Below are 60,948 nucleotides of genomic sequence, written 5' to 3'. Positions count from 1 at the left end.
TTATACAAATTAATTTATAAATAAATTAACTTTAAATTATGAAAAAAATAAATTTAATTTATTTTTTATTTTTTATACAATTATTTAAGAAACATTTTGCATTGATAAACTCCTTGAGAATTAGAAACAGAAAAAATTAGAGAAAAAAAGAAGAAGAGATAATTTTACTTTTACTTTACAATTTCATTAATCTCTTTAAAATTTAAACGATGAATAAAATGTAAAAATTTAAAAAAATTATTAATAATATGCACTAAAAAGAAATTTAGATACTGTTAAAAAATGATAATTTAAAAATAATAGGATTAATTAAACCATTTGTTTCCCCCCTAAAACTACTTAGCATGTGGTGTCTATTTAAGACTTATCAGAGAAGTCTCAGTCTCCAGACCTTTGCATGTTGAATCAACCGAGAAAAGAAATCACGCGTCTGACATTTGCACGCGAGCTTTGGAAAACTAAAGCCCCAACCGCTAAACCAACCAATCTTATCATCTTCAATTGTCTCATTGGTTACTTAAATATTAAACCAAAATGAACTTTCAAACAGATATAATACGTGTCCTGTTGATCATTCTTTCTCTTTGATTACTACACTTGTTTTCTTATTTTGTAGGTTTACTGCACATTCACTTCTCCAAAACGGTATGGTCCTTGCATTCATCTGTTTCTGCTTAGTTTGTGTTGTCTTCATGCTTTATCAGTTCTTTTGAATGGAAGATTACATGATATTTTTACTTCACTCCCTATATATAAAAACTGTCCATTTAAGTCTATTTTTAATATCTTTGTTTATGTATGCGTTTATGTAAATTTAGATGGTAGAGATAAGAGATAAGAAGATAAAGTTTATACTATTTTAGAGGCTAAATGAGTAGTTAAATCTTTTTTAAAAAATAAAATGTTTGCATGAGCTCATTTTAGTTTGTATAACTTTCATTCTCATTTTTCTTTTTCATTTTAAGTACATATGGGGAACTTTTATGAGATTTAAGAAAATAGTGGTTAGAATGAAATTAAAAAGGAGATGTTTGCTGCATAAGATGAGAGGCATAGTTTGACCCTCAGTGAATGCAGTAACTGAATCAACAAGTTTTTTTTGAAGCCAATAGCTGCTTGAGGTAACCAAACAACCATTACTAATATAAGCTTTGATACCATCTTAAAAAGAAAAGTTTAAGCTTTACAAAACAATTTAATGAGATTTGTACTTAGTTATATACTCTAATTTGATTACATCTCTAGTTGAGTAGTTGAGGTTGGATTTCCAATAGATACTTCAAGTTTCATGCTTCTAGTTATAGTTGCTAATGAATAAATAAAGACAAAATCATAAATTCAAGTAAAATTAGAATCACTTAAATGCAATTAAATGTATTTTGATTTATAAAAAGTATTTTTAAATAAAATCAATCCTGATTTTAAGAATTTTAATGTTTTAGTATTTTCTAACTTTCAATTTGCCAGCTCTACCCATTGGAGAATGAAATACACTTCAATTTTCCAGCTCAACCCATTGGAGAATGAAATACACTGCTATGTAGGATTAGGGTGCCGTGATTGCTTTTCTGTTGGAGGCTACCCTGTTATCTGACCCAACTTATAATGTGTTTTTTCGATTTTTTTTTCTGTGCAGAATTGGAGTGCATTGCTGGTGTTTTTTTGGCAAGGAAGCCAAGACCTTAATAGCCAACCCAATTTCTAAAATTGGTTTTAATTGTGTTCTGTTCCTGTCATTGTGGTCTCCAACATAAATTCCTAATGGAGAATAATTCAGATCTTGAAGTTTGTTCTGTTCACGACCTTCATTTACCTATGTTATGGTAATTGTGGATAACAATTGCTAAACTATCATTGTTTTCATTGTTTTGTAGGCTGGCGCTGCTGCTGTGTTACTTCTCCAAATTGGTATTGCCTTCTTTTAGTGTTTGATATTTGCTCATCTTTTATTTACAATTTTACTCTTATACCGATTTGTTTTCATTTTTGCCCATCTCCCAATGCTTAGTTTATCTACTGTTTAGTTGCTTTCTCATTTTTAAATTATTAAAATTTTTGTAGGCAAGAGAGAGGGAGAGATTGAAGATGAGCCACAAGAGAGTGCAAAGAAGCAAAAGACAGATGAGGTTGCTGAGGAGCAAAGGAATAAGGACGAAATTGTTTCAGACAATTCCTTTTCAGATTCTGATCCAGATATGGTATTTATTTGACATGGAGTTATGATTTTATTTAAGCATTATATACTCTGATTTTGTGACATTATAGGTATAATGAAGTTTTTTATTTGCACTGTTTGAGTTTTATTTTGTTTGGGCTAGAATCCTTATGCTAAAAAAGATTATCTTAGTAAACATGAGAATTGTTTCTCACAAAGACGCAACTATTGAGCACTTTTAAGTGGATGGCAATTGTTTTCTTTTCTTTTTATTGTTATTGTTTCCAGGCATCCAAATCCTAGGAGGATTGACCTAATGCTACAAAGAAGAAATTTTAATCAAATCTAATCTCCTGATAGTATATAGCAATGGATCTTGGTTCTGCTAGAAGCTCTGATGAGGGTTTCACAAATACCATATTTGTTGATTTCTGTCAGTGGTTGATTCTTGTACTACACTATATGAATAAAGGAGCATTGGTTAATACTCGGAAATGAATACATTTGTAATTGAGCTAGCAAAAGAATAATAGATGTAATAAAGTTCGTACAGTACTCATCATATCTGTGCTCCAGTTATTGAAAGAGACTGAGCAAATATGACTTCACCAAGGCTAAGCCATTGGTACATGATATATTTGATATACCTTGTTTTGCTATCTGTTAACTGGATTATGTAGTAGAAGAGCACAAACAATTTATATTGAGTTTGACATAGTTTATATCATGTGTCAATTTTAGGGGCATATGGATATTCACGATGGTTATAATTCTGAAGAAAGTGATGAAGCAACACAGGAAGAGATGGATGCTTTGGTACATAAATTGCTCATTGGATGAACTTTTGCCCACTATATTTGTAATGTTGTTCTGTTATTTCTTCTATCTTTCAATTGCTTTACACTCTGGTCTCGTTTTGTTCTGAAGATTGTTGCTGCATCAAATGCTCAAGAATCTGATTTAATAAATTGAAAATGATTTTTAAAGTGGTAGTTCAGATGTTGACAATGAGAGTTATGAGTGTTAAAGTATAAGTTAGAGATGTCATTATCTGACAACTGTCATTGTAAAGTTTGAATTGTTATAGTTGCTAATACTGTTCTGTAATCTGCTCCCTATACAGAGGTTTTCTGTATCTTCATTGTAGTTAATCAATAACATTTTCATTTCTCTCTATTCTCTCCCTATTGAAAAGCCACATCTTACGAATTTCACAATCTTAGGCATTGTGCATATAATTGTTTATTTTTCCAAGTTAAATATCTTATTTCTTTCCATTGCAGCCCGTAATGAGTTCAGAGAATAGTGTGGAAGGAATTGAAGAAGAAGACTCTAAAACGCCTCGAGATGTAATAGTTTCTTAATGAATTTCTGTGGGGCTGATAAAGTTTCTGTTATGACTTACTGGAATACGTAGTTGATTTGTGTGAAAGATGTTTGGGATGAGAGGAGATGGTTGGTGCTCCCTCTGTAATTGAACAATATCAAATCAAGCATAACATGTTTTTTCCTGGAAATTTGCAGGCTAGAATGCTATCTACAATGAATGAACAATATGCTGGATCAAGGACTATATGTACTAAAAACTTGTCATACAGTGTGGAACGCACTGATTTGTATGTATTATTTTTCATGTGGGTGCCTGTCAAATATTATTCTGTTCAATTTTTCTAATCTCAAAATTATTCAGGGAAGATCTTTTCAAAGATTGTGGAGAAATTGTTGATATTCGTCTACACTTAGACAGTGAAGGGAGGTTCAGAGGCTTTGGACATATTGAGTTTGCATCGGCAGAAGCAGCACAAAAAGTAAGCTTTGTGACCTTGTGTGGTCTGAGCAAATAATTTTAGAACTGCTGAAAGCTTTTCACAGATAGTTGTACTGGTAGCTTTGCATTTGATAGTACCATTTCCTTTTCTGGAATAAAATAAAACTTTAGCAATTTGTTTTGATGAATTATTTTTTCTAATTCCTAGTCTTTTCAACAAATTTGATTCATGAATCAAATTGCCGATGGTACTTACCTGTGGTTGAGGTTTTATTGCTTTTATGTTTGTTGGACCTCTGGTCTGAGTAAAGAGAATTGACCTATGAATCACTTTTTTCTTCTGCAATCACAGGCTCTTCGGTTAAATTATACAGAACTGTTGAGATGCCGAATGAGAATTCGTTTGGCTCCACAAAGGCATAAGTATACTTCCAATAGAAGGTAATTTAAAGGCCTAATAAATAATAAAACTTTCCAAAAGCATGTTTCTTTTTGCTGTCTGGTGACAGTTTCCCATGTAGTAGCATTAATTGAAATTTGTTACAAAAACGTTGTCAATTTGAATTGGGAACATGTCATGCATTTTCACAGGTTGCCGTGTCCAGTTAAATGCATGTATGTATGTATGTATGTATAACAAAACATTCTCTTGACATTTTTTCTTTTTCTAAATAGCTAAATAATCACAATGTTAATTGCTATCCCAACTATGCTGGCACCACAATTAACAACTTTTGGAAGTCCCACATCGACTAGTGATAAAGACAATTCATAATATATAAGTGAGTGCAATCTTCACCTTACAAGCCGGTTTGTGGGGCTTCAGTTAGGCTTAAATCTCGTCCTTTAACATATTAGAGTACTTAAAGTCTCTATATTTAGAGTGTGCAACACCTCAAATTAATTTAAAGGATATATATGTGGTTGCGGTGTCTCCCCTAATCCATAAAATAAAGGAGAAAAAAGAATGTAGGGTCTAGACCAAAACACACTAAGAAACCTATAACAAGGAAGTTGAAATCTATCTCTGAAAGAAATCAGAATTTACAAAAGATGGTAAATCATCCCACCATGCATAACATTGTGAACTAATACCAAAATTGGCTAACTTATCTGCTCAACGAAGATATGATTGACATGAATTTTTATGTATTTTGTTTTCCGCATGCAATTAAGCCATCTATTATTAAAAATGATTTATTTTACAGTACAAACAAATGTTCCTATAATCTCTTATGTACACATCTTCCTTTTGCAGTTTACATGTTAATCCTAGCAACTCAATTATTCAAAGGACTGAAAAAACGCAGCCAATGAAAGGTTCAGAGCCTTCATTGGACTATGAACAAGAAGCTCAGGTAAATGCTTCCAAAACTTGTAAAAATGTAAAATTTTTATTATGCATTTACTTAAGGTTGCTGAAACTTCTTTTGTTCAATGACTTGCTTGAATGCCTCATAGCATGAAATATTATTATACCTAAATTTTAGAGTATCTTATAAATGATCTCTTGGGATTAGTTTATTTAATTTCACAGTTTCCACGATTTCTAATATTTTATACTTTGTTTTCTTATTTAGTTAGTGTTAGATATATTTATATATGGGCTTGGGCCCAATCCTATGTAATGCTATGTGTGTGTATATGCCCATCTTGTTGTGTGAGTTGCCTCAATTAGGAAAAATAGTTGTAGTTCTTTTCCTAGGAGTGTCCCCAACAAAGCTTTGTCTCTTTTTCCCTTAGTCCACTCCAATATTTGGGGCTTAAGTCTTGTTACATCTACTTTTTTCTTTTATAAACTTATAAATGTACCTTGATATCTCAGCTATGTTGATATCCCAAAGCACACAAATCATTTGCCATCACATGAAAAATTATATCAATATTTTTGTAATTTGGATTGGTGATTATTTTCGATACACTTAGTTGTTCTTAGAAATATCAATTGGAGTTGTTTTCCATATTCTAATCCTTTTATAATGAAGTTGGAATTCAGTTTGGTGTTTCCATTCATATTTTTCGTAGTGATAATGTTTATGAACATGTCTCCCATTTTTCTCAGACATTCATGGCTTCTTATTTTATTATACCTCCTTTGCATATAGCCTTTAACAAATGGGGTTGCAGAGTGCAAGAGTAGAAACCAATTAAACACTTTTACTTCACGGTTGTGTTCATTTCTGGTGCTGTCATTTTTCTTGGACAAATCTTATTTGGTTTAAGAAAGAAGCTGATGTGGGAAGGTCTATTACAAAAGTGGGGTATCACGGTCCTGATAAAACAATTGCTGAAGTTCTATTGATTCAAACTCTTTTTAAAGAACTTGGTATATCAGATGGGCCTTCTGCTATCTACTGTTATAATCTTGTTCTTCATACTAGAACCAAGCACATGGAAATTGATATCTTCTTTATTCTTGAAAAAGTTCTACCCAAGTGTCTATTTGTTCAACATATCTCAGTCCAAGTCCTATATGTTTTCTGTTTATTCTGGGGCAAGATCAAAGTAGTTGCCCTTCCAGTTAATGATCACCCACCTTGAGTTTTTTTTTGGGGTGTTAGTGTTGTATTAAGTTTGATATAGTTTTTGTTTTAGGCGTTTTATCAACTGTTGTTACACTACTTTGTTTATTTTTGTTTTCTATATAAAGAGAATCCTTGTTTTTCTTTTGTACATATTATCAATACAAAATTACATTTTCTGTATCTCTTTTCTTCTCTGTTCCTGTCTCTCTTAACAACGATAACGACCAAGCCAAACCTTTAATTTAGTTCTTATAAAAATAAATGGAGGGAGTAATTGACTTGTGTGAAAGAGTATATGGATATGGGTACGGAGATGATTGGTGCACTAAACAATATCCTCTCTCTATTTAAACTATCAAAACTTTAGTATAATATGTTGTTTCCTTGAATTAGCAGTCAAAAATGCACTCTACCTTGGAAGCACAGAAGGCTACGTCAGAGACAATATATGTTGCAAACTTGTCATACAGTGCGGAGCAGACTGATATGTATGTATTGTTTTTCTTGATGGTGGTTATTGATTATTTTTGCACTGTTTTTCTGTATAGATGTATGATTTTCTGTTAGCTTTCAGTAGCTTATTTTCCGTTGTAAAGAATAGTTTAGTTCAGTGACCTGCCAGGTGTTAATTCTGTTCAATCATCCTCTTATTGTACAGCTAAAGAGATATCTAAGCGAAAAGTAACTTGAATAGAGGTTTTAGTAAGGAGTAGGTTCTTCCCCAAGGTTTTGAACTCAGACATTGGATTCGTTGCAAGGCTTTCTTACCATTGTTACGAAAAGGTTAATCCGTGTTTGTAAAAGGACACAAAATTCCTTAACATAATCATTGTGTGACCTTATATCTTTATGAAGAAAAAAATCATGGGAAATATTATAAACAAAGTCAATTTTTTGTACTGGATAGAGGTTGGCAGTTGGGTATATTTTATAATAAAATCAAGTGTGGCTTTGGTTTTATAAATATAATAGCACTTTTAAGTTTTTTCAAAACTATAAGGAGTGGCAGCAGGGGGTGTTAAGGGTTGGTGATTTCTAATTGGATGTATTAGCATTATAGATAAATTTTTGGATTGGGTGCCTAATTAATATTTTGTCTGGACTGTGACTAAATTGTGGGTTGCCATGGGTAGTACGAAGTTTTATCAGTTGCAGTGGATAAGTTATATTAATTGTTTTAATATATATATATTCATGGCAATGGTGTTATTATAATATATATTACGTATAATAAAGTTAAAGGTATATATAATAATAAAATTAATGTAATTTTATTATAAACTGTAGATACTATATTTTTGTAAGGCTAAATTCAAGAAAATTAAATAGATAGATGGTTTATAAAATTTAAATACTTTTGTGTGTTGTTTTATTGTTAAACATGAGATGCTTTTAGATTATTTTGGTGGAGTTTTGTTATTTGGCAGTATAATACTTGTTAGTAAATGAGTTGATGTATGTGGTATTTGAGGGATTGGAAATGATGAAAATGTCTGTGTCTCAGCAAAAGGTAGGAGAGACTTCGCCTAAGACTCTCTGAGAGAGCTGTGGGAAGTAGAACTTGAGGACTCCGCCTTGAAAGAGTAGTGGGTAGTGGGCTCTGTCCTCGTGTGCTGGAGGGGTTTAGTTCCATGGGAGCGAATGATAGATAAACTCTGCATGGTGGTACAATTGGTGAACTTCATCCGTAAGTCTCCTTGAGAGAATAGTAGTGGTGAGTGAACTTTGTCCGTAAGACTCTAGGAGCAGTGAGGAGTTCTAGTTTTAGTGGTGAGTGAATGGCTGGTAAACTATGTACATGAGATGTAATGAGATGTGATTCGTAACCTGATTTTGCTTAGTTTTCAGAAAGCAAAAAGCTGGAAACTTTGAGAGGGTGTAACAACTATGAATGTAGTTTATTTGGTGGCTTTGTGTGAGCCGATTCCCTGAGTTGAGATCACTTGTGTTTTGAACTAGTGTTTGAGATCGTCTGTGTTTTGAACTAGTGTTTGAGATCATTTGTGTTTGGTATTGTTGTGTGGGACAATAGGAGCTATAAACGGTAGGATGTGGATATAATGTTGAGTGAGGCATTTGATGTGATTTTTATATTACTCTGTTTTGGATTGTGATTGTGAGTTTGGTTGTTTGTATGATAGCTTACCTTTGTTTTGGTCGTGTTTGACTGATCGTATTTTATATGAGAGTATATGTTAGTGCAGGTCAAAGAGGCACGTAGTGAGGTGTTTTTCTAGGAACTATGTTTGGGAGAGTCTATTCTTATTTTAGTAATTGTATTTTGTATGAGTTTATTATTTTTGTAAACATTGGTTTCAGTTCAGCTTAAGAATATTATATTTTGAATATTTAATGAATAAAGTTTTAGTTCCGTTTTTAAGATGGTGGTATTAGAGTTAAGTTTTGATTATGATTAAGTAATATGATAAGATGTTAGTGATATCCTGGATGGGGTTTTACACTATTGAATTTGAACTACTAAGAATCTTTAAAGAGGGAAACCAAATCCGGTGATATTCTATTAGTATTTTTGCTAACTTATAAAAATTCTTGTTATTTAAAAATATAAAATTTCTATGAATTATTCTTTAAGATGCATTTCATGTGACTTTTTGGTTGGATATATAAAATGCTACACTCGAATGATAGTCCCGCTTAAACCTTGAGATTTTCTTAGACTCACGTATTTTCTTTTCCAGCAGGTTACCACCAGACTTTTCCTTTTCCTTTAACATATAATCCTTCTATTTTCCTTTATAGAGATTCGTGTGCAACACTTCATAACTTTCTACACTAGCAAGGTCATTATGATGGATTTCCAATTGAACTTGTAGAAAAATATTTACCTTTATAAAAATCATTATCAGATAATGAGAACCACAAGTTTTATGCAATTTTCTTCAAACCCATAATTGGGAATGAAAGGATGCTACTTAGGAGGACATATAATTATAATTAATTAAATATTAAAATAACAAGAAAATGGTATTGATTTTACATTTTTTATCCAAAACCTTGTCATTCACTTTTTTAGCATAACCTTTGCATTTTTCAGTGATTAAATTTAAATCTTATGTCGTAATATTCCAGCATTGTCATCTTAAATCTACAAGAATGTTTTTATGGTAAAAACAGTCTCTTAAAATCTCAGTCCAATACATCCTCAATTTATCTGGTATGTTCATTCTAATTTTACAACTGTTTAGGGAGTTTCTTCTCAATAGTGTTAGGAAGCTAGAAAGGGTGATGAAATAACAAGATACAAAAAGAGCAAAGATAAAGTCTTGCACTGTATTGTTCACTTTACACGCTAAAACCAAAGCTTACAAAGGAAAACTGTTGATATTTGCCTGTCACAAACATCAGTATACTACCCCCTCCTTTTTCCCTTGCCTATCAAATAGTGTGTAGAAATTGTTGATATTTGCCTACATAGGGATGATAAAGGGTGGTTTAAGGGATATGGGCATGTTGATAAGACATAAGATTCCTACATTCTTTTCCAAAATTTGCCAGACTTTTTATGCCAAAACAGTCTTTTAAATTGCAATCCAAATACACCATCAGTCTATCTGGTTTGTTAATTCTAATTCCAAAACTGTTCAGGGAGTTCCTTTTCAAGGAGTGTGGAGAAATTGTCGATATTCGCCTACATACCGATGATAAAGGGCTGTTTAAGGGATATGCACATGTTAAGTTCGCAACTGCAGAAGCTGCACAAAAAGTAAGTTCTATGATCTTGTAATCTGTGCAAATCATTTCAGAACTGCCAAAATCATTTCAGTGGTAATGTTTCAACAATTTGGTTTAATGAAATGTTTTCCTTGTACATCATATTTTCAATGTTTTCAGTGGTAATATCATAATTTGTTTCTTTTGTAAAAATCTGACACTTTATTTCCTACAAGTCTGTCAACCTATGTATTGCAATAATGGTGACACAAAACTTATACCCGTCTAGTCAAGAATAAAGTAAATATAACATGGTAATATAGAACTATAGTTGCCTAATTCAGAACTTGGCCTAGAAGATTGAGAATGACAGTGATATTTCTATGGTTCTTCTGCCTCATCATAATCATTTGTGGGCAACCCTTATTCTATGTGAAGACTTTTAGATGTGTTAGATATATCGCATTAATTAGTAAAATATAACGTCTATTGTTTATTAGGAAAAATAGATATTGTTTAATATTGGTAGATATTGTTGATATTGTTTATTAGAAGAATATCTATTATTTATTATATTTATGTTTGGATGCCATATATAATTGTATCACTCTTTATTATAAATACATTCACCTTATGTGTATTTTAGATATAAGGAAAATTAACCCTATACAGTTTTTCTCAATATTCAACAAGCTGAAACTCAATTTTCTTTTGTAATCACAGGCTGTTGAATTGAATGGTACAATACATTTGGGACGTTGCCTTAGAGTTGAAATAGCCCATGAAAAGGGTGAATATGGCTCCAACAAAAGGTAATGCACATATATTATGAAATTCTGCTATTACTTGCTTCTGGTCACTGTTTTGTTGATACAAACTCCCACTTAATAGCACTAGTTTAAGTTTCTCACGAAGCATGTTCATTTGGGATTGGAGGATTTTCTTTGCCATGGAAATTCTATTTTAACTTTATCGCTGTTTATGATTCTTGGATAAACTTTGTGTAGAAGAAAGAGAGAATGAGTATTTTAAGAAGTTTTAGATTTTATTTTAGGAAGTTTCACATCTTATTAATATTGGTTTTAATTCTATATGTTGGCTGTATCTTGGTTTTGATACTAGCATATCGATCTGTAATCTCAGGTATTTGTTTCCTAGAATAGGCTGTATTTGCTGGCTAAATTATCGGATGAATGTAATGAGACTGAATAAAAAAGAAATTATTTTCTTCTAATTTTGAGTCTTTTGTCGCTTGTATTGATTCATTTTTCCATATTGCTTTTCCTTGTAAATACTTTTAGCAACTGGAGCAAGTCTATCCTAAAGAGTGAAATAAGTCAGTCCACCGAAAGTTCAAAGAGTTTACAGCACCATGACGAAGAGATTGAGGGAAAAGCCTCCGGATTTCCTTGCGAAAGTGTAAGCTTTTCATAGTGCATTTGCGTACATGAATTGTTGAAGTATATTGTTGACTGGTGTGTAATGGTTAAGGTTGTGAAGATGGTGATGCTTCCTCAGTACAGAAAGCTCTAATTTAACAATTTGCTTAAATCCTGCATTGAAAGCAATCAAATCATGTATATTCTGTTATTTTTCCTGGAATTTTGCAGTCTACAAGGCTACCTACTTTGGAAGAACAAAATGGTCCATCAAAGACAATAAATGTCAGAAACTTGTCATACAGTGTGGAACGGGCTGATATGTATGTATCATTTTTTAATGCAATTTTTTGTTGATTATCATGTACTCTTTATTTATTTCAAACTTGTTCAGGGTGTACTTTTTCGGAAAATGTGGAAAAATTGTTGATGTTCGTCTGCATATGGATCACAAAGGGAGGTTTAATGGCTTTGGGCAAGTTAAGTTTGCTACTGCTGAAGCTGCAATAAAAGTAATTTCTGTAACCTTATGTAGTCTGTAGAAGTTAGAACTGCGAAAGCATTCCAAAGATTACACTACCTCTTAAAAAATCCAAGTTGGTTGATTACCATGATCTTATTTAAAATCTTTCTTGAACATGAGTTGGAAACAGGTATATAAAGAAGCATTTTGATAATGTGGAATTAGGAAGTTGTAGAAAATTATTGTATTGTACAATAATCTAAGCCTAGAACCTTGTTGAGATAATCTCCTCTAGCTGTAAAAAGAAAACAGAATCTCAGGAACTGATCACCAAGGTAATTGTTCTGAAATAAGTTCATCTAATCTTTATCTAATGCAATTGTATACTTTTTAACCAGCTTATAAGTTTGCAACTTTTACACTGGTTGTTAACCTTGTCCTTTGTGGTTAAGCCATTCCCTTTGTCTCTGCCTAATACAATAATTCCAAGTCTCATCTCAGAAGGTGTTGTTGGGTAAATGTATTATTTGACCCTATGTCTCTGCATATTGTGATGGAGGGTTGACATTGATATTTCTAGGCTGTATCTCTATTCCTCGTCATCATTTGTGTTTATGTTTATTGAAGCCTTGCAGCGTTCGAGGAAATTGAGCTGACAATCCATTTGTTGTTTGAATCGTAGGCTGTTGAGTTAGATAATACAGAATTGTTGCAACGTCACATTCGAGTTGATTTGGCCGAAGAAAAAGGTCAACATGCCCATAATCGAAGGTAATATACATATATCTACACTGATGACCTTCTTTGTGTTGGGATATTCTCTGCTAGTATACCTAGTGTGCTCAGTATATCTCACCTTCTTGTCCTTTTGAGCTTGAAAGAAGAAGGATAGTATACTTAGTGTTAGTGTATTCTCTGCAAGTATGTTTAGTTGACTTAGCATTCAGTCAGCATCTAGTGATATTAGTTAGCAAGTGTCATTTTTTTTGGACAGCTTGAGTCTGTTGTAGAAGAGTTGCATCTTAACTGACTAGCTTGCAAATCAAGTTAGCCGATCACACAATAATACAAGCCATTTTACATATTACAAAATTTATCTTTATACTTTTATAAAGTAAAACTTTCTGGTGACAATTTTTTGTGTTGTTGAACTTGGTGTAAACTTCCTATAAAAATGGCTGTTTTGAATATAATACTTTTTTTTTTTATAAAACTCATGTTACTATGTACTTTGACACCTGAGCTAAGTTGATATCCCAAAACACAACAATCATATGCTGTCACATGAAATTTTATTAAATAGAAAATAACAAAATTAAAAAACATGAGGGGTAAAACCACACTCGTGTCAAAATACAAAAACATCCATTGAAACTAAACTAAGATTTTGCCATGCTGCATCATCCGTTTTAACCTTGATTCAACCAATATCAGGGAATCTCAAAGAACCTGTATATAAGATGTATTTTTCCCGTCTGGTATTTATATCAAAATACTTCGAAACAATAAATTCATTCATATCAGTCTTCATTTGTTTAGCTGTATCCATACCACTCATCCTCACACACCTTTTGATAGTACTAATTGCAAACTGTGGAGAAAAACCTTGCTTAAATCTGTCAAAATTTCTCACCCTCCAAATCATCCAAATAGTATAAGATACCGCAGCCAATCTGATTAGCTTCATCAACGCACTACCTCATCCTTTAATGAAAGTAATCAAATGATTTATTGACCACCATTGCAAATCTGAGAAAATCCCCTGCAGCCAAGTCCAAATGTATACTGCAGTAGTACATTAAAAATAGGTGCTGAATCGATTCTTCTATATTTTTACATAGAGAGCACATGGAACTTAAAACTTACCCTCTTCCCTACACCTCTTTATCAACCGGAAGTCTATTGTGCAAAAGTTTCATAGAACTAATGTTTTTGCTGGATGGATAGAATCAGACCAAATCAACTTTCTCCAGACCTTTGTCTCAGCCACCCCAAAGAACTTCCTTGCTACTTTTTGAATCAAAATTGCAGAATCCTCAAGACTCCAATTAGGAATATCCTCAGATAATGTCACTAGAAGACTATGAACTTCCAGGATTCCGGAATGAATATTTAAAAAAGGAGGTAACATCCAAGCTGAATTAGCCCAAACCTACTGTGGCTGCACAATCTAATATTATATAAGCACCCACAAGAAGAGAAATTTATTTAGAAGAACACCACCAATCATTCCAAAAATTAATTTTAACACCATTTCCAATAGTACAATTAGTATGCTCCAAAACCGTATCATAGAATTCCATTATTCCTGGTCAAACAGAAGAATGCTGGAAGTAAGACAGCAGCTAATATTGTGTCTTGTAAGATATGTACTCTTTTTGTATAGGGTGCTTTGATAAATAAAAAGATATGTACTCTTTTTGTATGTGAAGAAAACTTAAACTAGTTTGCTTGTTAGATTTTATTTTTTCAGGCTTTTCTTTTAACATTGTAAATGTTTTAAAGCATGCATTGTTAATTTGAAATTTATTTTTTTAAAGAACATTGAGATCAGACTTTAGTCTCTTGTATTGGTAGATTTCTGTACTTGTCTTATGCCCACATATTTTTTCTTTTTTGTTTCCTTGTTAAAATTTTAGCAACTGGAGCAGCATGTTTCAGAATTGTGAAAGAGATCAGTCTCCAATTATATATGTGAGGGGTTTCAATCGTTCCCTTCCAGTAGAAGAGGTAAGTTATTCTTTTTTCTAATGATTTTGATCTGATACCACTTCGGGCACAAAATCGCTTGAAACTCTTTGCATCATTGCTTGATTTAGTGGTATTTAATGCCTCCTTTTTCTTTCAGATAAAAGCTAGCCTAGAGAAGCATTTTGGTTCTTGTGGAGAGATTGTAAGGATATCAATTCCAAAATGTCGTGAGTCTGGTGATGTTAAGGGGTATATTTCTTCTTAGCTGCTATAATGTACTGTTAAACATAGATACAATTGTGTTGAGTTATGGAAAGATATTGTTGAGATACCACCAGTCATTGTAATTGTAATTGTAATAATGACAATTAAGATGTTGTACGAAACTTTATGAGATTTGTTAATGGTAGAGCCCTATATATACTCTTTTGTTCTGGTTTATTATCAATTTGAGTTAAATCAGTTTTCTTCTTCTTCAAGTATTTCCAAGTTGGTATTAGAACTCCTAATCTTGGGTGTTCTACTTTTGCATTTAAACCCTAGCAGCCTTAGTTGTAGCTTTTTCTTGTTTCTTTTTTTTTTTGGGTTGCCTTAGTGCACTCATTCTAATTTTTTGTTTACCTAAGTGCACCCATCCTGCTTGTCACAGATTCTCCATCACTACCATTGTTGTCATCACCATCGATAGAGTCACTCATTCTAATATTAGACGTAAGAGTGATAAGGTGGCTTAGTAGTTAGATGGAAGAGATGTGAGGGAAAGGTCATGGATTTGATCCCCCTAGCTAACAATTTGGAGAAATAAGGTTGGTTGGGTGGGTTTAGAAGGGAGGTGGGAGAGGTTGTGACTTCAACTCCTCCCACTAACAAAAACTAACAACTAACTTTTGCCGATAAAAAGAAAAATATTAGACGCATTTTGGTAGGACTAAGATGACCTAAGCATTGATGCTCAAGAGCTTGAGACGCACTAGGGATACAAGCAACCAATTGTGACAAATAGTATAATCCTTGAGACTCATGTCTTGCTCCAATCGTTTGTCTGGTACGCTGATCCTGAACAAGAACAAAATGATTAGCAAAAGGAATAGATTAATTTCGGGTGCGAGGGAGCTTGCTTATGGAGATTAAATTAAAAGATCACATGGGAATATAAAGCACAAAATCTAGGGTAAGATAAGAAGAAGGCGTGTGAGACCAATGCCATAAACTTTTATTTGAGAGCCATCATGGTAACAAAGGGTAAAGAATCCAAATAAGTCAGTTGACAGAAAAGGACAGAGGAATCAGTCGAAGGTACAAGAGAATGACCAAACATGTGAGGAACTTAGAGGCGAAGTACTTGTTCACTACCAGTTTCATAAGATGGAACAACCGTGCCGGATAAGATTTGATTGCAAACAGAGTCAAACTTAGGAGGAAGTCCAACAAGTGCAAGAACCATAAAAAACTTTCCATGTTGTTCGACATGTCTGGTTCCATCATTAATTAGTGAAAGGCATGAGTGACTCAAAATCAGCAATTAAGCAATCGAGCTTACCAAGATATGTCTGTATATTATGATTTTCTAGCTTCACAGTGATAAGGTTGGAGACAACATTGTAAAGACGATGAATATCATTGGAGTATAGTTTCTTGGCTTTCTTCTATACATCATAACAAGTAGTAATAGCATGGTATTGAGGCTGAAGTTTGACATCAATGGAGAACTAGAGAACGCTACACAAAGAGGCATCAATTTGCATCCATTGGGCTTGATCATTGCGAGCAATGTCTTTGACATGTTAGGTCAAGTGGTCGACACGACCTTGACCTTGAAACCATAGCCCGGGAGCTATAGTTGCTCATCCTAGTCAGTTTTTCACATTGTATCAGCAGAACAGTGATAGTCGAAGATTGAAACCCAAAACTACTGATATCGTATTAAGAAGTGGATTTTAAGCCTAATTCAACCTCACAAAACCAGTTTGTAAATTGGCCTTATTTATAGTTGATGTGGGACTTCCAACACACCCCTTTTGCTGAGGTATATACACCTCAAGCATGAGATTAGATACTAATGGGTGGTCTGAAAGCAGATGGAACAATAAACCCAACAAACATGAAGTTTTGATGAAGTTTCGATAGGATAGACCGTAACCCATGACTCTGATACCATATAGAAATGTATATGTGTTGAATATATTGTGTGTCTATTGTAGACCACACATGATGTATTTATACTAATTTACAAAATCAATTATAATAAAAACACCTAATAATTAGGAATCAATCATTCTAATTTCCTAAAATATGTAACTGTTAATTTCCTACAAATATATAACAGCGGATTATATTCTAACACTAAGAGATCAAGTCAGGAAAGGTAAGCAATGATTGAAATATTGGAGTTCTAATTAACAAGTTACTAATATTTTTACAAAGCCTCGTAAGCCTAACAGGTTCAAGCTGATTGTAGAGATGAAAGGAGCGCAGTCTATTTCAAATCTTGAGTTAGGGGAAGTGTTGCAAATAATTCAATTAGTGTTGTATGTTAGTTAGGTAGTTAGTGGCTGTTAACTAATTGCTTGTTATTGTATCATAAGTCGTAACATTATTATTGTAATACATATATGTGTGGGAAATAAAATTTTGAGATTCAGTACCTGGTATCCCTTGTTCACTTCTCTTCTCTGTTTTTTGTGATTGTGTTTAGTCTGTTTTCTAACACTACTCTAGGTAGCTGTTCCTCTTGAGATGCTAAACATTGGCTTTAAGTGAGTCGGAATTCAGCAAAACAGGGTAAACATCTCCCGTATCAACTCTAGTTGTTGTGGTTGAGTCACTGATGCTGCCACTGGCTGCTGTTTTGTCGCCATTGACTGTGCTAGTTAGAGCAGTCTTTTGATGGGTATGGACATGCATGCCTCCACAAGGGTAGAGTAAGAGTCTATAGATTCATAAAGCTAGGACTCTTGAGACCATGTAGAGAGTAATTGAGAAAAGTTTCTTGTATTATTTAGCAGTAAAAGTACTGCTTGAATAGAAATGTTATATTAATGTTTACTCCTTTATTCGAAGAACCGAATACAACAAATCTAATCCTTGATTCCGAAAAATCTTTTATTTCTGTATAAAGGGAACTTTTGTTTTCAAAATGCATCCGCTTGTATAAAGCTTAAATCATAAGTTCCTGTAGAACCCAAAAAAAAAACTTAAAACATGTGCAAGAACCAGTGTGTATTGAATTTCAAATTTCATAATTACAGGTTTGCTCACTTGGAGTTCAACCATGTTGCTTGTGTGAATAAAGCTCTACATCTTGATGAGAGTGAGTTTGGAGGTTATCGCTTGACAGTTGAAAAGGAAAAGCCTCGGCGTGAGAACCGAGGTATACGCGGTGGAAGAGGTGGAAGAGGAGGTGGTCGTCGTGAATTTGGTGGAAGAGATGGCAGTGGTTATAGCAGCAAAGTTGATTGGGGGAGAAGTAGTGGTCGTGGGTGGCATTCTCTTCATTTTTCTGATGAAAGCACGGGTATTTCTTTTTTCTACCGTTAGCTTTTTGCTTATCAGCATTTACTAAATTTCTCACTACACAAGTATAGAGACACTGTAATAGTCAACTAGGTTCTACTGTTAAGTACATTACTCTTATGTCGACTTCAAATTGTTTTGTTATAGCAGAACACAACTTATCCTCACATGAACAAGCCTTCCTTCTAAGCTTAACATTGGTGAATTTTTCAATTAGTTTCTTCCAAACTCTTAGTTTCTCCGAACCATTCCCTAAAGCCTAAAAATCAAGATAGGATTGGAACTTCGTGATAGAGCCCAACCCATAAATCTGCAAATTTAGTTTATGATTATTCCCTATGAATTATGTTACTGTAGTTTATCTTTATATGTTATCATAGCTTATCTTTAGGCTTTATGTGTGTTTGTTTGTTTTTTATTTGGTCTTTGCATGACACAACTTTTAAGTAATTGAGTAATATGAAGAAGGGAAAAGTTGGAAACTACTATCAAAATTGAAAAATTGAATTTAGTATTGTGACTACAACTCAATAAGTCTCCTAGGACCTGGATAACAATTTTTGTTAAATAATTATGGAAGAGTTTTACAATATTTGCTAGAAGAATCGTATGAGAAGGTTTAGCATTTTTGCAAGAAAAATTGCATGTTTTGTTGAGTATTGTTAGATGTTGCCGAACCATGTTGAATTATTGTGTATTTAAAGTTTGTGCTCTTATTTGTTGATTTGTTACCATTAGAAAATTCCGATTGTGTGATTCTTTAAGCATGTTTCATAATTATCGTGTTTTACATTCTGTCCTAACTCTTCAACATTTTCACTCTTCTAATGTTCTCTAATAAATCATTGTGCATGTGATCTCGTTAGTATTGCTTTAGAAGCTACAATTGAACTATCATGTGGCATAGAAGATTAGTTCATTAAAAGTTCATTTGCTACTTTAGTTCCACAACCTCTGCATCATATATATGTTTTCATATTCTGATTTTTTTTTTCTTCTGTGATTATAATTTAGGGAGGAAAAACCAATTTCAGTGATAATGACTATCACAGCAGATGTTGGAAATTTTGGATTTATGTAGCTGTCATTCAAGTTTTGCATTTGGGTTTATGTAACTGTCTATTGGATTGCTTTTGTGGGTACATGTATCTGCTGCTGCTGCAGTTTTGATGTTGTGTGGAACACAAATTGGTTGCAATCGGGAAAACGGGGTGTTTAACCCAACAATTTTTTTTCTAAAATTGATAAAACATCATTCTTGTATGACGTTGACGTTGTTCAATTTTGGTTCTTGTAAAAACTGAATCAATTCAAACTAAATTATTATATTTATATTGATATTACTTGCATCTTTAACCTATTGATTCAATCTATTATAACCGATCTTAGGGAATATATATTTCTACGTTTATTTTATTTGGTTAACAAGTGTTCTGAATGTTGTTCTTTTAGCGTTGTTAATTTAGATTTTATCCATACATATTTTGCTCTCACATATTTCTAGAGAGTTATTTTACTCATTTTACCTAATTATTTTTTTATTATTTTCTTTTATACTTATATGCCATAAAGATGGGAAATTTATCTTATTATTTATGTTTATTTTACTGAGAAGTATTAGATGTTGGTCTTCAAGTCATTTATCATTATTTGTTTCTTTACTTATATTTTGCTTTCACATATTTCTATAGAATTAATATACTTTTTATTTATTTATTTGTTTTGTTTTTATTATTGATATACCGTAAAGATGAGAACATATTTCAACAATTATTTTAAAAAATTATATAATAATAGAAAAGAAAATATTACTAAATTTACCTTATTATTCAAGATTTCTTTGTTGATAAGTATTCTAATTGTTGGTCTTTTAGTTGTTTAGCATAGTAAATTTATTTTTTTATTCATATTTATTTTGTTGTCAATATTTTTTAGAGAGTTAATTTATCTTTTATTCTTTTGTTTTGTTTTTATACTAATATGTCCATAAAGATGAGAATATGTTTCAAAATTAATTTAAAAAATGCATGATATGTATTTTAAAAATTAGTTTTTTTAAATGAATAAATTATTAGTTTTTTATATTAGTTTTTTATTTTTTTTTTTATTTTGCCCTTCTAAAATTTTAAGCACTTGATTATTTAATAAAATTAAATTTTTTAAAAAATGATTTTTATTTCTTAAAATAATATTTTTTATTATTTCTAACCTCAAGTTTTTTTATTTTAACCATAACAAAAAGGTTAAAGTAACAAATTAATTACAAGTATTTTAAATGTTGACTTTTTAGTCTTTTGATATTATTAATTTATTCTTTTACTCATATTTATTTGGTTGTAACATGTTTTTAGAGAGTTAATTTACTCTTTTATTCATTTTTGTTTTGGTTTTATAATGATATAATGTAAGAATGAAAATATATTTTACCTTCTATCATTTAATATTTAATACATTATTCTATAACGAACAATTTAACTAATTACTTTGAATACTACTTTTTTTTATCTACTATTCTAATATCCTACACAACTTGACGACTGGTACTTAAAATTGGAAATCTTTCGTTAATCATTATAAAAATGGAATATATTACGTCAATTTTAAAAAAATAATAAATTGAAAGTATACACCTTAATCCATGACATGTATTCTTAAAAATGGTTTTAAAAATTAGTTTGTTTTTAAAATAAATAAAGAATTAGTTCGTGTGTCCTTACCCATATTTTAACCATTATTTTTTTTTGCTAATGTATTTTCAAATATATTTATTATTAAAAAGAGATTAAATTTGTTTTTAGTTATTGAACTTCGAAACAAATTGAAGTTTGTCCATGTGTGAAACTTTAAAACATTTTTTATCTTTAAACTTTAAAAAGGAATGAATATAGTTCTTTTAATTTAATTATGTTAATTTTTATTTTGGCATGTCAAATGGTTTTCATGCTAGGATATGAGTTGTTTATACCGTTTGACATATTTTCACTTCAATATCGACTGAAAAACGTGTTTAACATGTCAAAAATATTTAATATAATTGGGTTAAGATGATTATATTCATTCTCTTAAAGTTTGGAATCATATAGTCTATCAAAGTTTACAAACGAATTCTATGATTTTACGTCAAGTTCAGAAAACTAAAAATATATTTAACCTATTAAAGAATCACTTTTATATTACTTTTTTTCACTTTTAATTCATCCTTTTAATTCATCCTTTTATGATTTCTAATAACTTGATAATTTAATAAAATTAAATTAACAAAAAATATTACCTTTATATCTTAAAATAATGTTGTTTAAAAAGTAATATATATTTAATGATAATGTAAATTATTTACACCGCCGTAATATAAAAGAATTGTCATGTAAGAATTTTGTCTTTTAAAATATTGTCAATAAAAATAACATTTATCATTTTCATGTTAAATTATAATATAAATATTATTATTATTATTATCGAATATTCTTCATATATTTAGTATATAAAAATTAAATTGATTTTATTTAATAAAAAATTAACATTAATCAAATATCTACTTAGATTAAAAGATTATATTTCTAACATAATAAATTAAAATAATGAATTTTTTTATATATTCTTTGAATCCATTTTTACTATTTTTAACTTTAAAATGTAAGAGTTTATGACTTTAATAAGACTGAAGCAAAACATAAAAGCTAACAAAATAATTGTCTTAAAATATATCATTAATGTATTTATATTGTCATTAGATGAGTATGAATATACATTAGATGTATATTGATTAGATGAGTTAAGCAATATTGTATAGATGAGTATAACATGTAGCAACACACATTGGACGACGAGTATAGCAAAAAATATTCAACAAGTCATTCCATACGTTGATTAGACGAGTATAGGAATGCATTGTGTTATAAATATTCTAATATAATTTAAAAAATAAATAATAAAAATAAAAAATTTACTATTACTCATGTGTTTATAGACCTTTAATTTATGAGTTAATGTTTTTATGACTAGTGACTATATTCTTATTACTATTTACTCCTTTGTCTCCCTTTTCTACCTATAAATACGACCTACGTGCATGGGAAAAAATACAACAACAAAAACAACAAACACTAGAGTTCTCTAAAAAGTGTTCTTCTTTTCTTCTCTATATTATCTTTAAGACATTGGTGTTCATAAGGTTCAGAGATCCTTTGCTACACTCGATTGATCTGACGGGTTGTTGTATCTTGCGAGAGAAACGCATATGATTTGAAACACATATGATTGTGCATTTGTTTAGTCATGTGCAGTAAGGGTGTTTTCTCTCGAAGGATAGCGCTATGCGTAGGGATGGCAACGGGGGGTGGGGCGGGGACGGGTTTCACTATCCCATACCCATCCTCGTAAAAAAAATTCATCCCATCCCATACCCAAACCCAACGGGTATCAAACTTTTATCTCATCCCTATCCCCACCGGGTAACGGGTATAATCTTGTACTCATACCCGTACCCATTTTCTTACTACTTTATAATTAATTTTAATTAATTTTTATAAAATAATAAAAAATTACGGTAAAGAAAACATAATATTATCAAATATTCAATATTAGGAGTATGGTTGTTTCTTCGAGATCAAATACTTTGAAATAAATTATAATTGTTTACATTTTATATTAGGATACCAAATAAAATTTAATGAGAACCAAAACATTTATTAAATTTCTTCGAGATCAAATGATAAATTTTAAAAATATTTAAAAAAAATATAAAAGGAAAATATATTTTAAATGGTTGTTTACTTGAATTTTTTAAATTATAATGAATCTATTTTTTATACACTAATAAAAGTTATAATACATCACTTGATTAAAATGACGCAAAGAACAAATAATAAATATAATAATAAAATTTTAACATAGATCTTGTATCTTTTGAACCACAATATATGTTGGATGGTGGTAAAAAAATATTTATGGCAATTACATTAAATTTTTATATTGTAGTAAATAAAAATTATTTATACAATTATAGTGAAAAAATTAAAGTATGATTGTAATGAGTTAGAAAATAAAAAATAATTAGATAAAATTTATCGAAATAGTATTCTACATAATGAAAATAAACAAAAAATAAAACTATTAAAAAATTAACAAATCTGTATCTTATAAACAATTTGGAGACTATTGGAAGGAATCACACAAAGGAAAATAAATATATAATTAAAGGAATGATAAGATGAAAGATATCTTAGAGATCTAAGAAAACTTTTCAAATATCAACATATTTACTCAATGGTTGATAAAAAGTGACGCAAAGAACAAATAATAAACATAATAAAATTTTATCATAGATCTTGTATCTTTTAAACTCCAATATATATTGGATGGTGATAAAAAATATTCATGGCAATTACATTAAATTTTTATATTGTAGTAAATAAAAATTATTTATACAATTATATTGAAAATATTAAAGTATGATTGTAATGAGTTAGAAAATAAAAAATAATTAGATAAAATTTATCGAAATAATATTCTATATGATGAAAATAAACAAAAATAAAAATATTAAAAAATTAACAAATGTGTGTCTTTTAAACAATTTGGAGACTATTGGAAGGAATTACACAAAGAAAAACAAATGTATAATTAATGGTATGATAAGACGAAAAACGTCTTAGAAATCTAAGAAATTTTATCAAATATCAACATATATACTCTGTAACATCCCTGGTGCACCACGCCCAAAGCATGTCAGGTTACTACATAGCCCGATGCACCCCAACTTTTTTGTAACATCCCTGGCTCGCCCAGACCATGTCAGGTTACTACAGCCTGATGCACCCCAACCCCTCACCCTTCTCCGTCCATTCATACTGGGCCTAGAGACTGTCAGGTTCCCAACCCATCACCCTTCTCCGTCCATTCATATTGGGTGGGTTGTTGCCAGTGGGAATCGAACCCCCAACCTGACCTTTAACACCTCTGACTCACCAGCAGATGCTACCAGTAGTAACCTGACATGCTCTGGGCGTGGTGCGCTAGGATTGTGAATATTTTAATAATTTAAATGAGGATGGAGATATGGCGGGGACATGTATTATGGCGGGGATATATTCATCCCCATCCCCATACCCAATTGAAAAAATCGGGGATTTCCCATACGCATACCCATACCCAGTCAATGCGGGGATTCCCCGTCAAAACGGGGAAGGGTTCGGGCAATACCCACGGGGACGAGTTTATTTGTCATCTCTAGCTACTAGTATTATTTGAGTAATAATTTTTCTAACATTCTAAGAGATAAAAGTTTATCTTGTTTTTGCTTACTCATCTGCATTCATTTCTAAAATTAAAAACAGTATAGAGCTGAAGACCGAAAACACATTTTATGAACTAATGTGTTTATTATGGTTATAATTAAATCAATTTTAACTAAGCCAAAAAATTTATGTGTACAATTGTTGTTACTTCTATTGGTAACAATAAATGAAATTATGGATGAATGAAATTTCTTCTCATTGAATAATTTTTTGTGATGTTTATAACTAATGTTTTTGATGTTATATTAATTTATGCTTTAATATTGTCTACTCTTACCATTGATAAAGATGTTATATATCATATATATATATATATATATATATATATATATATATATATATATATATATATTAAGTGTTTTGTATGAAAATAATTATAAAATAATTTGTCATACTAAAATTACTACTGTGTTATGGAAAACACTTGAAAAAAACTATGCATTTCCAAAGAAAAAAAGAGAGTTTAGCTTGATGTTTATATGAAAAAAAAAATGACTGATAAGAAATTATCATATTAATAATTTTAATAATATTTTTTATGACATGAAATTGAAATGAATTATTTTAATTGATATAATTTTTAAGATCATGTAAATGTTGATAAAAGAAGAAATCTTGATATCAAAAATTGAAGGGATGGTCAAATAAAAACTAAACTTGTTTTCCAGCAATTATTTAAAAAAAAGAGTTTTTCATGTTTCGGAATTTATAAACTTTCTTGTGCTCAATAAGGTTATGAAGTGTTGTGCTCAACAAGGTTATGAAGTAGTTTTAAAGTGCAATAAGATTATTATTTCTAGACATGTGTTTTGGTTGGTAAATGATATACTTGTGATCGCTTGTTTGAGTTAAATGTTTTTATCTTGTAATAAAATATTTATAAGTTTTCTTTGATTATTACAAAATCTTAAGTTGTGATATATGACATGCTATTATTATAATTGTTGAGAAGTTTGGTTAGAGACCATTCAAATTATAAAATTTTGAGGTGCAAAATTAATTAATTAAAGAAGTGATGATACATGTCTTTATAAATGAATGTTTTTGTGTGAAACTCATGGTATTATTCATTAAGTAACATCTTCATATAGTGTATGGTGTTAATATAATGGTGCAGCGAAAGAAAGAAAGAAAGAAAGAAAGAAAAAAAATGCTTTGATATGGTAAATGTTATTCTACAAGTTCTAGCTTACCTAACATTATATTAGTGAAATTTTATATCATGGTTACCATATGTTTAACACAAAAGATTGTGATAAAACTTGTTATGAGTTATGAAAGAAAAAAGAACCACATTTAAAATATTTCAAAGTGTGGGAGTGTCTTATAAAGGTTAATATACCTCTTAATGAGAATAAAAAAATCTTTGATTATTTATATCGATAAATATCTAGAGATGTTTACTTCAAATGATAAATTGACTAAATTTGTTTGTGATACCTCTAGTACTGTTTTGCCGTCTAGTAATAATATTATTTGTGTTTTTTCTAGTTATGGAAATAGGTCCAATTTCTTGAGATGACTGAATGATATTTTAATGTAAATTGGGTATTGATTCTAGTGGCACAAAACCAACTACTGGTTATGGTTATGTTTTAACTTTGGATGGAGGTGCACGATCATGGATATGTTAAAAAATTGTTGTTCTGTCATAATTTACTATGCAAGCATAAATTATTCCTATGTTCAATGCATCATGAAAATCAAATTGTTATATTTAAAGTTTTAGTAAAAATGTCAATAAAATTGACATATAAGAATGAGAGACAAAAGTATTAGAAACTTAATTAATGGTTAACTCTCTTGACTTTGTCAAGTCAAAAAGAAATATTGCAGATTTGTTTATCAAAGGGTTGATGCATCATCAACAAGAATTTAAGTCATCGAGGGGAATGAGACTATAGCCTATAAATTAGTTACAACAATGGACACTCATCTCCACATGAATGGCGATCCCATGGAATTGAGTTCAATGGGTAACAACGAAGTTGTTGTTGACTAAAGTACACCAAATAATTTGATTAAATTTTATGTCTCATTCTTATGGCGAGGTGTACTATAAATTGTGGCAATAATAAGGTTGAGGTATATGCATTATTATGCTTATTTTATAAAATACCTTTTAATAAACCCAATGGTTGAGGTATGTGTATTATTTTATAAAATACATCTTAATAAACCCAATGACAACTATTGTAGGGGTGTGAGTCACAAACCACCCTTTTGAGGATTTACCTAGTGAGTGTGATGGTGGGGCCGCCATTGTGAGACACGGGCAAGTCTCTAAGTGACACTCATAAAACAAGATACATGCACAAGGCCGAAACGTGCACCCACTGATTAGAACCTATAATGAACGTTGATATTGTATGTGTTATTTATTAAAATCCGACCACAAGGGATGTAGCTCAAGACAATCAAGTCTCTGAATTTTCTCGGGTGGAAGTTTATAAGCACTAGGTGTAAGGGTCAGACCTGGAAGGTTCCTTACACTGAACTACAATATTTTGTTTTAAAAGATAATATATTTTTGTTTTATTTTATTTTTTAAATTATGTGGGGCATTGTTAGAAATATTCTAATATAATTTAAAAAATAAATAATTAAAATAAAAAATTTACTGTTACTCGTGTGTTTATAGACCTTTAATTTATGAGTTCATGTTTTTTTATGGCTAACGGCTATATTCTTATTACTATTTACTCCTTCGTCTCCCTTTTCTACCTATAAATATCACCTACATGCATGGGAAAAAAACACAACAACATAAACAATAAACACTAGAGTTCTCTAAAAAGTGTTTTTCTTTTCTTCTCTATATTATCTTTAAGACATTGGTGTTCATAAGGTTCGAAGATCCTTCGCTGCACTCAATCGATCTGATGGATTGTTGTATCTTGGGAGAGAAATGCATATGATTTGAAACACATATAATTGTGTATTTGTTTAGCCCTGTGCAGTAGGGGCATTTTCTCTCTAACGATAGCGCTATGCGTGCCTCAACCCAGGCTATTTCTACTCCTTTCCGATCATCTACTTTTTATCTCTTATTGTTATTATAATTATTGATCTCTTATTAATATTAATTGATTTATATATATGTCATTATTATTATTGCTCTAATAATTATTATTATATTATTTCATATTTTGATTATTACTAGTAATTCGAGTAATCATTTTTCTAACACATTGATTAATAAAACATTAGATGAGTTTTTCATTGTATTGATTAGACGAGTTTAGCAATATGCACAAGTTATTCATATATTGATTAGATGAATTTAGTAATATCCATTATACAAGTTTGACCATATGTAGATTAGACAAGTTTGTCCATTCACTAATTAGATGAATCTTGCAATACACATTAGAGAATTTTATGCATACACTAGATAAATGAGTTTGTCCATACAATGATTAGATTAGTCTAAGAATATATATTAGACGAGTGTGTCCATACATTGATTAGATGAGTCTTGCATCATACATTTGACGACTCTATCCATTCTCTAATTCGATGAGTCTTACAATACATATTAGACAACTTTGTCCATACACTGATTAAACGAGTCTAACAATACACATTAGACGAGTATCTTCATATATTGATTAGACGACTCTACCAAGACATATTAAATGAGTTTTTCGATGCATTAATTAGACGAGTCTAACAATACACATTAAACCAATTTGTCCATACACTTATTTGTATTTTTAGCAATTCTACTCTACATATTTTTGCATGCTCTATCATTTGTATTTTTATGGAGTCTACATATGTTTTTTCACATGGTCTATCTTTTATATCCTTACAAAGTATATTTTTTACAATTTTATAGACTATTTTTTGCACTATATTTTTGCACATGATCTATCTTTTATATCTTTACAAAGTATAATTTTTATATTTTTACGAACATATTGACTTTCTAAACCTATAAATCCCTTTTCAAATTAATTTTATTCAAAACTTAATTACAATCTTAAAAATATTTGTTATTTATTTCATCAACCTCTAAATCTATTTTAATATAATATATATTTACTAACATAAAAAACACACAAATAAACACCATCTTGTGAGCAAACACGAGTTTAAAACTAGTTAAACTTTTAAAAGTTACAACATGTGAACTACAATAATGCATCTTTTTGTAAAAGATTTGTAATTTGATTTTTGTTGTAGAATTAGTAATAAAATTTGTATTGTACTCTTTGCATTGAAATTAAGGTGCAAATATTAGTTCTACATGTTATTGATGAGTCTCTTATGGGGATTACCAAGGAGAACTATTAGATTCAAATTTGGATTTCCAACAATTTCACTATCAAGTTTGAGTTTCTTAACATTGGCACTTCCTCTTCAAACAGAAACATTTCAAACTACGAGCATCCCTTTACTTATTTGAGTCGGTTATAGAGACAAATTTTTGGTTCTATTACCACTTTATGGATCTTTTGAAGGAGGATCATTAGGGAAATATAAGATTAATGAAATACAAGTTCAACTAAAATAAAGGATTGATATCATCTTTAACCCAACTTCTTAAAGTGGTGAATTTATGAATCTTTTTTCCTTATATATTGTTCAACTTTCTTATTTTACTCACGATGAAACTTAGATTCACACTTAAATTCTTAATCTTCGAAAAATTGAAGAATAATTCTAACTATTAAATGGTTTGCAATTTATTTTTATTATTTGGAAGGACATGTATAATATTAATATGAAGTAATGTTGAATAGAAGTAAACGAAGTATTTTATTTTCCACAAATTTGAAGAGGAAAACATAACCCACTTGTTCTTAACTTGTAATATAGTAAACAGAGTGTGGAACTTATGTAATATATAGGTAGGTATAAGTTCTTTGCAACATAACTAATTAAATAAGCATTTCTAACAATTTTCTTTATCGATTTTTAATAAAAAAGGAAATAAGTTATGGAAAGACTTATGGATATCAATTATTTGGAACATATGGAACCATTGAAACAAGATTGTATTTAGATAAGAGAGAGTGGATCCAAAGAAATTTTTTACTTTGACACAATTAAATGTTCGGGCATTGATGAAATTTGAACTCTCAAATGTTTATTTTTCTTATAATAATTGGAATTTGTGTTCTGTTGAGTGCATCAAATTAGCAACTTAGAATCCTCTAATCAGATTTTGATGTGGGAGAATCCAATGCTTCGACACACTTAGACTTTCCATTCTAGAATTTTCTATGTTGTTATACAAATAATTTTACAGAGCATTGTCTCACTGCGGGACAAAGTCTACTAAGAATGAAATACTCTTTTGTTTTACTTCTCAACCTCCATACAATCAAGGAACAAAATATTGCACAAAACAAATACAAGAATTGACAAAATTTGTACAACAAAAACTACCCTATTATTGATGCATTACTTTGAATAACTACTTGGAAGACTTGTGAACTAGTATGAAAATCAATTTGAAAAGAGAAAGTTCATAAAGCAAATAGATAATGTCTGACATGTGAATAGTTTTCGAGTTGAACTTTAAACATAGTTGCACTTGTTATACGTAAATTCCTCTCTTTGGTCCCAAACTTTGTTGTTATATAGACTTATTTAGGTTGATTTGGGTTTTCCAACATAAAAAAAAATACTCTTTATTGATTAAAAAATAATAATAGATAAACTTTACTTTTTAAAAATACAGTATAATGATTACGTAAATTTAGTCACAAATAATGTTAGATATGTATAAGTTAGGAGAAAGGAAAAATACGCATAAGAGGTATTTGATGAAAACCAACTAAAATATAGTTTTCATATTGATTTCTTGGAACTTGTTCGATATATAGAGTACAATAATATAAGGGATAAAATAAAATCTAATACATAAATATTTAATAACAATGAAAGAGAATAAAATATATGATATCTCCATAGAATTAAATTCAGAATACATGATATCTCTAACAAATTAAAGTTAAAATGCCGATGGTGTTTATAATGAATCATCCACAATTTTCGTTATATTTCTAAATCTAGATATTTAGACCTATTTGTTCAAGTTAAAAGCAATTTCAACTGGTTGATTATTACTTTTCAAAATAATGAAAAGCTAAATAAATAAAATATATTATTATATTTGAAAGCTATATGAAACATCACATTATGAACTCATTTGCTTCTTTATAAGAAAAAGTATTTTTCTTCTCGTGAATAAACGTGGACTAACTTCTAATTTTTCCTTTTGCAATTCCTTCTAAATAATTACTAAATTATGTTCTATCCTTAACACTTTTTTATCTTAAAAAAATTGACACTTAGGCCTCTCAAAAATTTATTTCCTCCACTTTCATGTTTTCATTCTTTTTCTTTTTAATTCTAATTCTACTTTTTATGAGTTATATATATCTTTATCAACATATAAAAGTTTCAGGAAAATATATTGGCAATTTTTTTCTTTTTTGAAAGTTCAAAATTCTCTTTATACTAAACTTGTGAAAGCCATTTATGCACCAGAGTATACTTGGAGTGTTGACTTTAGACATTTTTGGTTGAAATGTGATTCTATTTGGTCTGAAAGTCTTCTCTTTATAATGAATGTTCCTTGGACTTTTAGAGACAAATAGAAAAAATATTTGAAGATTTATACTTATATGAAATTTAAAGTTTTACATATTTCTAGGGAAGGAAAGCATGGTGCTATAATAAATTGACCAATTTAGGCTTAGTTAACAGGGACAATTTAAATGGTATTCAATTATACCTCCTAACATCAGTTAATTTTTTTTTAATAGGTACTAACTTTTATTTATATTATATATATATATATATATATATATATATATATATATATATATATATATATATATATATATATATATATATATATATATATATTACCTTATTTTGAAGCTTGTCTTGTACTTTATCAATCATGATCTCGTACAAGTTCCGATAAATCTTTTATTCATAATTTTTTTTCTTCATTTTTTATGTAATTTCGTCACATTCGTCTTTATATAATTCACACTCCATATCTCTTTGTATTCATCTTTTTCATCAACACTTATCTTATTTACCCACATTTACGGTGGCAGACTTATGTGTACACAATGGACAAGCGCATCTCCTGATTTTGTTAAAATCATTATTAAGTATATGAAAATCTTTTATTTTGCCCCTCCTAATCTTATATATTTGTCTCCCCTCTCTTCTCACCATATTGTCTCTAATGACCTAAGGTCTTACATCCACATTTTTCTCCTCATCTCTATCATTTATACTCATCACATTCATCTACTTCATTCACAATCTCCTTTACCCACTATAAGTTTTTTTCAACTTTTCATTTTTATTTTATTTTATTGAAGATAAAGGCGTTGTATGAGATTTGTTTTTTTAATTGTTGTCATTCATGTGTTGAACTTTCTTTTGAAATAGTAACTACTGTACAAATATATTCTGAAATAGTACATATATTTTCTTTTGAAAATCATCTTAACTACTGTACAAACCCTCTAGTTTGCTTATAGTAAAGTACATAATTTTAATTTTTTGAGAGTGCTCACTCTCACTCTTGTTCAACCTTAAGCACCACCATGATTCATTTAATTTCCAATGCCATTAAATCATTACCAATTTCAGTCCATCACTATCAAGAAACACATTCTGATGTAAATTCATGGGTTCATTATTCTTCACGAACCCTTACTCTTGATGAATGGAACCCTTACGATTAAAACTTTTAAAAATATGAAATAAATTGAAAAAATCTCCAATAATAATAGAATAAAATAAACTGTTAAATATTATTTTCTTTTATTTGCGTCTTGGATTTTTACAAATGGTTGCTATCAATGTCTTGTTAGAATAAAATTAATATAATGATAGCACTACTAATTTATTAAAAGAAAAAATTAGTACAACCATTACTCACCATCTTTCATTCTTTTTATTTGGAAGTCGTATTATAAAACAATTAGAATATCAAGAACAAAGTTTCTTTTTTTAAAATTAATGTTAGAATAACTTTTTTCTCATCATAATTTAAATAGCATTTTGTATGTATTTTAACTTTGTTTTCCATGGTTACTGTTTCCATTCCATTGCGGGTGGAATCTAACTTTTTTTTTTAATTAATGTTATTACCTAATAAAGATATCATATCGCACTCGGTATAATCATTTGATATAAAAAATAATAATTTTTTCTATTGAAAATGCTAGGTTATTGTTTTATTCTTAAACCAATCGTTTAAATATGTTCAAGAACATTTCTGACCAATCATTACAGATATATTTTCTACAAGAGCTTTCTTGTGATTGGTAGAGAGTTACGTACTAAGACACAACCGAACTTTGTTGATCCCGTTAGCAGAAAAAATGTTTGTAATACCCGCCACAGTTTACCCATCCATATCAAGACCGACATCACCTATGACAACATATGAATTATGTAACAACTCTACAGCTAGTCGTGAGAATCAAAACAACCTCATTCAAATCAAATTCACACAAAAGGCCAATACTAGCCGCTTGATCCATCAAACATTCTCTCTCTCTCTCTCTCTTTCTGCATGTACATATATGGGTGAGTGATCCATATAGTGAACATTCATTCATCCACTCACTCAGAAAGAGGGTGTGAAAAAATGGCTCAGGTTCCGTTTCCCTCGAATCTTTTGCCAGGAGATGGAAGCCCCGAATGGATGAGTAGGGCAGACAATGCATGGCAGCTGGTGGCTGCAACACTGGTGGGTCTGCAGAGTGTTCCAGGGCTCATAATATTGTATGGTGGAGCTGTGAAGAAGAAATGGGCAGTGAACTCAGCATTCATGTCACTCTATGCTTTTGCGTGTGTGTTTTTCTGCTGGGTTGTGTGGGGATACAGAATGTCCTTTGGTGACCCACTTGTCCCTTTCTGGGGAAAACCTGCCATGTCACTTGATCATGGATATCTCTTCGAGAGGGCCTTTCTGGGGGCCTTCCCTAATGCCACAATGGTGTATTTTCAGTGTGTGTTTGCAGCCATTACTCTGATTCTCATTGCCGGGGCTGTGTTGGGGCGCATGAACTTCTATGCTTGGATGCTGTTTGTGCCTTTGTGGCTCACATTCTCCTACACCTTCACAGCTTTCAGCATATGGAGTACTAATGGCTTCTTGTCCAAAATGGGGATAATAGATTACTCAGGTGGATATGTCATCCATTTGTCTTCTGGGGTTGCTGGTTTCACAGCTGCATATTGGGTAAACATCAGGGTTTTTTGTATCTATATGCTAACTAATTCTATGGTTAATGTTTTTAGTTAATCATATCTAGTATTTGTCATAATCGATTTTTCCTTTAGGGATAGAAATATGCTTGTATAATGACTGAAACTATGTGTGTATATGATTTGACAGGTCGGGCCAAGGCTAAACAAGGACAGGGAAAGGTTTCCTCCAAACAACATCCTTCTGATGCTGGCAGGTGCAGGGTTGTTGTGGATGGGGTGGACAGGGTTCAACGGAGGAGATCCATACATAGTGAATGCAGATGCTTCCCTTGCCGTACTCAACACCCACGCTTGCACTGCCACCAGCTTGCTCACTTGGGTCATTCTTGATGTCATCTTTTTCCGAAAGCCTTCTGTCATTGGAGCTGTTCAAGGCATGATCACTGGTTTGGTCTGCATTACTCCTGCCGCAGGTTTCTTTCTCAATTTTTCACTCTCTCTCTCTCTATATGTATATATATACCTACGTATATTTTTTTTTTTGTGCACTGCACTGTAGAAACTAGTTAGGTTGTTAGATTCTGGTTATGCCACAGTTCATTTTTGTTGGGATAGCACATTGACTACATAATTTCATTTTGTCGGGGATAGCATATTAACCGGGTGTAAACCTGGTTTTACAAGTATATTTATATAAGGTTGAATTAGGTTGGAGTGATGAATTTGAGTTTTTTCTAGCCAGATATTTTATTAGTTAAATTTATTGTATTAACTCCTATCCTATCGAGAGATTCATTATTTGTCAGACCTATCGTGCCAATCTCAATAAAATCGTCATTAGATCATCCATTAATGTCTAATCTCATACTTAAGATGTATATGTTTGGGTGTGAAATGGATGTGTTACAAATCTCACATTAACTAGAAATAAGATCAGTTTATAGTACATAAATAAGTGTATATCTCACCCTCTTCTTAACACATTTTTAAACAATATTAAATGTTTCTTCAATATTCTACAATAGTTTTAACATAAAGTAACTTTTTACAAATTTCATCCTCCAAAGTTAACAACTTTCAATATTTTTACTTAAATATAAGCTATCCCAAACATGTTATAACCTAACTAGTGTGTATTATCTTATTCAGGAGTTGTGGAGGGATGGGCAGCACTTTTAATGGGAGTGTTCTCTGGGTCAATTCCTTGGTTCACCATGATGGTGGTTCACAAGAGATCAAAGCTACTGCAGAAGGTTGATGACACCATGGCAGTGTTCCACACTCACGCCATTGCAGGAACCTTAGGAGGATTACTCACTGGGCTGTTTGCCGAGCCAAGACTCAACAAATTGTTCTACGGAGTTCCTGGTCAATACGTTGGCTTTTTCTATGGTTTCCATTCCAACAAGGTGCACACAGGGTTCAGACAAATGGGGGTTCAAATCATTGGGATTATCTTTGTTGTCTTTGTCAATGTTGTCACCACAAGCTTGATATGCCTCTTCATTAGAGTTTTTGTTCCACTGAGAATGTCTGAAGAGGATATGGAGATTGGTGATGAAGCTGCTCATGGGGAAGAGGCTTATGCCATCTGGGGTCAGGGTGATAAGCTTGAAAATTCAAGTTCAAAGTATGGAAGTTCATTGTATGATGATGTTGAAGCTGGGTCACACAAGAAGAAACATGGTGGCGTGGTTGAGATGATGTAGAACTAGTTAAATACATTATAGTCTGATCGATGTCGTTGTCTAGTCTTGTTCCTGTCCTCAAAAACATACACACATAAATATAAATATATATAGTAAAATAAATGTTGTGTTTCATTGTAGTCTGGGTCATACAACAACAAACAACAACGTTATTTTACTTTCCTATGTTCATTCTTCATAACAAATGAACAAGATCGGTGATGGAAAGAAGTGTTCTTGTCATGTTTCTTTAAGTTGACACTTCTTTCTATGACATGTTTTCTGTTTTTTCCCGCTTAAGTTTGTAGTTACGCGGGTGGACTATTTCACCAAACATAAGATTCTCAACGTTTGTATCCTGAGAAAAAAATTAAAACTATTAATGTGTCAACAAGTTCTATTAACGATGAGTTTTCATTTTAATTTTATTTGGTTTTTTATCAGCAAGAAGTGATATATTATATACGGATACAAAATTCACTAACACCTGCCCATCAATTATCAGCTCCATTACACACCTTCACTTGATGAATTTGACATGTCATTTTGTGCTTCAATTTTATGCTCTCAGGATCACTCCATCATTTCTGTGTGCAAATAATGTTATTTTGCGGTGCCTCACATGTGGATAGGTATTTTGCTTCCTGTGCATCTGAGCCATGTCCATACTAAACACTACTTTGCTTAAATTACCAACATCCATATAATTATACTCCTCTAACCAAAATGCATATTATAAACTCTCTCCCTGTAGATCATGTATCCTCACCCATCACTGAGGTTTAATTATAGTTGTCGGAATCAAATCTTTTGTCCAAGTAAAGACTTTTAAAACTTAAGAATTTAAAGAACCAATATCATTAACACTTTATACATGTCCTCAAACTCAGACTCATTAAAACCTTAAAAAGGGAATAACTTTCCTATATCCTAAAGTCTTCCATATAAAACTTTTTTACACTTATTGGGTAACTTAACCCATTTTTAACAAAAATGGATTAATCGACTAAAAATTTAGAGGACAAGGTAAGTCATGTTAAGTCTTGACGAATTCTAAGATAAATTCGTCCTTTATAAAAGTTGAAGTTATCATGGTACCTAACGTGTAATCAACTGAAGTCGTTAATGGAATTGGTATAATTGGAAGAATGCTAATGTCTAATGACTTCGGTTGATTACAAATATAAAGAAGTCGTCAAAAATCATGACGATTTCAATCTTTTCAAAATTTATAAAGTAACTGTTTTCATACATAACAACTTTATTTTAGAAGTATTTGAGACTTTGCATGATTTGTCTCTTTTTATAAATTTTTAGTTAACTAGTTCATTTTTGTAAAAAATACGTTTAAGTTAACCTATAACCGTAAAAAATCATCCATATAATGTTTAGTATTTTACATATAATGATATGAAGAAGTGGTTCATTTTCCTTTGAAAGAGTAATTCTTTCCTTTGAAAGAATAATTCTACCATGAAAATGATTTTTATATTCTTGTAAATCCTTTAGTGTATGGTGAAGATAATTGAGATAAAACAATTATCACAAATATGATTTAGAACTTGTGGAAATTTTTTTACTATACTAAAATACAAAACCCAAAAGCATTAAAAAATAAGTGTACACAAGTTTTTATATTGGTAATGCGTATTTATATTCTAAAATAAGTGTACACAAGCTTTGTTCTCAGTCTTGTTTTCGGCTTCGTGTGCAAAATCAACTTCGCCACAGGGATCATTCCATCCCGTTGTTGAGGTTTGCAACTGCACTAAACAGATGTGCCTTACTCAGAGAACCTTTCACTCGCCACTTCTTGCATCTTCTGGAATTGCATTAATTAGTGAGACCTACGTGCTAACCAACTGCGCCACCACCCCAGTGACTTACCTGAATTCTCTCCTTCTTTGTAGAAAGTTATTTAGATTAAATAATTTCAATAATTTGTGACCAAGTGAGAAGAAAAATGTAACTTTAACATTTAATTATTGGAACAACACTACAGTTTCTTTTTTTAAACATAATATTTATTATTCAACTCATAAATATTTAATTCCAAATATTTAAGACAATTAAGTATTTAAGTTTCACTAAATTATTGGAACAACACTATGATTCTTTTTTTTAAACCTAATACTTATTATAGATCCTAAAGAGAATAACTTTCCTAGATCCGAAAGTTTTCCATATATGGCTTTTCTACACTCCTATGTTAACTTAACCCATTTTTAAAAAAAATGGATTAGTCGACTAAAAATTTTCAGGACAGACAATAAGTCATGTTTAGTCTTGACTACTTCTAAAATAAAGTCATCCACTACAAGAAAATGTCTTATTAGTAGCCAATTTTAGTGACTAAAAGTTGTTAGTCACTATAGTGACCAATTTAGATACCAATTTATAAAATTAAAATTTATTGGTTACTAAAATAGTCACTAATATAAATAAAAAATTATAATTGATCACTAAATTTGTCACTAATTAATTAGAGAGCAATTTAGTAACTAAGTTATTTTGGTAGCCAAAACTTAGGTAGCTAATTTTTAGTGACCAGTTTTCTTTGGTAGCCAAAACTATGGTAGCTAATTTTAAAAACCAATTTAGTGACCAATTATAATTTTTTATTCATAATAGTAACTATTTTAGTAACCAATGATTTTTTTACTTTGTAAACTTGTATCTAAATTAGTAATTATAGTAACTAACAACTTTTGGTCACTAAAATTGGTTACTAATGAAGCATTTTCTTGTAGTGATCATTGAAAAGTTGTAGTCGTCATTGTACCTAACGTGTAATCAATTGAAACAATTAGGTGAAATTGGTGTAATTGGAAGGGTGCTAATGTCTAACGACTCTATTTGATTACAAATAGAAAAAGTCGTCAGGTATCATGACGACTTCAACTTTGGAAAAATTTATAAAGAAATCATTTTCATACATGATGACTTTACATTAGAAGTAGTCGAGACTCAGCACGACTTGTCCCTTTTTTAGTAAATTTCTAGTTAACTAGCTCATTTTTATTTTAAAAAAATACGTTAAGTTAACCCAAAACCATAAGAAATCCTTATCTTTAGTATTTTACATATATTGATATGAGGAAGTTGTTCATTTTCCTTTGAGGGAATAATTCTACAATGAAAATGATTTTTATATTCTTCTAAATCCTTTAGTGTATGGTGAAGATAATTGAGAATAACAATTATCACAAACATGATTAGAACTTGTGGAAAAGCTTTTACTGTACTAAATTACAAAAACCAAAAGCAGTAGAAAACTAAACACATAATTCTAAAACTCCAATCCTTACATATCCTTCCTCCACAATCCATTATTAGTCAAAATTAAAGAAAAATGAAAAGCTAATGGGGTGAAAGAGGCTCAGACTCTCGACCTCAGGATCATTCAGAAGATATGAGACCTACGCGCTAACCAACTGCGCCACCACCCCAGCGACTTACCTTATTTCTCTCCTTCTTTGTAGAAAGTTATTTAGATTAAATAATTTCAATAGTTTGTGACCAAGTGAGAAGAAAAATGTAACTTTAACTTTTAATTATTGGAACAACACTACAGTTTCTTTTTTTAAACATAATATTTATTATTCAACTCATTAATATTTAATTCCAAATATTTAAGACAATTAAGTATTTAAGTTTCACTAAATTATTGGAACAACACTATGATTCTTTTTTTTAAACCTAATACTTATTATAGATCCTAAAGAGAATAACTTTCCTAGATCTGAAAGTCTTCCATATATGGCTTTTCTACACTCCTATGTTAACTTAACCCATTTTTTTAAAAAATGGATTAGTCGACTAAAAATTTACAGGGCAGACGGTAAGTCATGTTTAGTCTTGACTACTTCTAAAATAAAGTCATCCTTGAAAAGTTGTAGTCGTCATTGTACCTAACGTGTAATCAATTGAAACAATTAGGTGAAATTGGTGTAATTGGAAGGGTGCTAATGTCTAACGACTCTAGTTGATTACAAATATAAAGAAGTTGTCAGGTATCATGACGAATTCAACTTTTTCAAAATTTATAAACTAATCGTTTTCATACATGATGACTTTAGTTTAGAAGTAGTCGAGATTCAGCACGACTTGTCCCTTTTTTAGTAAATTTCTAGTTAACTAGCTCATTTTTATTTTTTAAAAATACGTTAAGTTAACCCAGAACCATAAAAAATCCTTATCTTTAGTATTTTACATATATTGATATGAGGAAGTTTCATTTTCCTTTGAGAGAATAATTCTACGATGAAAATGATTTTTATATTCTTCTAAATCCTTTAGTGTATGGTGAAGATAATTGAGAATAACAATTATCACAAACATGATTTAGTACTTGTGGAAAAGCTTTACTGTACTAAATTACAAAAACCAAAAGCAGTAGAAAACTAAACACATAATTCTAAAACTCCAATCCTTTGATATCCTTCGTCCACAATCCATTGTTAGTCAAAATTAAAGAAAAATGAAAAGCTAATGGGGTGAGAGAGGCTCGGACTCTCGACCTCAGGATCACTCAAAAGCTATGAGACCTACGCGCTAACCAACTGTGCCACCACCCCAGTGACTTACCTGATTTCTCTCCTTCTTTGTAGAAAGTTATTTATATTAAATAATTTCAATAATTTGTGACCAAATGAGAAGAAAAATGTAACTTTAACATTTAATTATTGGAACAACACTACAGTTTCTTTTTTTTAAACATAATATTTATTATTCAACTCATAAATATTTAATTCCAAATATTTAAGACAATTAAGTATTTAAGTTTCACTAAATTATTGGAACAACACTATGATTCTTTTGTTTAAACCTAATACTTATTATAGATCCTAAAAGGAATAACTTTCCGAGATCCGAAAGTCTTCCATATATGGCTTTTTTACACTCCTATGTTAACTTAACCCATTTTTTTAAAAAATGGATTAGTCGACTAAAAATTTACAGAACAGACGGTAAGTCATGTTTAGTCTTGACTACTTCTAAAATAAAGTCATCCTTGAAAAGTTGTAGTTGTCATTGTACCTAATGTGTAATCAATTGAAACAATTAGGTGAAATTGGTGTAATTGGAAGGGTGCTAATATCTAACGACTTTAGTTGATTACAAATATAAAGAAGTCGTCAGGTATCATGACGACTTCAACTTTTTCAAAATTTATAAACTAATCGTTTTCATACATGATGACTTTACTTTAGAAGTAGTCGAGATTCAGCACGACTTGTCCCTTTTTTATTAAATTTCTAGTTAACTAGCTCATTTTTATTTTTTAAAAATACGTTAAGTTAACCCAGAACCATAAAAAATCCTTATCTTTAGTATTTTACATATATTGATATGACGAAGTTTCATTTTCCTTTGAGAGAAGAATTCTACGATGAAAATGATTTTTATATTCTTCTAAATCCTTTAGTGTATGGTGAAGATAATTGAGAATAACAATTATCACAAACATGATTTAGTACTTGTGGAAAAGCTTTACTGTACTAAATTACAAAAACCAAAAGCAGTAGAAAACTAAACACATAATTCTAAAACTCCAATCCTTAGATATCCTTCGTCCACAATCCATTGTTAGTCAAAATTAAAGAAAAATTAAAAGCTAATGGGGTGAGAGAGGCTCGGACTCTCGACCTCAGGATCACTCAAAAGCTATGAGACCTACGCGCTAACCAACTGCGCCACCACCCCAGTGACTTACCTGATTTCTCTCCTTCTTTGTAGAAAGTTATTTATATTAAATAATTTCAATAATTTGTGACCAAATGAGAAGAAAAATGTAACTTTAACATTTAATTATTGGAACAACACTACAGTTTCTTTTTTTAAACATAATATTTATTATTCAACTCATAAATATTTAATTCCAAATATTTAAGACAATTAAGTATTTAAGTTTCACTAAATTATTGGAACAACACTATGATTCTTTTTTTTAAACCTAATACTTATTATAGATCCTAAAAGGAATAACTTTCCGAGATCCGAAAGTCTTCCATATATGGCTTTTTTACACTCCTATGTTAACTTAACCCATTTTTTTAAAAAATGGATTAGTCGACTAAAAATTTACAGAACAGACGGTAAGTCATGTTTAGTCTTGACTACTTCTAAAATAAAGTCATCCTTGAAAAGTTGTAGTCGTCATTGTACCTAACGTGTAATCAATTGAAACAATTAGGTGAAATTGGTGTAATTGGAAGGGTGCTAATATCTAACGACTCTAGTTGATTACAAATATAAAGAAGTCGTCAGGTAGCATGACGACTTCAACTTTTTCAAAATTTATAAACTAATCGTTTTCATACATGATGACTTTACTTTAGAAGTAGTCGAGATTCAGCACGACTTGTCCCTTTTTTAGTAAATTTCTAGTTAACTAGCTCATTTTTATTTTTTAAAAATACGTTAAGTTAACCCAGAACCATAAAAAATCCTTATCTTTAGTATTTTACATATATTGATATGAGGAAGTGGTTCATTTTCTTTTGACAGAATAATTCTACCATGAAAATGATTTTTATATTCTTCTAAATCCTTTAGTGCATGGTGAAGAGAATTGAGAATAACAATTATCACAAACATGATTTAGAACTTGTGGAAAAGCTTTTACTGTACTAAATTACAACAACCAAAAGCAAGTAGAAAACTAAACACATAATTCTAAAACTCGAATCCTTCGATATCCTTCGTCCACAATCCATTGTTAGTCAAAATTAAACAAAAATGAAATGCTAATGGGGTGAGAGAGGCTCGGACTCTCGACCTCAGGATCACTCAGAAGCTATGAGACCTACGCGCTAACCAACTGCGCCACCACCCCAGTGACTTACCTAATTTCTCTCCTTCTTTGTAGAAAGTTATTTATATTAAATAATTTCAATAATTTGTGACCAAATGAGAAGAAAAATGTACTTTAACATTTAATTATTGGAACAACACTACAGTTTCTTTTTTAAACAATATTTATTATTCAACTCATAAATAGTTAATTCCAAATATTTAAGACAATTAAGTATTTAAGTTTCCCTAAATTATTGGAACAACACTATGATTCTTTTTTTTAAACCTAATACTTATTATAGATCCTAAAGGGAATAACTTTCCGAGATCCGAAAGTCTTCCATATATGGCTTTTCTACACTCCTATGTTAACTTAACCCATTTTTTAAAAAATGGATTAGTCGACTAAAAATTTACAGGACAGACGGTAAGTCATGTTTAGTCCTGACTACTTCTAAAATAAAGTCATCCTTGAAAAGTTGTGGTCGTCATTGTACCTAACGTGTAATCAATTGAAACAATTAGGTGAAATTGGTGTAATTAGAAGGGTGCTAATGTCTAACGACTCTAGTTGATTACAAATATAAAGAAGTCGTCAGGTATCATGACGACTTCAACTTTTTCAAAATTTATAAACTAATCGTTTTCATACATGATGACTTTAGTTTAGAAGAAGTCGAGACTCAACACGACTTGTCCCTTTTTTATGAAATTTTTAGTTAACTAGCTTATTTTTGTAAAAAATACGTTAAGTTAATCCAGAACCATAAAAAATCCTTATGTTTAGTATTTTGACATATATTGATATGAGGAAGTGGTTCATTTTCCTTTGACAGAATAATTCTACCATGAAAATGATTTTTATATTCTTCTAAATCCTTTAGTGCACGGTGAAGATAATTGAGAATAACAATTATCAGAAACATGATTTAGAACTTGTGGAAAGGCTTTTACTATACTAAATTACAAAAACCAAAAGCATTAGAAAACTAAACACATAATTCTAAAACTCCAATCCTTAGATATCCTTCCTCCACAATCCATTGTTAGTGAAACATAAAGAAAAATGAAAAGCTAATGGGGTGAGAGAGGCTCGAACTCTCGACCTCAGGATCACTCAGAAGCTATGAGACCTACGTGCTAGCGAACTGCGCCATCACCCCAATGACTTACCTGATTTCTCTCCCTTCTTTGTCGAACGTTAATTAGATTAAACAATTTCAATAATTTTTGACCAAGTGAGAAGAAAAATGTAACTTTAACACTTAAATATTGGAACAACACTATAGTTTCTTTTTTTAAACGTAATATTTATTATATAACTGATAAGTATTTAATTCCAAATAGTTAAGACAATTATGTATTTAAGTTTCATTAAATTGTTGGAATAACACTATGATTCTTTTTTTGAAACCTAATATTTATAGTAGATCCTAAAGGGAATAACTTTCTTAGATCCTAAAGTCTTCCATATAAGGCTTTTTTACACTTCTTGGTTAACTTAACCCATTTCTTACAAAAATGGATTAGTTGTCAAGAATTTACATGACAAAAGCTAAGCCATGTTGAGTCTTGACGTCTTCTACAATAAATTCATCGTTGAAAAGTGTCAGTCGTCATGGTACCTAATGTGTAATTAATTGAAATCATTAGGTGAAATTGGTGTAATTAGAAGGGTGATAATGTCTAATGACTCTAGTTGATTAAAAATATAAAAAGTCGTTAGGTATCATGACGACTTCAACTTTGTCAAAATTTAAAAGAAATCATTTTCAAACATGATGACTTTACTTTAGAAGTAGTCGAGACTCAGTTTGATATCTCCCTTTTTTGTAAATTTTTAGGTGAAATTGGTGTAATTAGAAGGGTGATAATGTCTAATGTCTAATGTCTAATGAAATTGGTGTAATTAAAAACATAAAAAGTCGTTAGGTATCATGATGTTAGAAATGTATAAGCCATGAGAGAAAGAAGAAAGGATGCGTACAAAAAAACGCACAAGAAAAGTTTGGGTGAAAAACCAACTCAAAGAGAGTTTGCTTCCTTATAGATTTATTAGAACCTTTGTTCAATATATAGAGTACAATGTCCCATTATATATAGGGAAAAGTAAAAAAACCAAATAAAATAGAATGTTTGATAATAATAAAAGAGAATGAAATATATGATATCTCTATCAATATAATTAAAAGCAAGAGATATATAATATCTTTATCACCCCTTCTCAAGGTGCGCATGAAGATTGTAAAGGCCCAACTTGGAAGTAGCAACCCGGAAAGTAGAATGATGTAAGGACTTAGTAAAGATATCAGCAAGTTGACCTCTAGAAGGAACATGGAGAAGGTGAATAAGACCATCAACAAGCTTTTGTCGAATAATGTGGCAATCAAGTTCTATGTGCTTGGTTCTCTCATGAAAAGTGGGATTCTTGGCAATGTGAATAGTAGAATTGTTGTCACAAAAGGCAGTGTAGGGAGTGGGAACAGAAAAACGCAAATCCTGAAAAAGGTATTGAATCCATGTAGTTCACATGCCAGGGATGCCAAGGCGCGATACTCAGCCTCAGAAGAAGATCGTGAAATAGTGGTTTGTTTCTTAGACTTCCAAGCAACCAAAGAGGTGCCTAAGAAAACAGAATATCCAGAAACAGAGCGTCGGGTAGTGGCACATGTTGCCCAATCAGAATCAGAAAATGCCTGAATTTTAAAAGAGGTGTTGGATTTATACAAAAGGCCATATCCAAGAGCATTTTTCATGTACCGAATGATCCGTAAAGCTTGCTGCATATGTGGTTCACGCAGAGAAGAAACAAACTGGCTGAGTTGTTGGACAACAAAACTAATATCAGGTCTGGTGTTAGTCAAGTAACGTAATTTTCCAATCAGACGCCTAAAGGAAGAAGGATCTGGTAGAAGAGCTCTCTCGTCGGCATGAAGTTTGATAGAAGGATCAGATGGTGTTGTTGCAGGTTTACATTCAAGCATCCCTGTCTCTGAAATGAGGTCCAAACAGTATTTCCTTTGATTCAAAACTAATCCATCAAGAGAACAAGAAACTTCAAGGCCCAAAAGATACTTGATAAGGCCAAGATCTTTAATATGAAATCTAGAATGAAGATGAACTTTTACAACATTAATTTCAGCAATGTTATTGCCAATGAGAACCACATCATCGACATAAACCAATAAAGCAGTAATATCATAGGCAGATTTCTTCACAAAGAGAGAGTGATCAACAGAGCTTTATGTGTAACCAAGAAGAAGTAGCTCTAAAGTTAATTTTTGATTCCAATTATGACTGGCTTGTTTTAAACCATATAGAGACTTGTTAAGCTTACAAACAAGATTTGGCTGGGGAAGAGAAAGACCAGGTGGAGGCTTCATATAGATCTTTTCATGTAAGTCTTCATGGAGGAAAGCATTGTCAACATCCAACTGATGAATAAACCAATCACTAGCAGAGGCCAAGGCTAAAAGGATGCGGACAGTAGTAAGTTTAACAACAAGAGAGAATGTTTCGAAATAATCAATCCCCTCAGTTTGAGTAAAACCCTTAGCCACCAACCGTGCTTTAAACCTATCGACTGTGCCATCTGGTTTATGTTTGAGTTTGTAAACCTAGCGGCAACCAATTGGCTTGATGTCAGAAGGAGGAGGAACTAAAGTCCAAGTCTGGTTTCTGTCAAGAGCATGTAACTCAGCATCAAAGCCTGTTTCCAACAGTCATGTTGACCAGCTTCTTTAAAGGAGAAAGGTTCAGCTTCGGCAGAAATACTATGACAAAAAATAGTATGGTCAAAAGAACAATTATCATAAGAAACAAAAGAATGCATTGGATAAGGTGTGGAACAAGTAGAGCATGAAGTGGAAGCAGCACCACAATAATATTGATCTAAGTATTGAGGCCTGTTTTTCACTCGATGAGATGTTCTAAGATCAAGATCAGTAACTTCAGCATTATCAGAAACAATACTAGTAACAGGATCGTAGTAAGGTCAGTGGCATGTGAAACGGGTAAAGCTGGAAAATCATACATGCTAATATCACAATTATGAGAATCATCAATGGAAGCAATATAGTTATCAGAAGGCAAAGAGAATAAGTAAGGAAAAATATTTTCATGAAAGATAACATTCCTAGTCACAAAAATAGACTTGGAGTGAAGATCATACAAAACATATCCCTTTGTTCCAGATTTATAACCAAGGAAAACACATTTTAAGCTTCGAGAATCTAATTTAGTTCTTCCAGTATTGGCAGAACTGGCGTAAGCCAGACAACCAAAATCTTTTAGAATAGAAAAATTGGGTTTAGTAGAATAAATCAATTCATAAGGAGATTGATTACTGAGAAAAGGAGTGGGTAACCTATTAATTAGATGAACAACCAATTTAAGGGAATTGGACCAGAAAATGTTTGGTATTTTTGCTTGAAAAAGAAGAGCACGACACACATTAAGAAGATGTTGATGCTTCCTCTCAACAATCCCGTTTTATTGAGGAGTTGCAACACAAGAAGTTTCATGAAAAATACCCTTGCTATTATGAAAATCATATAGAAGAAACTCTTTGCCATTACCGAAACGTATTATCTTAAGCTTGCAAGAAAACTGATTTTCATTCAAATTAATAAAGTCTTGAAGAAGAGATCTGACTTCTGTTTTATTTTTAAGAAAAAGAATCCAAGTAAATCTGCTATAATCATCAACTATAGTCAAAAAATACTTGTATCCATTAATGGAAGAGACGGAAATCGGGCCCCAAATATCAACATGGATAAGTTCAAAAAATTGAAGAGATTTACTCGTGCTGGAAGAATATTTCAGACGTTTTTGTTTGAAAAAAGCACAAGCATCACAAGCAATAATAAAAGGAGAAAAAATATCAGAATGATCAGAAACAAGAAGCTGTAAAATTTGATTAGATGGGTGACCAAGTTTCATATGCCACAAGTTAGAAGGACTAGCATTATTAATGAGAGTAGAATGTGGTAAAGAAATATTTATGTTAGATATACTCAAGTTACATCTGTCTTGAGAACTATCTAAGAGATAAAATAGGCCTTGATGTTTCCTAGCTGCTCCAATTGGTTGGAAGGTATCTGTCTGCACAATAAAACAAGTATTTTGGGAGAAAACCATAAGACAATTAGTAGAATTAAGCAATTTAGGAATAGCGATGAGTTGAACAGAAAATTCAGGGACAAAAAGAGTGTTGTGAAGGATAAGATTGCCTAAGACAATGGTACCTGAGAATTTCGCAATGACAGAGTTTTGGTTGGGTAATTGTATAGAAATAGGAGAAATAGGTTTGAGATTTTGAAATAAAGATTTAAAAGGACAAATATGGTCAGTAGCACCACTATCTAAAATCCAAGAAGAAAGGGGAAAAACAAAACCTGTGGGTTTGGCAGTACATTGATGAACAACAGTAGTTGTGGAAGAAGAATCATTGTGAGACTGCTGAATCAAGGCGAGAAGAGCTTCATACTACTCTCTAGAGAAACCAAACTGAGCTTCAGCTTTGTCATCCTTCCCGGCATGAAGATCGACAGTAGAGGAGACAGTATCAACCATACTAGCATGACCAGAGGGCTTGGAAGGAGGAGGTTGGACTTTAGGGTGTAGGTTATAGCCTTGAGGCACACCATGCTTAATCCAACAAGAATGAGAGGTATGATTGGTTCGGTGACAATGGTCACAATATCAAGGATTACGGCCACCAGACCGAGGAAAGTGGCCTCGTCCACGATTGTTAGAGAAACCACCGCGAAAATGTTTACCATGAGTATTGGCCATGGCAAGAATTCAACAAGAAAGGAAAGCAAATGCGGAAGGCGGTTTAAATCTGATACCATGTTAGAAGTGGGCTTTAAGCCTAACTCAACCCCACAAAACTGGCTTGTAAGGTGAGGTTTGCACCTCACTTATATATTATGAATTAGCCTTATCTCTAGTCGATGTGGGACTTCCAACACATGAGGACTTCAACTTTGTCAAAATTTCTAAAGAAATCGTTTTCATCCATGATGACTTTACTTTAGAAGTAGTTGAGACTCAGCACGACTTGTCCCTTTTTTTGTAAATTTTTAGTTAATTAACCCAGAACCATAAAAATCCTTATGTTTAGTATTTTACATATATTGATATGAGAAGTGGTTCATTTTCCTTTGACAGAATAATTCTACCATGAAAATGATTTTTATATTCTTCTAAATCCTTTAGTGAATGGTTAAGATAATTGAGAATAACAATTATCAGAAACATGATTTAGAACTTGTGGAAAGGTTTTTACTATACTAAATTACAAAATCAAAAGCATTAGAAAACTAAACATATAATTCTAAAACTCCAATCCTTAGATATCCTTCCTCCACAATCCAATGTTAGTCAAACATAAAGAAAAATGAAAAGCTAATGGGGTGAGAGATGCTCGAACTCTCGACATCAGGATCACTCAGAAGCTATGAGACCTACGCACTATCCATCTACGCCACCACCCCAATGACTTACCTGATTTCTCTCCTTTCTTTGTAGAAAGCTATTTAGATTAAATAATTTCAACAATTTGTAATCAAGTGAGAAGAAAAATGTAACTTTCACACTTAATTATTGGAACAACACTATAGTTTCTTTTTTTAAACGTAATATTTATTATTTAACTAATAAATATTTAATTCCAATCAGTCAAGACAATTAAGTATTTATGTTTCCCTAAATTATTGGAACAACACTATGATTCCTTTTTTAAAACCTAATATTTACTGTAGATCCTAATAGGAATAACTTTCTTAGATCCTAAAGTCTTCCATTTAAGGCTTTTTTACACTTCTTGGTGAACTTAACCCATTTCTTACAGAAATGGATTAGTCGACTAAGAATTTACATGGCAGGAGCTAAGCCATGTTTAGTCTTGACGACTTCTACAATAAATTCATCCTTAAAAAGTTGTAGTCGTCATGGTACCTAATGTGTAATCAATTGAAATAATTAGGTGAAATTGGTGTAATTAGAAGGGTGATAATGTCTAATGACTCTAGTTGATTACAAATATAAAAAGTCGTTAGGTATCATTTCGACTTCAACTTTGTCAAAATTTATAAAGAAATTATTTTCAAACATGATGACTTTACTTTAGAAGTAGTCGAGACTCAGCCCGACTTGTCCCTTTTTTTGTAAATTTTTAGTTAATTTACTCATTTTTTAAAAAAATACATTAAGTCAACCCATAACAATAAAAAATCCTTATGTTTAGTATTGTACATATATTGATATGAGGAAGCGGTTCATTTTCCTTTGTAAGAATAATTCTATCATGAAAATGATTTTTATATCCTTCTAAATCCTTTAGTGTATGGTGAAGATAATTGAGAATAACAATTATCATAAACATGATTTAGAACTTGTGGAAAGTCTTTTACTATACAAAATTAGAAAAATCAAAAGCATTAGAAAACTAAACAAATAATTCTAAAAGTGCAATCCTTAGATATCCTTCCTCCACAATCCATTGTTAGTCAAACATAAAGAAAAATGAAAAGCTAATGGGGTGAGAGAGGCTCGAACTCTCGACCTCAGGATCACTCAGAAGCTATGAGACCTACGCGCTAGCCAACTGCACCACCACCCCAATGACTTACCTTATTTCTCTCCTTTATTTGTAGAAAGTTAATTAGATTAAATAAATTCAATAATTTGTGACCAAGTGACAAGAAAATGTAACTTTTAACACTTAATTATTGGAACAACACTATAGTTTCTTTTTTTAAACGTAATATTTATTATTTAACCGATAAATATTTAATTCCAAATTGTTAAGACAATTAAGTATTTAAGTTTCACAAAATTGTTGGAACAACACTATGATTCTTCTTTTGAAACCTAATATTTATAGTAGATCCTAAAGGGAATAACTTTCTTAGATCCTAAAGTCTTCCATATAAGGCCTTTTTACACTTCTTGGTTAACTAAACCCATTTCTTACAAAAATGGATTAGTCGATTAAGAATTTACATGACAGAAGCTAAACCATGTTGAGTCTTGACGACTTCTAATATAAATTCATCCTTGAAAAGTTGCAGTCGTCATGGTACCTAATGTGTAATCGATTGCAATCATTAGGTGAAAATTGTGTAATTAGACGGGTGATAATGTCTAACGACTCTAGTTGATTACAAATATAAAAAGTCGTCAGGTATCATTACGACTTCAACTTTGTCAAATATAAAGAAATCGTTTTCATACATGATGACTTTACTTTAGAAGTAGTCCAGACTCAACCCGACTTGTCCCTTTTTTTGTAAATTTTTAGTTAATTAACTCATTTTTTTAAAAAATACGTTAAGTCAACCCAGAACCATAAAAATCCTTATGTTTAATAATTTACATATATTGATATGAGGAAGTGGTTCATTTTCCTTTGACAGAATAATTCTACCATGAAAATTATTTTTATATTCTTCTAAATCCTTTAATGTATGGTGAAGATAATTGAGAATAATAGTTATCACAAACATGATTTAGAACTTCTGGAAAGGCAACATGATTTAGAACTTCTGGAAAGGCTTTTACTATACTAAATTACAAAAACGAAAAGCATTAGAAAACTAAACACATAATTCTAAAACTCCAATCCTTTGGTATCCTTCCTCCACAATCCATTGTTAGTCAAACAAAAAGAAAAATGAAAAGATAACAAAAAGAAAAATGAAAAGATAACAAAAAGAAAAATGAAAAGATAATGGGGTGAGAGAGGCTCGAACTCTCGACCTCAAGATCACTCAAAAGCTATGAGACCTACGCACTTGCCAACTGCGCCACCACCCCAAGGCCTTACCTGATTTCTCTCCTCTCTTTGTACAAATATATTTCGATTAAATAATTTCAATAATTTGTGACCAACTGAGAAGAAAAATGTAACTTTAACACTTAATTATTGGAACAACACTACAATTTCTTTCTTTAAACATTTTTTTTTAGTTAACTAATAAATATTTAATTCCAAATAATTAAGACAATTAAGTATTTAAGTTTAACTAAATTATATGAACAATACTATGATTCTTTTTTTAAAACCTAATATTTATTTTAGATGCTAAAGGGATTAACTTTCTTAGATCCTAAAGTCTTCCATATAAGGCTTTTTTAAACTTCTTGGTTAACTCAACCCATTTCTTACAAAACTCGATTAGTCGACTAAGAATTTACATGACAAAAGCTAAGCCATGTTGTGTCTTGATGACTTCTACAATAAATTCATCCTTGAAAAGTTGCAGTCGTCAAGTTACCTTACGTGTAACCAATCGAAATCATTAGGTGAAATTGGCGTAATTAGAAGGGTGATAATGTCTAACAACTCTAGTTGATTACAAATATAAAAAGTCGTCAGGCATCATGACTACTTCAACTTTGTCAAAATTTATAAAGAAATCATTTTCATACATGATGACTTTACTTTAGAAGTAGTCAAGACTCAACACGACTTGTCCCTTTTTTTTTAAATTTTTAGTTAACTAGCTCACTTTTTTAAAAAAATACGTTAAGTTAACCCAGAACCATAAAAAATTCTTATGTTTAGTATTTTACATATATTGATATGAGGAAGTGGTTCATTTTCCTTTGAGGGAATAATTCTACCATGAAAATGGGTTTTATATTCTTCTAAATCCTTTACTGGATGGTGAAGATAATTGAGAATAACAATTATCACAAACATGATTTAAAACTTTTGGAAAGGCTTTTACTATACTAAAATATAAAAACCAAAAGCATTACAAAATTAAACACATAATTCTAAAACTCCAATCCTTAGATATCCTTCCTCCACAATCCATTGTTAGTCAAATTTAAAGAAAATTGAAGAGCTAATGGGGTGAGAGAGGCTTGAACGCTTGACCTCAGGATCATTCAAAAGCTATGAGACCTACGCGCTAGCCAACTGCGACACCAGCCCAATGACTTACCTGATTTCTCTCCTTTCTTTGTAGAAAGATATTTAGATGAAATGATTTCAATAATTTGTGACCAAGTGAGAAGAAAAATGTAACATTAACACTTAATTGTTGGAACAACACTACAATTTCTTCTTTTTTTTTAACGTTATATTTATTATTTAACTTATAAGTATTTAATTCCAAATAGTTAAGACAATTAAGTATTTAAGTTTCACTAAATTATTAGAACAACACTATGGTTCTTTTTTTAACCCTAATATTTATTGTAGATCCTAAAGGGAATAACTTTCCCAGATCTTAAAGTTTTCCATATAAGGCTTTTTTACACTTCTTGGTTAACATAACCCTTTTTTACAATAATGGATTAGTTGATTTCTTATGTGTGTTCGTTTCTTCATTTCTGGAAATTACTTTCACGTTAAATAGTGTAGCTTAAGTATGATTTTAGTTATAGTAAAACAAGTGAATTTTAATTTTAATTTCTGACATTGAAAATAGTAATTTTGAATCTTAGTACGTATGATATCATATGACAACTTATATGTGGAACAAGTCTAGTAACTATTTTTATGTGATACATAATAATATTGTGAAACTATTCTTTTAGGAAAAAACTGTGGGTCTTCCAAGATAACATGGAAAAATTGATCATAGATCGAATAAAAGGAAAAGTTATTCGTAAAAGATTCTTCGACATTCAAGTCAGTAAGAATATAAAATATATGAATATATAAAGTGGTTATGTGTGAAATAAATTGAAAATTGAGTATATACTCCTGGTGAGCATGTGTTGTATTTATAAACATTTGTAGAAAAAAATGTAAAGGTGATAATTGATTGTCAAATAAATTGAATTGTCAGAATATTCTTTATTTGATTTATTATTTCCATTTATGTGTGTGTCAATTATTGAATTTAATGAGATTCGTAGTATATTATGCATTATGCTTATAATTATTTTTATTATGGTATAATTTATAAATGAGAATAATATATACATATTGCATGGTATCATGAGAATATTTATATTTATTTAATATTATTATCTAGCTTGAATTGAGGGGAAGTGTATAAGCCCCTAAGCTCAAAGCTCTACAAGGCGAGCAAACGAGCTTGTAAGTCCGGTTCGACACAAGTTGGAGATCTTTTAATTATCCTTGATCGTTGTGTTTAGCTTTTCTCATTTTCAAGTGATCTGGTAGTTTGTTTTCAAACATGTTTTTGACCATTCATTGGTGATTTTTTATTTTATGAACAACCTCAAATTGCATTCTCCAACCTTGGTTGGTAGGATGATGTACTCATGATATTCAATTGTGTTTTGGCTGAGTTATCCTAACATTGTTGGTCATTCGAACCGAATCAAGTTTTTCACCTTAGTAGGTAATGTGTAACTCCACCTTTGTTGGTAGAACTTAGACAATTCACTACCTCAGTTGATAAAGTGTAACTACATGCTAGTTCAAAAAACATATTTAACTACGCATAATATGCTACACTTTTAAGAAAAACTAAGCTTTTAAAAACACGATGACATTTTGATAATTGACATTATCATGTTTTATTTTTTGTTTATTTTAATTTTTATTGTAATTTTATTATTATCCTTTTATATATTTTATGGGTTAATTTACAAATTTGGGTCATTTATAAACGTAAATTACAAAATGGGGTCAATTGACTAATTTATTACATCGCAAGATTGAAGTCATTTGGACTCTTAACGATACACAAAGTGAAGTCGTTATGTGTTGCAACAGTTTCTTCATAAATTTTTAAAAAGTGAGAATCAGTACCATTGATAATGACTTGTGTGCATATGAAAGTAATAGAAGTCGTGGTAAATCAAAACGACTTGCATCTAAAGTCGTATACATTCCTAATGACATTAGTTTTTTATTTTTTTATATTAATTTTATTTTAATATATAGGCGCACATTTTTTACTAGAAAAATTAGAAAATTAATTAAAAAACAATAAAAATATCTCAATATTAATAACATAAAAATGTTTTACATTAAAGTTGGAACATATATAATATTTAAATACATCATATGTGACCTTCAGTGCCACATGGAGGCCATCTTCTTGGTCTGGTCGATTGTTTGGATGGTTGTTGTTCATGTTGTTCATCTTGGTCTTCATTGTCATCTTCACCCTATTAATTATCACCTTTACATTTTTTTTTGTCTATCAATGTTTATAAATACAACACATTCTCACTGAGAGTACATACTCAACTTTTAATTTATTTCAAACATACTCACTTTATATATTCATATATTTTATATTCTTACTAACTTGAACGTCGAAGAATCTTTTACAAATAACTTTCCCTTTTTTTCGATTTATGATCAATTTTTCCATGTTATCTCAGAAGACCCACAATCTTTTCCTAAAAGAATAGTTTCACAATATTATTATGTATCACATAAAAATAGTTACTGGACTTGTTCCACATATAAGTTGTTATATGATATCATACGTACTAAGATTGAAAATTATTATTTTCAATGTCAAAAATTAAAATTAAAATTCATTAATTTTACTATAATTAAAATCATACCTAACCTACATTATTTAACATGAAAGTAATTTCCAGGAATGAAGAAACGAACACACATGAGAAATTGGGGTGGTGGCGCAGTTGGCTAGCGCGTAGGTCTCATAGCTTCTAAGTTATCCTGAGGTCAAGAGTTCGAGCCTCTCTCACCCCATTAGCTTTTCTTTTTTCTTTAATTTTGACTAACAATGGATTGTGGAGGAAGGATATCTAATGATTGTAGTTTTATCATTGTTGGTGTGTTTAGTTTTCTAATGCTTCTGATTTTTGGATGGTTGTTGTTCGTGTTGTTCATCCTCGTCTTCATTGTCATCTTCATCCTATTGCATTTAAGGAAAAGGGGATCCTTGAAAAGTCGTTGATGGAGGATAGAAAGGCATTGATGATGATGGTCCTAGATTACAGACAAATGGTGGTGTCATAGTTGACATGCCAAACATGTGTGATGGTCTAGTACAATAGCTTGACTGAGATGGAAAGAATGCATATGACGAAGGGACATGGTGGAAGGGGGTAATATGAGTGAACAACATCTTTCTGAACTTCCACTTCAATGAGTGAACAACAACTAACCCAAGGCATGTCATTTGACTCAAAGAAGTTGACAATGTTAGTTATCAAACAGTACCATATTGATAATGGTTATAAATTTACGGTTATTGAGAGCAAATCTGGTTATTATATATGTCAATGTATCGATTATAACAAAGGTTGCCAATGGCTGTTACAAAATTCTTATAGCAAACGTAGTTTCAAGTGGGAAACAAGGAAGATTGACACACCACATACATGCTCGTCTACAAATTTATCTCTGAATCATATGAATCTTGATTCAAACCAAATCGCTTCCATTGTGTTTCACTTTGTGAAGACAAACCCTTTGATACCAATCAAAAGTTTGATAGCTGAAATTTCAAATCGTTTTGGATAGTCAGTTCTGTATCAAAAAACTTAGAATGCTAAACAAAAGGCATTGTCTAAGGCATTTGGAGATTGGGGAGACTCGTACAACGAACTTCCAAGGTTATATGAAGCTTTTCAAAAAACAAACCCAGGCACAATAATTCAATACACTAGTTCTCCTGTTGTAGTTGATGGTCAGGCTGGCCCTTCTTATTATATTTTGGAATGCATATTTTGGGCTTTTGGCTCATGCATCCAAGGGTTAAATTATTGCAAGCTAATTGTACAAGTTGATGGGACGTTTCTCATAGGAATATATCATGGTACATTGCTCACATTATTGGGTCAAGATGGGTCTCATAACATTTTTCCCTTGGGCCTTCGCAATAGTGGAAGGAGAGACAAATGAGGCTCTAATATGTTTTTTCAACTGTTGCAGGGGCACGTAACACCATAATCAAATATCTACTTGATAACACATCAAGGGAAAGGCATATTGGCAGCCCTACAATTTGAAGAAGTTGGATGGGAAGGAGAAGGTCTCCAATCAATACATTGCATACATCATATATCCTCGAACTTCAACAAGAAGTTCAAAAATCACGAGTTGAAGAACCAACTAATTAACATGGGTAATAAAATTACTCTATCATTCACAATTCTTGCTCGTTCATTGAAAACTGTATTTTAAATCAAACTAACTAATTCAATTGCATTGTCAAAGCTTACAAGGTCAAACACCCAATATTGGATGCAAAAATGTCGGCATTGAGATATCATTCATTCCAAATGGCTTCTTAGATTGATAGGATACCATTAGAAAAATGGACTCAAGCATATGATGGGGCCAACAGATTCAGCCACATGTCAATAAACTTGGCTGAATGTACAAACTCTATTCTAAAACGAGCTCGTACATTACCAACTTGTGCTCTAATTAAGGCAACATTTGAAAGAACTACATCATGGTTTGTTGAGCGATGATTGAAGGCAGATTCGATGTTACAAGCAATACATTAATATCCATAAGGCATAATAGTTATTATTAGAAAAAATCAACAACAAGCAGGCATACATCAAGTGCGTAGATACTCAAGACAAAATTTTGTATTTAAGGTTCAAGAGATATTTTCTCCACATGATCATCGCCAACCGAAGTCTTTAACGATTATATGAAATGACTAGTGGTGTGATTGTGGTCATTTCCAAGCTCTTGACTAACTTATCATTACGTAATAGATATCTACTCTTTCTCCCATTTAGACCTGACCACATACATTCATCATGTTTATAGCCTGAGCACCATCAAAAAGGCATATGAAATCCAGTTTTGTCCGGTTAAAAATAAAGATTATTGTTATGAACACCAGACCTAATTTCATTCCAAACCCACACACACGCCTTAGGGCACCAGGAAGACCTTCAACTACCTGTATCCATAACAAAATGGATCAACTAGATCCAAATAGCGAAGTAAATGTTCATATTGTAAAAATGAAGGACATCATAGGGGAAATTATCCCTATCATCATTAGTTTTTGCTAGTTTTAGTTTTAGATTTTGTTATGGTGTTGTAATTTTCCATTACCTAATCTAATGTATTATCTTGCTATTTCTAATTTTATAAAAAAATATGGTGCATATTATTTAGGGATTACTTGTATTTCAATACATATACGAAAAATTAAAGTTGGTTTTATCTTCGGGTATATGAAAAAAAAAACAATAAAATTAATTAATTAATTCAAATATAAAAAAAACTAAATTAAAATAAAAATTCAACATATTGAGGTTATCATGATGGACAATGACAACAATTGCAAATCATTATGCATCATAACAATTTCTACTTTTTCAACTTTCCCAAAGAAGTCGCTGCTATTCCTGACGAGTTTGGTTTAAAAGTCTCTCTAAGTCATAACAATTTCATCCCTACACTATAATTTTTCGATTAACTAATCTAGTTTTCTAATTTTAGGTTTTATTTAATAAAATTGGAAAATATAAGTATTTGGTTTACATATTTATTATTTTTCAGATAAGTGAAAATATTAAAGAAATTAAGAAGAAATGAGATTATGTGTTTGGTCCACATTGTTATGGTTCTTAATGCAAGTTTTAATGCATGCTTATTCCAAGAGATTTGGTATGGCATGTCAAACTTACATAGGACTTACAAGAGATATCTGCGTGTCTAATCTTAAAGAACAAGGAAAGTATTATTCATCACAAATGAGAGTACTGAGTAATTTTGCAACAAGAGACATTTGAGTGAGATTACTTGGGAAATCTGTTTAATCATTCTGCATATCATAATTATTGTTTAGTTTGTGTGCTTATGTTTTGCAATTAAGAGACATCAAAGTGAGGTTACTTCATATTTCTGAAAGTGTTTGGACCTTGGCGGTAGGGTTGGTTGTTGTGCGAGCTAGTTTGGTGATGCAAAAGGGTCGTTGGACGAGTGGAGGTGTAGCTAGGTGAGGGAAAAATTGTGAGACGAAGTGGTCACTTGGTGACTAGTGATTGTTGAACGATGATTGGGGTGGTCACTAGGTGACTGGTTACCGATGGAAAAATTCAGCCGTAACACAGATTTATTTATCGACAGAAAAATTCGTCGGTAAAATTCGTCGATAATTCAAATTTTTTTACCGACAAATTTATCCGTTAGTAAAACAAGAGGGAACTTTTCTGCCCAAATTTGTATTGCCGACGAATTTTTTCATCGGTAAAATCCACAAGTAGTTACATAACTTAAAATTCGTCGGTAAAATTCGTCGATAATTTAAATTTTTAGATCAACAAATTTACCGACGAATTTATCCGTCGGTAAAAGGAGTGGGAATTTTCCCGCCCAAAGCTCACCTAAGAAGAAGAAGATGATGATGATGATAAACAGATTTTTGACCGACCGTCAATAATCCGTCGGTAATGTTGATTTAGCGACGGATTTTGACAATTATCGACGAATTATTACCGTCGGTAATATTAGTTTTTCTTATAGTGTTGTTTGGGCATTTTGATTGTCATGTTGCTTGTTTTGCATGTTTTACTATTTTGACTATGATTGTAGGTGATATGGTGATTATACATGTATGTTATGATGAGCTAAGTCATTTTATAATGAATTCACATGCTGAGTCGAGGTATGGTTGATCATATGATGATGATATATACATGTATGTATTCTTTTGTAACTATAAAGTCAAGTTGGTTCTTTTGCGCATGTAGAGTTGTTACTTGTAAGTTTTATGGAAAGCAGGGGAAAAGCCCTTTTCAAGAGGTGTTAGTGTTGAGGAAAGGTAAACAGTTGGTTATGAAAGGATGACATTCGCAATGGTAATTACTTGGTGGTAATAGGACTGATGTATTTTTCATGTTATGGTTTTCAAACATCTGATGGGTTTGTTTGGCTTGGAGGGTATGAGTGAGTATGTGTTTGGATAAATATTGTATGTGATGCATTATTTGGTTAGTTCACCCTCTCTTTTTTTGTGTTTGTGTTTGTGCGATGATCGTATAACTTGTGTTATACATGAGCAGATGTTGATATAGATGTTATTGGTGATGCATAGGTGCGAGGAGATATGTTGGGGAAACTTTGGGAGTTTTAGAAAGCTTTTGGAAAAGATTTCGGAATTTCTTTTAGCATGACCTTTTCTTGAAATTTGTTAAGTTAAAGACATGTATTGAGTTTATGGTTGTTTTGGATATTTTGCAAGGTTTATATTTAAATGAACTTTGGCAGGTTTGTTTTTCTTGAAATAAAATTTTTAGAAATTCCAATTTAATTAAACTGGTATTAGAGATGTGTTATGGTATTATTTATGCATTTACAAATAACATGTGACATTCTGAAATAGGTGTTACAACAGCTGCAAATAGCTCAAACTTGCACCTGTTCATGCACCATTACAAAGCACACAAGCAAAAACAATACCAAAATAGCACTAGAACAATGATAAAGATAGTCACAAAGCCTAATTCTAAAAAAATATCATAGAAAAAAAGGAAAAGAAAAAGAAGAGTGGAATAATGGATGCGGGAATTTGTGGTTGTGGCCACATCAGCCACAACATTCTCACTCATTCTCTCAATCTGACAAAAGAATCATAACCTTCCATTCCACTTTAAAAGAAAAGGAAAACGAAATTTGCGAAGAATATGCAAGTTTAAGAGTGAAAATTTGAGGTAACCTAATTTGGGAAAGACATCGCCCAAAACACGGAGGTCCTTCATAAAAAAAAAGAATCTAAAGCAAAAATCTTGCATCCTTCACAACAATTCGATCTCCAAGCCTAGCGATGCAGCGGTCCAATAATGCGATGGTATAACAATGTAGTAATGTGATGGTATGGCGGTGCAACAATGCGATGGTGAAGTGGTGCAATAATGTGTTGTGTTGAAACAGTGTGGTGATGCAGTGTGACGATGCAGTACTATATCGCAGGTGAGGCAGTGTGGTGGCACTTGGAGAGTGTTGATGTGGAGGCATAGGGTTTGGAATAAAGAATGAAAAGGAGGAAAAGAATAAATTAAAAGAGGGAAAAAGTAAAATGAAATTTATTAAAATTATTTGTTTATGAAGAATATTCAAAAATTATTTATTTGTTGAAGTTTGAAAACAAACCTATAGTATTTTCGTGCAACTTAACAAAGGTTAAAAAACCTTTGTTAGTTAAATTCATTATCAGTGTTACATTAACTTCTGGTAAAAAACCTCCGCTAAGTATGATTTTTTTTAGTAGTAGCAACATTCACTTTTATATCACATTCATTTGAAAAACTATTTCTTATAACTTGCCGTTCATGTTTAACTACGTAAGAGAAAATTTTATCAATTGAAGGAATGAGGTCCATCAAGATACGTGAGACTTTATACTATTCATTTAAACCCCGTAGGAACTGCATTGCATGATCGTCACTCTTTCTTTTAGCAATTAGAGATATCATACCAAAGAAAGAAAGGGAAAATATGGGAATCTCCCCTCATGATGAGATGAAATGCCGAAAACAAGAACAAAGAAAGAAAGGGAAAAAGAAGAAACAGAAAAGAGGCTAAAAGAAAGAATTATAGATACTTCAAAATAACTTGGCTCTATGTCATATACAAAAGTGAAGCAAGGACTGAATTGAAAATTCTTCCTCATTCTGTTAGTGAGGTGGGATAGTTGGCACCGAATAATAAAACTATAAAGAGAGAGAGACTAACAAACTCAAGTGGAATTATGGGGTGAGGCTCAAATAGATATGTAGGTCATGGGGAATAGTGAGAGGGGAGAAATGGGTAGTCTATGTTTTCTTTCTTCCGTATTCTTCTTTCTTTGATATTTTATAAATTTCTACTTAGGTAGCACTTCTTTCGTTGTTAAGTTTCTTT

General features: G+C 31.2%; 2 protein-coding genes across 5 annotated transcripts; both read left to right on the top strand.

The window, feature by feature from the left end:
* Positions 1-476: 476 nt before the first annotated feature.
* On the top strand, positions 477-19,488 carry LOC114173183 (nucleolin 1-like). Of its 4 annotated transcripts, none has more exons than XM_028057436.1 (21): positions 477-645; positions 1,637-1,785; positions 1,875-1,908; positions 2,062-2,198; positions 2,897-2,971; positions 3,439-3,504; positions 3,680-3,771; positions 3,846-3,963; positions 4,276-4,364; positions 5,182-5,281; positions 6,842-6,936; positions 10,055-10,172; positions 10,844-10,932; positions 11,422-11,539; positions 11,731-11,822; positions 11,894-12,011; positions 12,645-12,733; positions 14,602-14,692; positions 14,811-14,902; positions 17,902-18,167; positions 19,181-19,488. In XM_028057436.1, the coding sequence occupies exons 2-21, from the start codon at positions 1,762-1,764 to the stop codon at positions 19,201-19,203; spliced, it is 1,926 nt and encodes a 641-aa protein (XP_027913237.1). In that variant the 5' UTR covers positions 477-645; positions 1,637-1,761; the 3' UTR covers positions 19,204-19,488. The 4 variants fall into 4 exon arrangements, with proteins under 4 accessions (XP_027913237.1, XP_027913240.1, XP_027913239.1 ...); XM_028057439.1 differs by having other exon boundaries at positions 478-645; positions 6,845-6,936; XM_028057438.1 differs by lacking the exon at positions 477-645 and adding an exon at positions 1,448-1,540.
* Positions 19,489-26,645: 7,157 nt separating this feature from the next.
* Positions 26,646-35,375, top strand: LOC114173615 (ammonium transporter 3 member 1-like). Its single transcript, XM_028058104.1, has 4 exons — positions 26,646-26,657; positions 33,110-33,697; positions 33,854-34,139; positions 34,816-35,375. Exons 1-4 carry the CDS (start codon positions 26,646-26,648, stop codon positions 35,373-35,375), a joined length of 1,446 nt encoding a protein of 481 aa, XP_027913905.1.
* The last annotated feature ends 25,573 nt before the right edge of the window (positions 35,376-60,948 follow it).

This window comes from Vigna unguiculata, chromosome 2 (assembly GCF_004118075.2).
Source record: "Vigna unguiculata cultivar IT97K-499-35 chromosome 2, ASM411807v1, whole genome shotgun sequence".
Classification (NCBI taxonomy): domain Eukaryota; kingdom Viridiplantae; phylum Streptophyta; class Magnoliopsida; order Fabales; family Fabaceae; genus Vigna; species Vigna unguiculata.
The sequence above is the reverse complement of the archived record's forward strand: the minus strand, read 5'-3'. Positions and strand labels throughout refer to the sequence as shown.

What these genes read in the sequence shown, in the direction of transcription:
- LOC114173615 (XM_028058104.1), top strand. An exon ending in GTTTCACAGCTGCATATTGG is followed by an intron (nt 33,698 to 33,853) that starts GTAAACATCAGG and finishes ATGATTTGACAG; the next exon opens with GTCGGGCCAAGGCTAAACAA. An exon ending in CTGCATTACTCCTGCCGCAG is followed by an intron (nt 34,140 to 34,815) that starts GTTTCTTTCTCA and finishes TATCTTATTCAG; the next exon opens with GAGTTGTGGAGGGATGGGCA.
- LOC114173183 (XM_028057436.1), top strand. Translation starts at nt 1,762, where the DNA reads ATGGAGAATAATTCAGATCTTGAA. An exon ending in CCGGATTTCCTTGCGAAAGT is followed by an intron (nt 11,540 to 11,730) that starts GTAAGCTTTTCA and finishes GGAATTTTGCAG; the next exon opens with TCTACAAGGCTACCTACTTT. An exon ending in CAACATGCCCATAATCGAAG is followed by an intron (nt 12,734 to 14,601) that starts GTAATATACATA and finishes TTAAAATTTTAG; the next exon opens with CAACTGGAGCAGCATGTTTC.